Source organism: Ooceraea biroi, chromosome 9 (genome assembly GCF_003672135.1).
Source record: "Ooceraea biroi isolate clonal line C1 chromosome 9, Obir_v5.4, whole genome shotgun sequence".
In the NCBI taxonomy this organism is placed as follows: Eukaryota; Metazoa; Arthropoda; class Insecta; order Hymenoptera; family Formicidae; genus Ooceraea; species Ooceraea biroi.
The window spans coordinates 9,330,836-9,382,121 of NC_039514.1; the positions used below are offsets into that span (position 1 = coordinate 9,330,836).

Sequence of the window (51,286 nt, forward strand, 5' to 3'; positions counted from 1 at the left end):
GAAAATAAAAAAATAAAATTGCAGGACGCGTGGTTGCAGTTATACCAATCCATCGCGCACATCGCAAACGAAAAATGCTAAACGACTTTAAATTACACGATGCGATAATGCATTAAGCGATAACGTGCGCTAATGCGATATTATATTACGTGATTCACGAGCGATCGCTTTTCTCCGCTATCTTCGTTAGCAGGCGCATGAATTAATGATCCTGAAATTAATGTATCCTTATAGACGACGCGCGTCTTTTATGACAGCCATCGATTAAACGGTTCTTACGCTGATTAAATATAATTAAAAGAAAATCGCGCAATCGGTTGTGATGTGCCAACGATCTCGTGCGCCGTAATAAAACGGTCGTCCGTAAATAACACAACGAGCCAACCGTTGCAAGCAAATGACAAATTTACACGTTCGAGTGCGGCCTATCTCGTCGCGTATTTATTGGCGTCTCGCGCGGTATTTTACTAATTGATTAACCTTGGAGATAATACGATTTCATAAGTTATCCGCGAGTCGCGTTATGAAATGAGGAGTTGCGAGAGACGGCCGAAGAGAGAGAAAGAGGGTACACACCAAGTGTTCTCGACGTGGGACACGTCGGAGTGGCGGAGGTGTATCCTAGCTTTCCCAGACTCGCATTGGCTTAATCTACCGTAATCTAACAGATTGTAATGTAACGTCAGTGCAACCTGCCAGATCCCGGTAAACTCTCTGTCTCGCTCTCCCGCTCACGACGCGTCTCGCTCTTGCCGATTCTGCTCCACTTAAGGGGGCAGCCTGCTTTAGAACGCTGAAAATAAGGTATATTTTACGAATTGTTTTTGGAGAAACTATACAGCGGATCGTTATAAAACTTTGATGCATTTATTAGTACATGTTTAAAGGTAAAAAAAATTATTTTTTGATTTGAATATATCGCTCGTAGAGGTCGTCCTGGAGAAATCTTAGTGCAGCCGCGTCGCCGGCATTGCAAATTGGTGAGCATCCTCCTGCCTCCGAATTTCGTCTAAACTGAAAAATTGAAATATCTTCTCGTTATTTACGAATTCCCATCGTCGATGAACCAAAGAGAGAAGAAAAAAGTTGAAAAGTGCCAAAATGGTGGAGCTTAGAACACAAAAGTACGATTTTTAGGCAAAGTTGTTGAACTTTTTCATGCAAAAATAATTGTTTAACTTAATGTTTTTATGAATATTAAAGGTTCATCGACGATGGGAATTCATAAATAAGAAGAAAATATTTCAATTTTTCAGTTTGGATGAAATTTGGAGGCAGGAGAATGCTCACGAATTTACAATGCCGGCTGCACTAAGATGCCTCCAGGACGACCTCTACAGGCGATATATTCAAATAAAAAAATAATTTTTTTTATCTTTAAACATGTACTAATAAATGCATCAAAGTTTTATAATGATCCGCTGTATAGTTTCTCCAAAAAAATTCGTAAAATTATACCTTATTTTCAACGTTCTAAAGCAGGCTCCCCCCTTAAACGCTCGAATACACATTTCGCGTTATGACACGAACGCTTCCCGCCAAAACGGATACGGTTCTACTTCTAACTTGAATCTTAAACGTTAAAACAAAACCGTAATTTTAACGTTGGCTTAACGCATGTATTCGACATAGATCAAGCGATCTTTAATGCTGATTGAAACAGCTGAAAATATCCGGATTATCCGAGATATTTTTTATCCGACTACTGAAGTTCGGATCCTTGAACTATCCGGATAATTCGGATCCGGATCCGGACCTTAGTATCCGAATATTCGAACCTATCCGAATCTGCAAATAAATCCGGATCCAGACTATCTACAATAAATTAAACAGAAAAATAATCGTTAAAAGCGTTCTATCTTTCTTCGACATGTAATAAGCAACAATGATATAATGACGTTTTCAGCGTGTCAGCGCCCATAGCTCTATACATGGTGGACCAAAAATCTGAATACAGTCGATTATCTCCTAAACAATGCAATTTTGAAAAAAAGTTTTAAATAAAAATTGTAGTGCTTGAAGGGGGCTAAAATTAATTGTTGGAAAAATTGAATTTTTAAGGTCATATGGTCATAACTTCATATCATCATCGCCATTTTTTTTAACGGAGTAACTAACGTTATAAACAATATATATGATTCCTTTAATTATTTTGCACATAAAAGTATTAATGTGGAACTTTCGAAAATAGTTTACGAGATATTTTACACTTTATTCTGGCATATTTCGACATAAAATATAAAATATCTGATAAACTATTTAGTTTTTCACAATTGTACCTTAATACTTTTGTGCTTAGAATAATGAAATTAATCTATTAGTGCAAAAATAATATATATTTAGTTGCTTTAAAAAGAAATATGTAATTGCATATTACATATTGTAGGTAGTTCGGATCCGGATTTATTTGCAGATTCGGATAGATTCGAATATTCGGAAACTAAGATCCGGATCTGGATCCGAATTATCCGGATAATTCAAGGATTCGAACTTCAGTAGTCGGATATTTTGATAAACGAATTATTCGGATATCCGGATATTCGAAAATCCGGATCGTATTTACAGCCCTAATTGAAACGCTCTGTCCTTATGAAAAGAAGAAAGAAATGTCTTAAGGGGATGCTGGAGCTGCTAGTGAACTTCTTCGCGATGGTGCTGCCATCGCACAATATTTGCACAATAAAAAATGCTTTTTACAAAAATTTGGCAATTTGTACGCACAAAGTCGCTGTTGAGCGGTGTTTGGACACAATTAAGGAATATGAGACTGCTTTTCGAAGTGACTTTAGAAGCGTCATAAAAGAGAATTCTGTGTTTTCCTTTAGGATTAGAGGTTAGAATACAGGAGAACACAGAATTCTCTTTTATGACTCTTCTAAAGTCACTTCGAAAAGCATCCTCATATTCCTTAATTGTGTCCAAACACCGCTCAACAGCGACTTTGTGCGTACAAATTGCCAAATTTTTGTAAAAAGCATTTTATTGTGCAAATATTGTGCGATGGCAGCACCATCGCGAAGAAGTTCACTAGCCGCTCCAGCATCCCCTTAATCAATGATTCTCGAGGGTCCACGAACGTGTAGACAGGACTCAGCCCACGAGCTTCTCGAGGGGAGACAAGCCTGATCGTTTTGACGGCAGGTCGCCTCGGGCGACGATCAACGAAGATGTGGTCCAGCGATGTCATTGGAGCGAGGGCCAAGTAGAAGGATCATGAAGGATTTGGCATTATCGTCTCCCCTTTTCGCGCGTTACAACATCAGGACATGGGTCGGCGCGCAAAGTAGGTGACTCGAGGACCCCGGGGAGAACGACGACGACGAATCGAGAGATGGGACAGGCCTCGCAGCCGCGGCGAGCCGGGAGAAGATGCGACGCGGACGCTACCGGGTGAAAGCACCGGGTCACCGTAAAAGGCCAGGCCGTGTATCTCGCGCTCTAAGCTCGATACGAGCAAACCACGGCTTTAGCTCGCAATTACGCTGGCGTACGCGCGTGTTTAGTCCAGCTGCCTTCGAAGAGCGCCGACGAGCGTAGCGAGCGCGTCTCCTCGCTTTCCTTCTGTCGCGACGCATGTCCATGGAGAATTATGCATTTTAAATGTGCCTCTATTCCTATGGCTGTTATCGTCACGTCGTGACATCGACGTATTTATGACTATGGCGTTCGTTTGAAAGAAATATACTATCGAGAGTCACTCTCGAGAGTCGTAAACTGTACGGCTGGAAAATATTACGGAAAGAGTTATTCTCTTATTTACTCCCTTTCTCTTTTGATTCTTACTTTTCTGAGAACCACTCGCTGGCTTCAGTTTCTGCATTAAGTTGACGAAAGTTAAAAAGCCGAGAGAAACGATATATCGCTCGTGAATCATTTTACTTGGTTCGCATGTGTAATTAATTGCATTATGATGAATATATATTCCTTGATTTGGAAGACTTGTTTCTTATATTTAACATAATCGGTTACATTTGCAAATAAATCGATAAATGTGTGTCATTATATAAAATATTATTTTGTTAGGAAACATTACATATTACGCTTCGTATATGCGTAATAATCGTAATAGAATCTCGCATCGGCCATCGAAAATTTAAGGCTATTGCCCTACTCGATAGCAACCCAGGCAGCACACGTTAGCCTAATATATGTTTCTTAGACGTATCTAATGTCTAAGAAACATAAAGTACCATTTAAGAAACGGTTTCAATAGAAACCGTTTTTAGACCTCAATTTTAAAAACGTATTTTTCACCTTTCCACAGAAACGAAAAATGTGTTTTATTAAATTGATTGGAAATTATATAATTAATATAGAAAAAATAGTAATTTCTACTTACTTTGCGAGTATTCATTATTTTTACATCATACGTTCAATGTACTCGATTATGGAACAAGAGACAAAAATCAACACAAGCGTGCGTGATTCCCACCTCTGATTCACCAAGCGACCGATAGATGGCCAGGCCAGACGTGACGTTCTCGCAAGTAACATTTGCGTTATCACCTTGTAAATAACCATCCGGAAAACCGATCCAATACTCCTCTTTTCTTCTTTTCTTTTGAAACTTTTGAGATCACTATTACTTGAAGTGATGTTTCAAAAGAGTGAGATTCCACTACACGAAATTTAGAGAGTAGTTCATAAAATATAAAAATGTAGTTTTTTACAAAAATGTGACTTAACTCTGTCTGTCTTTGAGGCACTGATATATAGAATTGATAAATATTTTTCTGATGGTTTCTAAAACGTTTTTTCGTTGGACATTTTTCTGCTAAATAAACGTTTCAATAAAATGGTTATGAAACGTTTTTGAAACCAATGTGTGCTGCCTGGGAAAGCTCAAATCTGGCAAACTTACCTGTTTCCGTGGAGACCTTTCAATTTCTTTTGCGGATACCTTCAGACAATCTTCCTGCACCGAACCTCTTTCTTATCCTGGTGGAGTAAAATTCAAAGGGATGTGAAGCAGGATTTCAAAGACGACGTTCGCTTTGATACGTGGACGCGTATCAAACTCGCGCACTCGCGAATGCGAATTTCAAATCATACGGCAGGTGTCATCCGGCGGTGCGAGCTTCAACTAAAACGTCGTAGTTGCAGTTTCGCTGCCAGATGGAGGATGCATGCAGATGCCTTCCGAAACGTCGGCGCTCGTCGCAACGAGATTAGCCGCGTAGTGGCCTTCGGCCTGATACGGAAAATGGCGATTCGCGAGGCTGTTTGAAGCTAATTTGAGTAAACACACGCTCGCGCGCGCGACTCGCTTAACTTTGGTTAAATGTGCCCTGAAATCAATGTAATGTGGACTGTGCGCGATGGCGAGCAGAGAGATGACCGGCCATCAGCAGCAGTTCGTTGAGGAGATCGATTACAATGAGATCGAAACGGAGCAGGTAGTTCCCTGTTCCCGTAATATTCGTGTACTCGTATTCCTCTTCCGTGCCACGAATCGCACTTTTGAAATATTCGCGGGACGCTCCGGGACGACGAACGTCGCCTCGCGATCGTTTGTCGCAGCCGGAGCTTGTCTATGCATTATTATCATTCTCTTCAAAGCCACCGATGTATCTGAGATAACCTCAAACGACAGTAAAAGCGACTACTCGTACACGAAATGTGTGTGTGTACGTGCCTTCTTTATATACATTAGAAATATATGTATATATAGAATAATATATATATGCACATTGTTTATTCAAAAAATGCAATACATAAGAAAGAAGGAAGCGCACGTCTTTTTTAGGTGACACTTGCCTTTAATGCGCGATCGAAGCTTTCTGCGCTGTCGAAGCTCAGTCACGCCAAATACATGGAGATTACCTTCAGTTTTTATCTGATCGCAGGTAGTTGGCAAGGGTTCTTTCGGAGTTGTGTGGAAAGGGAAATGGAGGGGCCAGGACGTTGCCGTGAAGCACATAAACTCGGAAGGGGAGAGGAAAGCCTTCACCGTGGAGGTCAGGCAGCTGTCCAGAGTCGCCCACCCGAATATCGTTAAATTGTATGGTGCGTGCACCAAGAATCCTGTATGCCTGGTGATGGAGTATGCCGAAGGTGGATCGTTATACAACGGTAATGTCCGATGAGATAAGGGGTATCAGTTATTGAGACTGTTATTAAACATCTCCTGTTTGTGCGCACAGTACTGCACTGTAATCCCCAACCGCACTATACCATCAGCCATGCCATGAGTTGGGCCCTACAGTGCGCGCGTGGCGTTGCGTACCTTCACAACATGAAACCAAAGCCACTGATACACAGGTACAGTGAATCCGGACGTTTCTAATTATAATGTTCTCTTGCTAAATTCTAAAAAAAAGAAATAGCAGAAGAAAACAGGATGCGAGTTTGATGATTCTCCGTTGTTTCGCAGAGACCTAAAGCCGCCCAATTTGTTGTTAGTTATGGGCGGGCAAATGCTTAAGATTTGTGACTTTGGCACCGCCTGTGACTTAAACACGTACATGACTAATAATAAGGGCTCGGCGGCGTGGATGGCGCCGGAAGTGTTTGAAGGATCTAGGTATACAGAGAAGTGCGATGTATTTAGTTGGGGTATCATTTTGTGGGAGGTTTTAACACGCAAAAAACCCTTTGATGATATTGGTGCTTCAGCCTATAGGATAATGTGGGCTGTTCATATAGGACAGAGGCCTCCTTTAATAGAAGGATGCCCGAAACCCATAGAGGATCTTATAACCAGGTGAGGTAAACTTATGTGAACCTTATATACTTTATGGAAATGCATTAAATTATCAAATTGAAATTGGAATGGGATTAGATGTTTATATCGACATTTTTATGCAGACAATTCGTGGCCTAATCCTAATGTTTATAAAAAGTTTGTTAAAAATTGATATTACCTTTCCTAAAGTAATATACACGGGTATATTTCACGCTTTGCTAACAATGTTACCATCATTTTGACAGATGTTGGCAGAAAGCACCTGAAGAGAGACCTTCCATGGACGAGGTAGTAAGGATAATGACCGAACTGTCGGAATTTTTCAGTCCTCACTTGGAGCCCGTCGAATATTCCTTAAGTACGTACAATACGTATTAATTTACAATCTATATTACACATTATCCCCTTGAATATAAGAGGTTTGAATATCGCTCACTCAAATAACGCAATATCCTGCAGAAACTGTGTTTAAATGCGCGTTGCACTACAGGTACCGAAGCTGACGATGTACAGGAGAACGAGTTGTCGAGGGAAGATACGTTGGACATGGCCAGCACGCTGGACTCGCGGATAAACGGCTCTGTCGCGAACGGCACGGTTCGCACGATCCCGAAGCCCGTGGAGAGAAAGAAGGAGTGCACCAACGGGGAAGACTCGTCGCCGTTCGCTCTGAACTACGCGACGCCGTTCAACGACGCGGCCTCGACGCACTTCCCAGTGCGGCAAAACAACTCGACATCACAACAGCCGTCGAACAATCACTCGCTCGCGAGCACGGACAACGGTAACGCGGTAGCGGAACGCGGCAGATCGCAGCACATCTCGCAAAACTCCGCGACGACGCACGACGACGCACGGTTCGCCGCGCTGCAACGCAAGAGCCGAGACTTCGCCCCACTGCACGTGGAGTGCGACCCGGTTGGTAATCTCTACGTTAGCGCGTACACTCGGAGCAGCTTTCCGCTCTCATGTTTCTGCTCGGTTCTGTTTTCCCCCGTTCTTTTCTCGTAAATCTGCCGCGCGCCACAAGGACGTATCTTTTCTGTTGTTGTTTGCTTCCCTTATCTTTTATGCTTGGAAGCTTTGTAAAGCGCACGTAAACATGTTTGCCCGTATTGAAGATAAGTTCTGTGTATCGTTGCAGCACGCTTGGGACTTGCCGAGTTCCTCCGACTCATCCTGGGAGATCCCAAACAACATGGCAGGGTTGGATAAAGTGGTTCAGAAGACCAAGAATGTCCAAAGTAAGTGCCTCGCGAGTTTAGAGGGAGTGAGTGCGCGAAAGTATGAATGCCGACTGCATAGTGTCGATTATCGATAAGCAAATTACTTTTCATACTTTTTTTATCCTTTTTAATATTTCTAGTACTTCGTACAGAAAATATTTTTGCGATATAAATCTGGTTTTTTTTGTATTCTAAATGATGTAGAAATCTTGGTCTTTCAATTTTTCAAATGGACGAAATACTTTTTTACTCAAATAAGATAAATTCTTGATTAATCGACATTGCTCTTCGTAACATTTGCGAACGTTATGGCGTGCTTCGTAATATTTCGTTTATCCAAAAATAAATAATTAGGGAAAAGGGTCTCTCGCAAGGTTCGACACTCAAGTACGTACTAGCGGGGGGTTGCACTCGAATATGTACTCGGGCGAGCCTTTCTCGGAACAGGTGCCGAGAAAAGATCGCAAGGAGGCTGTGGCACCAAACTGGCTGTCCACGAGCCGAGACCTGTCTCTGTCGCGTTGCGAGGGCACATTGCCAGGAACATTAGCGCAAGAATTACCTACGTTTTACTCCTTATCCGACGATCAATATGCAATCGATCGTGTAGCTATATACTTTTATTAAAATCGCGTTGCGAGATTTAAAAAATAACGAACGCGCAAGTAACAAATTGTAAAATATTCGATGTAACATAAAAGCGAGTTGAAATTTATTTAACGTAACGCTCGTGCAGAATTCTGCGACGTTTGGCCCGCGTAATCGCGGTACGACGGTACGCAACGTTATAGTGCATGCAACAGCACACGTCGGTGCATTCGCAGTTGCAGGTATCAGCATGCAACGTATTCCGTTCGGAATACGATGATTAATTAACGATTAAAGAGAAACGGGCGTTCGACGTTATTAATATTTTGCAGAGGTCGAGAGAGATATCGACGTGACTAATATGCCGGTTAACGCGAGACGTTTTAATGGACACAATGCCTCCCGTGAATTGCCACGGACGCGCGTTTTGGGTTTACGGAGCGGAGCGAACTTTGTGGTATACGGAGTAGATTATTTTCGGCCTAGAATACTAAAGCGCGCTGCGCTGACTCACCGGGCGCCTTCCTCAGCCGCGTCTTCGTCTCTCTCTGCGTCGACCGACTGACCGTGCGTTGCTCATAATGCGCGTTTCGATATGACTCGTCGTGATTGTTAGCGCTGCGCTCACGAGATGATTATCCATACTTGTACAATCATCGACTGTGAGCGTTTGACGTAACAACATTCTCCGTCTCATGCGCACGTTTCATCATAGTAACTTGAGTTGTACCAAAGATCTCTCGCGGAAGCTTCGCAAAAATTTACAAAAGGTGAGAATGTCTTCTCGCTAATAATTCGAATGGAATTTTGCGTGTTGTGCGTGAATGAATTGAATGGCCGACCGGGCAAGGGACAAATTATGAATTCGGCATTGTTATATCCATCGAGGGTTCGCCGATCGACGCTGTTCTCGCCGGTGTACCCTGGCAAAGGGCCCGTGTTAGCCGCAACCGCGGCCGCGATGCGCGCGTGCACTAAATTTAACTGACGACTAATCGGTAGGACGCGTGTGACTCGCTTTTGATTGGCACGTTGCGACGACGACGACGACGGAGAAGAGGAGCTGGCCAGTCGCGGCAGCGGCGCGAGGAGAACGCGAGGCGGAGAGACGGCTGTGGAAATAGCGGAAGAAGAACGTTCGAGGAAGAGGAGCAACGTGGCGGCGCGCGGCGAGGAGGGACAGATTAAAAGAGGAGAAGCGGAAGAAGCAAAAGAAGAGGAAGGATGACGACACCGACGACGACGTTGAAACGAATAAAAAATCAGGCACGAGATTCTCCCGAGGGTGAATCAAGCCGACGGAGTGCGTTTTGTTCTTGGCTCGTGTACACGCACCGCGGCGTTCCTCGTCTCTCGCACCAGGGTGGGGAGTATTTAGAAGCAGGTGTGGCTGAGTCAGCATCCCCAATATAGACGTGCGTTTGTTTAGTAGAGAGCCGACTCCCTACGGAGGAGCACCTCCCGCCGATCGCAGGTCGCCAAGCGCGCAATAACGAGCTCGATTTTTATTATCGAGGGCACATCGATCGAACCGACCGGGAATTGATCCCTCTACGGTACGGCAATTCCCGGATCATACTCCATCGAGCAACGGGCCGCCACCAGCGAGATCACGCTATTTTTCATGTCGTGAACCGTAAACGCCTTCTTGCGAGGCTCGTCCCGTCGCCGCCGCGCGCGAGAATTCTCCGAGAGGAACGTTCATCGTCAATTGTTCACGATACGAGAGAATTATGCCGACGAACACGACTGTGTCGCCGGCACGCACGGGATAATCGTGAACGTGACGTCGTCGTCGTCGGGGTAACTGCGGCTCGCGCGCGAGAGCGGCGGCTGCCAGGTGGATCGACATGTGCGACGACTGCCCGGAGATCGTCGGCACCGACACCCTCAAGCGCTGCTGGGTCCTACTGCGTTAGTACACGCTCGTTAAGATATTTCTATACACGATCGGGGACGAACAGATGCGAGAGACTCGAGTATTTTTATTGAAGAGTTGAAGAGAAACGCGCGTTTCTGAATAATCTGTGGAGCAGCAGAAACGCGAGGTGACTCAAGCGCGATTCAGCGCCAATTCTTGAGTCTTATCGCGCGTGAGAATCTAAACTGCGCTTCCAAACTTGCGAATACTGATGAATACGCTTTAAGTACACAGTATCGAGCGCGGAAATAGTTGGAATTCATAAATCGATAGTAACTGATGAATCATGAACGAATTGAGATAACGTAAATTAATTCTTAATGCGATGCCGTAGGTAGCAGCACCACGAGCGAGGACTTGGGCAACGTTTGCCGCCTCTTGGATGCCGACCTCAGGCCGCTCACGCCCGACTATACGTGCGAGCGTTCGCGGGAGATTTTCGAGGAGCACAAGCAGATAGCGCAGGAGTATCTCAAGATCCAAACGGAGATCGCGTTGCTGAGCCAGCACAAGAACGAGATGCTGAAGAAGCTAAGCATCGACGGTCTCAGGCAGCAGCAGGAGTTGCGGAAACTGGAAGATGAGAAGGTCTTTTTCTGCTTTTCCGTACATTTGCAATGCTAAATTACATCCAGTAAACGAATTCTCGTCTCTTGAGAATCAGCTCGAAAAGTTGTCAACTCTGCAGAGAGAGAAAGAAGACTGTCGCGCAATTATTAACGCTGATGAACTTTCAGGAGTCCCTTGTGAAGCTGTGCCGCAACCTGAAACGGCAATTGCAAATCATGAAGGACCAGAGGATCAACGGGGTGTTGACGAACGCAGCCGCCGCCGCGCCGCCGGTAGGACCCGCTGTTTCCGGGAACAACGGTTGGGTGGTGGTGCCGCGCCAAGACCCGTCGAGGCTCTCTTGAGACGCTGCGATGGCTCGATGTACTCGAGAGTCTCGACGAGGGATCTACCCGCGCCACGTCGCACGATCGAGGCGACCAGCAGGACGGCGACGCGCGTCAACGTGATGACCTGAGCGCGCGCGAGACTGTCCGATCCGATTTCCCGTCAGGGCGCCGACGTCCGCACAAAATGTGCGGAAAGACGAATACACGCGTGACGACACGCACGGACACACACGATACAGCCTTCCATTTAGGTTTTATTCACTGGTTTTCGCGTCAGTCATCGTCATCATTTATTATCACGTTCTTTCGCATTCTCTCTGCTTACGGAGTGCCGCGTCGATGAATGCGGCGATTGTGTAAAGCTTACCGAATGCGTGATAGTATTATTGAGATCGCAGTGGGAGATTTTCCTCCTTTGACTGCAAAATATCATGAATTTTTTGCTTTCGATGACGATCATGCACTCTAGTCGTTTCGACGATGACTCGCAATCCGTCGAATTTTTTTGTGTTTGAATTTCGACGTTTCGAGGAGTATGCCTTGTGATACGCGGCCTTTGTTGTATTAAGCTATTGTATTGTCCAGTCGATGGAAGAAAGAGAGCAAGTTTCATGGACTTTTTAATTCAATGTAGATCGAGATATATCGCGGAGGAGGAGACATTGCAAACACGAAGCAATGATCAATCATGATCAACCTTTTTAGCGTTTTAGATCGTATCTGAATTTTGTTCCTATATGAGGCGGCGTATGTATATGTAACATATTCTGTCTATCCGATTGATCGAGTCGATCGTGCACGGGATAGTAATCTATACTATTACTACTCTGTCGTTACAGCCGATAATGATTTCGTTAAGGAAACGACGATGAAACAGTTAAAATCCTTTTTGCCTAACTCATCGCTTTGTTGATGCGCGATGCCTATATATTGTAAATATATTTCGTTTTATTAAGCGCGAGCTTAATGATCCTTTTAATGAAGCGACAATAGGTCTAAAGATTGTTAAGATAAAAATGCACCTACCCCGTTTACATGAACGCATTAAATAGGGCACGCCAATATCTATGATTTGGATACGCGTGTAAGCGCGAAGCGTTCGCTCAAAATGCCAGACGAATACCGTAGCAGAATAAATCTTGTGCGAGATGTGCGTCAAAAAAAGGGCAAATAGAATGGAACATTGAAGCGTTGTGGAGTCATCAGGAGTGACGCTGATGCCGAAGAACGCGCGGACGTCGATAGCGATTGCGCGAGTTAGGATTTTCCCAGTGGAAGACGGCGGTGAGAAGTAACGGGAATTGCTTGATGACATTTTTAACGTTCATAGCGCTTGACGAGGAACGAAAAAACTCTCTCAGACGAAAGCGTAAAAGTTGCGCCGAGTGTTTTGATGAACTCTCCCTCGAGAAATTATATATAGCAACTGTAAAGCGCGATTTGTGAAATTGACATGTGGATATATCAATGTAATATAAAAGTGTAAATATAATTTCTAACCGGTGTTACGAGATTCGCTCTCTCTGACGTTCTTGTGTGATCTTTTGCGCCATCCACGATGTAACCATTGATTACAACCAAAGAAAATATTAATATCGATATACACGTGTACGAGATAAGTTTTTATGTAATTGCTTCTGTCCTGTTACTGATTCAAACCAGTCAGTTTATGTTGATGCAGATGCGCGTCTGTGCATCACTAATAATTATTATTGGGTTGGCCAAAAAGTAATTGCGTTTTTTTTATATAAATAAAAGGCGAATTTTTCATGGGAAACAAAAACTTTATTAAACAATATATTGTCCATTTTGTTTGATTATCTTTTGCCATTTTTCAGGCAATTTCATGATTCCGCGCTCAAAAAAGTTCTTATCTTTTTCAGCAAAAAACAATTCCAACAACGATTTCATATCCTCATCAGCAGTAAAGGTTTTACCATTCAAGGCGTTTTGCAAAGAACGAAACGAATGGTAATCTGATGGTGCCAGGTCTGGCGAATATGGTGGATGTGGCAACATCATGGTAACACATCCCATCCAAGCTGCAACAATTTTTCACGAGTGACCAAACTTGTACGTGGTCTAGCGTTATTATGGTGAAACGCAACACCTTTGCGATTCACCAATTCTCGACGTTTCTGTTTGATGGCATCATTTAATTTATCCAGTTGACGACAGTATACGTCTGAATTAATGGTTTGATTCCTTGCAAGCAGCTCAAAATACACAGTCCCACCAGACTGACAGCATAATCTTTCTTTGGTGAATATCTGCTCTTCAAGTGCTTTGAGCAGGTTCATCACGCTTGCTCCACGATCTTCTTCGTTTGACGTTGTTGTAGACGATCCATTTTTCGTCGCCTGTTATCATACGTTTCAAAAATCGATCATTTTCCTCGCGTTTCAAAAGAGAATCGCAGATGTCAATACGCTTAGTGAGATGAATTTCTTTGAGCTCATGTGCTACCCAAATATCGAGCTTACTAATGTATCCAAGTCGTTTTAAATGGTTTTCAACACCCGATTTCGATACGTTAAGATTCTCAGCAATCTCTCGTGTCGTTAAACGCCGATTGGAATCGATCAGTGCCTTTATTTTGTCATCATCAATTTCGATTGGCCTTCCCGAGCGTGGTGCATCTTTCACATTAAAATCTGCAGATCGAAATTTAGTAAACCAATTTTGACACTGCCGCAGCTTTAAAGCATCTTCGCCATATACATGACATAACTTTTTATGAGCTTGCACAGCGTTTTTCCCTTTTCGGAAGTAATAAAACAAAATATGACGAAAATGTTCTTTTTGATTTTCCATTTTGAAATCGACGACAAAGAAACAATTGTTAACGAAATCGTGTACTTTCTTTTTCTAAAACAAGCTTGAACTGTGGGTTGTTAACCTACATAATGAATTTGCGGTTTAGAATGAAGTTAGTTACATTTCAAGACATGTATGTCCATCTATTGGAAAAAACGCAATTACTTTTTGGCCAACCCAATATAATAATTATTACTTAAGTAAGTAACTTTAATGAGATGCTGGTAACGAAGTAAATAGAAAGTAAATCGATTTCTCTCCTCGCGCTTATTAATTGTGAAACTGCTATTTGTACAAGAAAACTATCATGGTTTTTACTGTGCAAACAAGTCAAGTATTACCCAGATAACACAAAAGTTCCAGAGACAATCTAAGAACGTTCAAAGAATGTTCAAACGTTCGTAGGACTTCTTAGAACATTTCTGGTACTTTTGTGCTATCTGGGTATTGAGATACCGTTCCCTCAGAAGTACAGAAGCCTACATTATAGACAATTGTGTGTATCGTAGCACGGTCTACCGAGATTCGCGCGTGCGATTTACGTATCTCACGCAACCTGACGCAACTGGAAAGCACCGAGCTGTATCGCCAGAACGGAGGAGAGCACACTCTATTGCGAAATCAATAAATTCGCGGAGTCGTAGGTGTCTTCGATATTTTCGACGGCGTGAAGGCTCGACGAAGGAAATAGGACGTGACCGGTTACAGGTCGAGGAAGGCGGAAGCGAGCAGGAGGGTAGGCCACGATAATGAATGAGACGAGGGCTCGAAGGAAGGGGTGATAGGCATGAATAGGGGTGCGCATACGTGGGCGTACGCAAATGGGGAACGCGAGGCCAGCCGATTCTCCCAGTACCGGGGAGGACGGGGACGGGGAAGGTGGATGATCAGGGAGGACGGAGTATGATCAGGACACTCGCTGGAGAAGAACAGGGAGCGAGGCGCGAGAATTTTTGCGTGCGCGTGCGTAAGCGTACCCGTCGAGCGAAGGGAGAGAATAAACGCGAGGGCGGCGCGTGAGATCGCGAGATAGAGAGAGAAAGAGAGAATCGTGACAGAGAGGAGGAGGACAAGAGGGAGAGCTGCAGAGGGGGAGGACGAAGCGAGAAGCCGAAGAAGGGGCAGAAGATAGGCCGGAACCGTGCTCAGACGTCCACGGACCAGTCCGCGAGCTTCGTTCCCTCCCTTTAAGTTTCCGCACATTTTTTTCGCGTCGTCCTATCATTTACCCCGTTAGTTAGTTAGAACCACGTTTGCCGCGGCCGAACCGCGAGGACGAAGATCAGGATGGCCCTCGCCGCGTCCGACGACGTCAACGAGAAGAGCTACATCCTGGAGGCGAAGAAGAACTTCGAGGATGTGAGTGAAGCTAGTCCAGAGGCGATCATAGTCGGAAGCGATTTGCGCGAGAACGATGAACGTCGACCGGCGTCGACTGCTGGTTTCCGGTTCCTTTCCACTTTCGCGAGCGAGATCGTCGAATACTTTGCAGTGCCCGCACGAACGTTTTTCATTCAACGGACGTTCATTAAACGTTCATTCGCATTGAAAGAACGCATCTTAACGTATTGCGCTCTCTTTAGCGTTTCCGCTTCTCTCCGCGATTCGAGCGTGCGCAAGAAATCTCGCGAACCTCGCGTGCTACCACCGCAGCCGTAATCAGACGGCTAGTGCGATCCTGTCGCGTAATCATCGAAGTAACAACGCGCGTTATGTATGTACATTAAATAGCGTATCTCTCCAGTGGGCGCGAAAAAAATTCGAGAAAGTTGCCGCGTTGCGAGTAGCGCGCTGCCACTTTCGCCGATTTCGCGAGATCGCGCTCCTGATCCGCGATAAAATCCGCGCAAGCAGACCTGGGTCTTTGGGCATCTCGCCTTTGATTTGTCTCTCATTACATTACGTGACCCGAATAAGTAAAGCGATCGGCAATTTCCTCGCGAATATCGTTTCATATGATCCGCGCTTGATTAACGTTCTAATGAACGTGCGTGTCTCCCGCGAAGCAGGACGCTCTTTTAACAGTGATCTTTTATCTATTCGCGGAGTAATTTTCTGCAATGACACTTCGTTCAATATGTTCTCTTTGGCTGCCTTCACGATTCTTCCCACACATACTTACTCGCGCACGCGTTTCTTTGACGCTTTTTCATTGCATTCCCTCACAAAGAACCATCGCATCTGTCTAGAATCGTCAATAAGGACATATCTATAGATATACAAGCACAGTAAAATTCCCAGGCAGCACACGTTAGCCTAATGTATGTTTCTTAGACGTATCTAATGTCTAAGAAACATAAAGTACCATTTAAGAAACGGTTTCAATAGAAACCGTTTTTAGACCTCAATTTTAAAAACGTACTTTTCACCTTTCCACAGAAACGAAAAATGTGTTTTATTAAATTGATTGGAAATTATATAATTAATATAGAAAAAATAGTAATTTCTACTTACTTTGCGAGTATTCATTATTTTTACATCATACGTTCAATGTACTCGATTATGGAACAAGAGACAAAAATCAACACAAGCGTGCGTGATTCCCACCTCTGATTCACCAAGCGACCGATAGATGGCCAGGCCAGACGTGACGTTCTCGCAAGTAACATTTGCGTTATCACCTTGTAAATAACCATCCGGAAAACCGATCCAATACTCTTTTCTTCTTCTTTTCTTTTGAAACTTTTGAGATCACTGTTACTTGAAGTGATATTTCAAAGGAGCGAGATTCCACTACACGAAATTTAGAGAGTAATTCATAAAATATAAAAATGTAGTTTTTTACAAAAATGTAACTTAACTCTGTCTGTCTTTGAGGCACTGATATATAGAATTGATAAATATTTTTCTGATGGTTTCTGAAACGTTTCTCCTAACGTTGTTTCGTTGGACATTTTTCTGCTAAATAAACGTTTCAATAAAATGGTTATGAAACGTTACGGCAAAACGTTTATGAAACGGTTTTGAAACCAATGTGTGCTGCCCGGGTTATGAGTGATGCGCGTTATCATCGCATTTTCCATCGATATTCCTGCGAGAAAAGAGATCAAATATTTTTCGAATTTTGCGTGCGTATCGCATACATTACTGTTGAAATTTGATTATTTCCCTTTACAAATGTGCGAGATAAGGTATAAATAAATGTGTTCAGTATTTCAATAAACAAAAGAAAATGTATATATATATAATTACGAAAAATATGTAACAATACACTCAAACAGTTTCAAATAATTATATATCAATCACATACAAATAAGCAAGAAAATATACGTGTGAACCTCAAAGTCACAAGAAAAGAAGATACAAAATTAGCCAATGCTTTGTTCAAGCAAAGAATCTCATAAATCAAATTAAAGAAAAATTTCTACTCATCCGATTGATTCCGTGACTTCCAGATATCAGTCGCCTTTTTCGTTTTTCAGATCTGTGCACAAATCCGCCTTAATTCTATATCGGTAAACTATTCGCCAGTGGATCCACTTATTTGTTCGCTCGCTCAGTACGTTCGCTCGCTACAACGGTCGCGTGAGAAAAAGGGTCGAATACATCGCTACGCGTCTCGTCGTGCCGATATTTGTCTATCGATATTTGATGCCCGAATCTTCCCGAGACAATTGGGCAGAATTAGCGCGAAGTTTAAATTAGTTTTCTCAACAATTACAATCATCATTCAACTAACGCATTTGCTTCAAAAATTCGACAGACTGGCAGTCTCGCATCGGAGGAATCGTACGATGACATGAGGCAACTAGTCGGGGTAAGAACTATTGCTGTACCTATTTTTATTTTGCTTGTTCTCATCATTTCGTTAATAAGTAACGAGCAATTAATTGCGCGCATAGTTTATCCTATTTGTTCATATCATTAAGTTGGTGCAAAATGTTGCACCCATATTTGTCAAATAAAATTGAAAAAAAAAGAATAATTTTTATTAATCAAAGTATTTACCATGAGAGTTCAATAATCTCCTTTTCGTTCAGAAAGAGAAAAGAAAACTGTAATCAGTAAATTAATATGGGACGGAACTCAATTAAAGACGAACGACGGAGCGGCCTTTCGCAGCAATCAAGCAACTCGCGGAGCAAGCCACGCGCGCTACTCAACAAACGCGCGATAGATTAACGTGCAATAGAGACTTGCACGCTTCGCTAATTAGCCTATTGACAGCACCAGCAATGTCGTTCCGACGCGGGGGCGATGCACTTTCGTGATCCGCCAATTTCGCGGCCTGCCTCGAAGCGCACGTGCGCTATCGTCCCCGCGTTCGCCCCTTTATCGCCCCTTCGTCTGGCATCGCAAAGAATTATTCCGCTGGCCAGAGTATGACCGTCTTGCTCATGTTCGCGGTTGATCCGCGGCGTGTCGCAACTCCCTTCATGCGTTCCGACATCGAAGCGCTCTCTTCGCTCATGCGTGTCATCAGTGTTCATGAGCACTGAAATATACAGGGTGGCCCATTTTAATTTATACAGTCGATTTTTTAAAAAACTAAAAGAGATACGAAAAAATGTTTCAGACAGACATGTCAGGATTTCGAGGGGGACATAAGATGATACCATTGGTTTGACCTTGAATAGTCGTTTGAAGGTCACGCGAAGATCACTTTCAATTTCTTAAATTGAAACCCCAACTTTTTATTGCAGATTCTTATTCTCCATCGAAAAGTAAGTAACTTTTGTCTGAAACATTTTTCTGAAAAATGTCATCTTATGTCCTTAAAATGATCTTCAAGATGAGTTTTGAGGACATTTTAAGGACATAAGATGACAATTTTCGGAAAAATGTTTCAGACAAAAGTTACTTACTTTTCGATGGAGAATAAAAATCTGCAAAAAAAGTTGGGGTTTCAGTTTAAGAAATTGAAGGTGATCTTCGCGTGACCTTCAAACGACTATTCAAGGTCAAACCAATGGTATCATCTTATGTTCCCCTCGAAATCGTGACATGTTTGTCTGAAACATTTTTTCATATCTCTTTTAGTGTTTTAAAAAATCGACTGTATAAATTAAAATGGGCCACCCTGTATATCATTCGCGTGCGCGAGACGCTTATAACGCGATTCTGATTAATAATTGCACAGTTGATCATAAACGGCACGTAATAATAATAACGTCGAATTGCAGGAGGAAGAGCAGGAAGAGCAGTCCGGCAAGTTTAACAGTCTGCCGCTTGCCAGCTTCAACTTCATCAATTCCATCATCGGCAGCGGCGTCATCGGTAAATGAGACCGTTTGCGAGCGGATGTTACCGCGTGTTCATTCGATGAATAAATTTTCGTGCAACTCGAATCGTGTAAAAAATACCTAGAAATGAACATGTCCGTTTTTCGAAGAGTTCCTCCAACGTCCACGAAGCTTAAGTTTCCAGGAGGGGAACCATATCGATTAAAGGCACGATTTCATTTTAGGAATACCGTACGCTCTGCATCAAGCCGGCTTTGGGCTCGGCATTATCCTGCTGATCCTAGTGGCAGCGTTAACTGATTATTCGCTGATCCTCATGGTGCGGAGCGGACACATCTGTGGCGAGATGAGCTATCAGGGCCTGATGCGTGCGAGCTTCGGCCGCGCCGGCTTCTACATTCTCACGGTGTTGCAGTTCATCTATCCGTTCATAGGTATACGACTAGAGATTATTAATGCCGTCTCGTGCGCTTATATTTGATAGTAAACGTTTCCTCAGCAATATTTAAAGAGTTCTGTAATATTTAGAAATGTTTTACAACATCTGAAATTGTTTTAAAGAGATTACCCAGGCAGCACACATTGGTTTCAAAACCGTTTCATAAACGTTTTGCCGTAACGTTTCATAACCATTTTGCCGTAACGTTTCATAACCATTTTATTGAAACGTTTATTTAGCAGAAAAATGTCCAACAAAAAAACGTTTTAGAAACCATCAGAAAAATATTTATCAATTCTATATATCAGTGCCTCAAAGACAGACAGAGTTAAGTCACATTTTTGTAAAAAACTACATTTTTATATTTTATGAACTACTCTCTAAATTTCGTGTAGTGGAATCTCACTCTTTTGAAACATCACTTCAAGTAATAGTGATCTCAAAAGTTTCAAAAGAAAAGAAGAAGAAGAGAGGAGTATTGGATCGGTTTTCCGGATGGTTATTTACAAGGTGATAACGCAAATGTTACTTGCGAGAACGTCACGTCTGGCCTGGCCATCTATCGGTCGCTTGGTGAATCAGAGGTGGGAATCACGCACGCTTGTGTTGATTTTTGTCTCTTGTTCCATAATCGAGTACATTGAACGTATGATGTAAAAATAATGAATACTCGCAAAGTAAGTAGAAATTACTATTTTTTCTATATTAATTATATAATTTCCAATCAATTTAATAAAACACATTTTTCGTTTCTGTGGAAAGGTGAAAAATACGTTTTTAAAATTGAGGTCTAAAAACGGTTTCTATTGAAACCGTTTCTTAAATGGTACTTTATGTTTCTTAGACATTAGATACGTCTAAGAAACATATGTTAGGCTAACATGTGCTGCCTGGGTAATGAATGTCAACGCGCGAAAGGAGCGTCTCTTACAGTCGTTAAATTTTAATATATTTTTCTGTTTACGTGCGCAGCGATGGTCTCCTACAACATCGTCGTCGGCGACACCGTGACGAAAGTGCTGACAAGAGTGACCGACATACCCATTTTCGCTTATCGACAAGTCGTTATCCTGCTGGCGACCCTTGGCATCACCATTCCGCTCTGCCTATACAGGAACGTCGCGCGTTTGGCAAAGATCTCCTTCTTCTCTCTGGTCTGCGTAGGCTTCATCCTCCTCGCTATCGTCATCCGCATGGACACCATGAGCAGCTTAGTGTAAGCGAAAGCTGGGCGGAATTAGCGAGAATCTGCGGAAGAAGTGCAATACGTCGCTTCGAGCGACTCTCGCTGATGACTTGCTAATGACTTGCTAATGACGACTTACGCGTCTGACTGATTGCAGTCCTAGTCGCGAGGACAGCTGGAGATTCGCCAATTTCCGCGGGGTCGTGCCGTCCATCGGCATAATGGCGTTTGCGTTCATGTGTCATCACAATACCTTCCTGATCTACGGCTCGATCGAACGCGCGACCCAGCAGAAGTGGGACGTGGTGACGCATTGGTCCCTCTTTACGTCCTTCCTGATCGCGGCTTCGTTCGGGATCGTCGGCTACGTGACGTTCACGTCGTACGTGCAGGGCGATCTCATGGAGAACTACTGCTGGGATGACGATCTGATGAACTTTGCCCGCGTCATGTTCAGCGGCACCATACTCCTCACCTTCCCGATCGAATGCTTCGTCACGCGCGAGGTGACCATTTCTTTCTTCCACGTTTCCGTTTTGCAACAGGAATACGAAAATAAAGTAATGGAAATAATGTGACTTTTTGCTTGTTATTGATTTTAATATGCAAATATATACACGCTTCAGAACGCTTCAGACGCGTTAAGTTAAAGTCCAAAAAACATCGACGCTTGCGTTTCCGCTTGTTTACAGTCGCATGGTTCAGGCGGTATACGCTGGCCGATGCTAATCTATCATGCACATAGAAACAATGAAAAAAGTAGCGATAATGTTACATTAATATGATAATTTATTAATTTAAGGGTAAGCTGGAGTTGCTAGTGAAACAGTGTTGCCATTTGCACAAAAATGACAATTAAAATGCTTAATATAAAAATTTTGCACTTTGTACGCACAAAATCGCAAGTCAGCGACATGGGGACACAATTGAGGAATACGAGGATGCTTTTCGAAGTGTTTTCCTTTACAGAATACAGGAGAACACAGAATTCTCTTTTATGGCGCTTCTAAAGTCACTTCGAAAAGCATCCTCATATTCCTCAATTGTGTCCCCATGTCGCTGACTTGCGATTTTGTGCGTACAAATTGCCAAATTTTTATATTAAGCATTTTAGTGTGCAAATGGCAGCACCATCGCGAAGAAATTCTCTGGCCAGGATCCCCTTAATGATTAATTAATGATGATAATTTGGAGGAGGATTTGCATAACGGTGATTTTCAGGTGCTCATGACGGCGATTAAGGGCACGGACGAGCTGGACGGGCACGAGGCCTACGTGCCTAACTCGGACCGCAAGTACCTGATAATTACCCTGACGATCGTGTTACTAGCGTACCTGATCTCAATGACGACGGACTGTCTGGGCATCGTCCTCGAGCTGAACGGCATCCTCGCTGCGGTACCGCTCGCCTACGTTCTACCCGGCCTCTGCTACCTGAGGCTCGAGGAGGGGTCCGTCTTCTCGTCCAAGAAACTACCGGCGCTCGGCCTGATGACCGCCGGTATCCTGGCAGCCATCTCCGGCCTCCTGCTGATTATAATCAACCATAGTTCTAGTACTTGCTTCCACGGCAAGATGATGCCGTACTGCGTCGACAATTCGACGGTCATGACGACAACGGCGGCATTGCAGCTCGACGTCACCACCCCGAGCAGGGACAGCTTTATCGTGACCAACAAGCCAGTCGGGATCTAAGTTCGACGGATGATAGATCTTCAGTCTTAGTCGTAAGTCCATCAAATGCCGAATGGAAAGTACTGCGTGGTTAGGCTCGCGAGACGAGCACGCGGGTAGAAGCAATTTGAATCGCCAACGCGGCAATGTTTTATGTTCAGACAGAGCGATTAAGGGGGTATTCTAGTGTAAAAGCGGAATTTGTATGCTATTTTGGTGAATTTTTTTTGAAAAAAGTATAAGGTTTTTTGAGGCAGGGTTTTCCCTGCTTATTCATACATATTTGGTGTATGTTTCCAAATTTTTGTAGTAGACAATAACTATAAATAAGCGCTGCACATGATATTAAATAAGAACATGAAAAAAGAAGTTGGTCCATGGTTCCCATGATTTCAGCTGTTCTGTTCATCTGAAACAAAAAAACCAAAGAGATTCTTAATTAGTATGAGTGTGGCTATAGCAGGTACCAGAATGAAAAAAAAATGTTGAAAATTTAAAACATGACTTCATTGAGAAAATTAAGTTTCGATTTGTGCCATTTTTTTCACCATTGAAGGGCTGTAGAAATTCCAAAAAACAATATTTCGACTTGATTGTGGTAGGGGCTATAGCCACACATATACTGAAGATGTGTGCAAAAGCCTGAGTCAATTGATTAACTGGTTTTTGAGATATCATGGGAACCAATTTGAAAAACATGGTTTCGAGAAAAACACGTTTAAAGTTTTTCATACTGATTACATAGAGATAATGTTACTTACGATCAATCGGCTAGTCCAGGGCCATACAGGGGACATTCCTCTTGTTCGTAGAAGTCCTGCAGAGCTGATCTCTCTTCCCTGCGATTCATTCTCTGATCTCGAGAGAAGTTAGTGGAGCGCCGCTCCGAGCGGGTGATGCGAGCTTCGTTCCGGGAGTTTGCGTGCATCACCGCTTGCTGACCAATACTAACTCCCATCACGTTCATAAGTTTGAAAATTGGCATAAATCCTTTATTGAAAATTATAACTGCCAAGAATGTTGCTGTTTCAACAACTTTCACGCCAGCATGGAGATGTTTTGGAGCAAAAGTCCAAATCAATGAATTTAGAGATTCATTGTACTATATAACCTGTACTATACAAAGGCTCCAAGTCAAATGTACGACCTTCAAAGAATAACGATCTTCCGATCCTATCTAAAATACTAACACAATGCTTTGTTGTGTGCCGCGCGGTCCAACCGCCGAGCGCGCGCCAGAGGCTTTTTTCTATTAGGTGCTATTACTTTGTTAATTTTGCGAATCGGGCTAAATCTTCTCGCAGACATATTTTCCATACCATATACTTGCAAAATATGCCAAAAAAAAAAATTCGATTTTTCTGACATGCTACACTAGAATACCCCCTTAAGCGACAGCGTGTAGGCGTGATGATGAAAAGTTGAGACTCGTTGTGAGCTTATCGATACACTGTCACTGATGCAACGCACTCGAGACACATGAGTCCTCCAGAATCTCCCGCGACGACGAGGAGAGTTTGCATCAAGCTTTGTATTATTCTAATTAATTGTAATTATTATTTTAATTGTTAAGTTAAGGAATGTAAAGCCGAGTTTTTCGCACGCGCACAGGTAAAGCTGGTCTTTATCTGTGACTAAACATGACGTCCCACCGCGAGAATTTTAATATTCCGACATTATAGAGAGAGAAATCGTACAAATTGTTTATGAGTTATTCTCAAAGAGAAATAGCTATTACTACTGTTATATTACAGCCTAGCGTATCGATAAGTCCCACATCGTGGTAACTATTTTATCTCATCATAGCTATCAGCAGAAATAAATAGACTTTGATAGGAATATCGAAAGTTTGAATGTACGCAGAATGGAAATTTACAGAACTCTACAAATAGTATTTTTCGCGTGGAAACCGTCATCATGGTCAGCAGAAATAAAATAAACCTTGATAGGAATATCGAAAGTTTGATTTACGCAGAATGGAAATTTACACAAAATCTACAAATAGTATTTTTCGCGTGGATGATTGAAGATATCTGTCTACGTCGAGGAAGTTTCTCGTTTCTTTTTTCGGAGGAATCTATTACGACTAGGGTATCATGTCGCAATACATGAAATTGATGCAATATAGGAGTCGGCTTCCAGGCAAGAAATCCGAAAATTGGCAAATAGACGAACGATTGTTCTCTCTGCCGTTCGTATAGACTTTTGAATATTTTTCGTGCACAAATTTACACATTTCCGTATAAAGTCATAAGCGCGACAAATTTGGGATCTACAAAGACAGGATTTTAACGTATTGCAATATCGATGATTGCACTTTCGGTATTGTTACTGGATACAAGATTCTCGTACCTCGAACTAGCAGAGTTACGGAAAAAAGCCAACCGAGAAGGAAATTCCCGTAATGTAATTATAATATTCGTTATGGAATGCGTGAATTTTAAAGGATAGTCATTAGATAATTGTGATTAGATAACTGATAACGTACATAGAGAACGCGCGACGTCTATACATATAAATACACATACGTACATGAAATTTCATGATATATTTTTAAAAGATATTATTAAACAGACGAGAAATGATTTATATATGAGAATATATATGTATATGTACATACATGCACACATATACAGGGTGAGGCACCTAAAACAGGCCACCTGAATATCTCGGCTGTTATTGGTGATAGAAAACAATGTGTCAGACCAAACTTGCATGGTTTCGAGGGACACATAATTTGTTCTAAATAGTTTTTTATTAGCTGGACGCGTAGAGGTCATATGACGGTCAACTTCGTTTTTTTAAATGGTATGATATGTTTTTTTACGTACCATCTAGTAGAGCGTTTGAAGATGCGCACATTGATCTGCGGGTCAAAATCATTCAAGGTCACTGAAGACCAACTGCAAGGGAAAATAATTTACTTTATATTGCCTAGAGTTCTCTGCTATTGAAAATACCGTAAACTCAGAAATGAAAAAGTTCTAGCCGTTAGAAATTTTTTCTTTTCCGAGAAGTTCTGAGTTGATGATATCATTATTTTTTACATTGCCTAGAGTTCTCTGCTATTGAAAATACCGTAAATTCAGAAATGAAAAAGTTCTCGAGTTTAAACATTTTTTCTTCTCAGAGAAGTTCTGAGTTGATGATATCATTATTTTTTATATTGCCTAGAGTTCTCTGCTATTGAAAATACCGTAAACTCAGAAATGAAAAAGTTCTAGCACTTAGAAATTTTAGCCTTCAGTGACCTTGAATGATTTTGACCCGTAGATCAATGTGCGCATCTTCAAACGCTCTACTAGATGGTACGTAAAAAAACATATCATACCATCTATCTACTAGATGGTACGTAAAAAAACATATCATACCATTTAAAAAAACGAAGTTGACCTTCATATGACCTCTACGCGTCCAGCCAATAAAAAACTATTTAGAACAAATTATGTGTCCCTCGAAACCATGCAAGTTTGGTCTGACACATTTTTTTCTATCACCAATAACAGCCGAGATATTCAGGTGGCCTTTTTTAGGTGCCTCACCCTGTATATATCTTCTGTATACACACATACGTGCATATGTATATTTATATTTTTGCTCCATAAAAAATTGAATGTTGAAAGTAAGATATGCATACGCAAATCTGTTCAAATTCTTATAAGCGACAACTCAGTGACAAATCTGATAATGACTTAAAGATTAAAGGGTAAAAGATATCGCGTTTAGTTACAGTGTTACAGTAAAGAACAAAGTCAAAAGGAATAAAGTACACAAGCGGAATAGAATAATGAATTAATGGCCTTTTTACGTGCTAATACGCTCATATTTCGTATTTTTGTTTAATCGTCGCGTGACATTTAACATCGCACTGTGAAAACTTTCCGGCTTTGGGACTAAACGTTATTTTTACAGTTTTGAGAGCGTGAGTTAAAATTTTATCTATGATATATAAAACCGTCACACACAGGAATGAAAAATGACACAATTACGAGGTAAAAGAGGTGAATTTCCGCTTCCCAAAATAACGCTTTACAGAGCTTACGCTGATGAAAAACGACCACACAAGAGGAAAGTATTTATCGCGCGTGTTCGCGTACCGTAGCGTGTAAGAGCAAAAAAATCAAATATGTTTACTTGCACGATATTCGATTAATATAACGAGAAATAACGCCTATTCGAAATAAGAAACTACAATATAGAGAGTCTAAAGATATTATAGATATAAAATTATTAATTATATTATATATCTAAAAGATATATATACAGGGTGTCCCGGGTTTTAACCGACAAACTGCGGGAGCATATTCTACTAGTGGAAATAAGAAAAAATTCTTATATCGAGTTTGCTTAGAAATGCTTTATTACAAAGTTATAAACCAATATTGAAAAGAAATATCAGATAAGTAACAACGGATTTTTTCACAAAAATATAAATTATCTACGCAATGATTTAGTGACGCGTTTCAAAATGTTGTCCTTGCGCATCGATACAAGCTAGCATCGACGTAGTACAGAATTTGTTACGGTACGACATTCCCGAAAATTTTGTTGCATCTCAGTGACTGAATTAGTAATTCGTTGCTTTAAATCTATCTGGTACTCTCCTGTTAGGAAATCTACGTCGATACTCTCGTACGGCAGCTCGTGCATTTCCGTCACAGAATCCGTACACGAAATGAATATCGGTGTATTCCCCATTTGAAAACACTTTTGGCATTCTGATAGTAATCGCTAGTTGACACGACGATTGAAATCTAACGGCTACTGTTGTGAAAGTAACAATCATACTGAATCGTTTCAACATAGCGAACACGAATACATGTGAATACACGTAACATAAACATCTTCGACCTTCCAAATTCTACACTTTTTCCGTCGTTACTTATCTCATATTTGTTTTCAATATTGGTTTATAACTTTGTAATAAAGCATTTCTAAGCAAACTCGATATAAGAATTTTTTCTTATTTCCACTAGCAGAATATGCTCCCGCAGTTTGTCGGTTAAAACCCGGGACACCCTGTATATAAAGATATTATATATATATTATATATAAATATATTGAGGCAGGCTTTTGTCTCTCTCTCGGCCACGTTAACGACAACGTATCGTACTGCATCGTTCTCGAATACATGGAGGATATAGCGCACGACGAGGCAAAAGGCCAGAAATTCATTTATATATGTACATATATATGTGTACGTTCACGTATATATCTATATGTGACTTGGCGCGCGTAGTAACGGTATCATGCACATACACACACACGCGCGCGCTGTAGCTGTGTGCAAGAACTGAAGTTGCAGTCGTCGAGCCGAGTGATATGAGGTCCTTGCGTTATGCTCGAGAGTAATTATCCTTGCACGTATATGTACGCGGTATACATCTGCGGTATATTTTACATATGTATACACACACGTGCGCGTGATTTAACTGCGAGGAGAAATGAGCGCGGGGTGCGGAAGGGAGAGAGGGAGAGAGAAGAAGGAAGCATCCACGCGCGATTCGCGAGAGTTTAACGACGCGGTAAAGTTTCGCTCAAGTTCCCGCGGGTCTTTTCTCGGATCTCGCCTGCTCGCTGACTTTCTTGACTTTCCCGCGAGTTCGATAAGTATCCGTAAGTGCCGGTATGTGTAAACTTTGCACACTCGTATGCTTGTACACCGTACGTGCTACGTTAACATTAATATCGGTGCCTATCGATTCACCGACACCTGCAAACGCGAATGGACTTGTACGTGTGTTACGCGGATAACTCTCGGCAATCAAATCCTGATAAACAATTTTCTTTCCCGATACTATTCCCTCCCTTCTCTCTCTTCCTCTCTTTCTCGTTCTTGGTCTTGCGCGAGCAAGCATACGATTTAAGATTCATTACGGAAACGAGAGGAAAGTTTTACGAGCGATTATTCACTGTGATACTATTATATTTTTATAACATTTTTCTTATGATTTGCAAGCTCTGTTTAACCCAGGAATTAAATTTCCAGCGTGTGTCCGATATTTCTGTGGAGTTAAAGAGCTAAATAAAAGTTAAGGGAGAGTCAGAAGGATCCGACGAGCAGCAGACTGGCGATAACAGTACACCTTTACGCTTTGAAATATTAAATTCGACGACCGCGAAACGCCGTACAATGCTATGGGTCAACCGTTTGCACGACGAGAGAGCGTTACAAGTACCAAATCTTACGAGAGAGAAACGGGAGTCCCCGGAGGACCAATTCAATCCGAATGCTCGCGCAGAGGCGTTACGACATGCATTATTTATGACTGTCGTCTGATATTAGAAGAACTTTGCTTGCGGAGCGGAGATCGTTTCATGTAATATGCATAAGATCGTGTTTTATTCATGTATGCTACATCGTTATAACTCCAGAGTTTCTTCTCATAGAGCGACTTAATGTCCCTAATCGCGTAGCGATCTTCGCTTTGACCCGAGGATTTCCAAACACGATTCGATACTTTATAGTCTTTCCGAGCTGGATGAAACCGGGAACTGACGAGGATACGAAATTTTTTATGAAATATTTCATGGAGGTACTTAAACGCTTCTTTAAGAGAGTACAATTGCGAATTGTGCAGGGATGCGAAAATGTGAGAAACCCCGCGCGTGCACAGTTTCGTGCGAATGTGTGCCACGCACGCGCGAGTTGTGTATGTATGTACGTGTGTGTGTGTGTCTGCGTGCGTATGCCGCGTGCATAAGGGACCGCACGTATAAGAGTCTCCGCGTGTACTACTTGGCAGAGCGGTGAACTCTTATTGTTCCATCGTATCGCGGGTCTTCCGACCATATTTATTCTGTGATAGACACGATGCGTTTTCTGTGTGAGAAATGCGCGCGCGCTCGCGTGCGCAACCGTGCGCAACGCTACGCTACGCTATGTATGATGTTACCTATATATAATGTTCATTTCGCGAAATAAGACGAATTTAATGATTGACGCAGAATCTGCCGTGTGCTGCATCTTCCTCCTTTACTGTCCCCGTATCTCGTCCTACCCTCGCGACAATTTAAGCCTCCGCCACAACGAAGTCGCGGAATCGTTCGTTAAGTCGCAGTCTTGTATCGCTTATTGAGACGAAATTATTATTTCCGGTCGCAAAGTAGTCGTAGTCGCTCAAGTAGGTTGATCAACTCCTATTCCAGCGACTACGACTAGCTTTGCGGCTAAAAATAACCGAATCTGAAGAGATCATCGGTACAACTGTACTACTATTGCAGATACAACTGAAAGTCATTGTAGCGACCCAGGCAGCACATGTTAGCCTAATATACAGGGTGTTTCCTAAGTAAGTAGACAAACTTAAGGAGCATATTATTCCTTGGCTTATTTTAAGAAGAAAAGGTCATATAAACATATGTCCTAAACTGCTTTGTTTTCCAAAAAAAGTACATCACTGTTTTCGTTCACTTTTCGGATAGCGTGCTTTTGCAGACGAGTCAACAGCGGTGGGGATGGAGTGGGGATGGTCTCGCGGCGCCGCAAGTGAACACTCGTTTCAGACACTCCAGGTATTTTTGAGCGTGTACGTCAATCAATGGAAAGGAGAGTTGAGGCGTGTATCATGGCTGCAGGTGGACATTTTCAGCAGTTACTGTGATGTTATTATTTTTCTTTTTAGTTACTATTTTCTTTTTCGTTATAATTTTTCTTTTTGGTTACTATTGTTTTTCATTTGTTTCATTTGCAATAACACAAACTGTTCTATAATAAACGAAAAGTGAACGAAAACAGTGATGTACTTTTTTTTCGAAAACAAAGCAGTTTAGGACATACGTTTATATGACCTTTTCTTCTTAAAATAAGCCAAGGAATATCCTCCTTAAGTTTGTCTACTTACTTAGGAAACACCCTGTATGTTTCTTAGACGTATCTAATGTCTAAGAAACATAAAGTACCATTTAAGAAACGGTTTCAATAGAAACCGTTTTTAGACCTCAATTTTAAAAACGTATTTTTCACCTTTCCACAGAAACGAAAAATGTGTTTTATTAAATTGATTGGAAATTATATAATATAGAAAAAATAGTAATTTCTACTTACTTTGCGAGTATTCATTATTTTTACATCATACGTTCAATGTACTCGATTATGGAACAAGAGACAAAAATCAACACAAGCGTGCGTGATTCCCACCTCTGATTCACCAAGCGACCGATAGATGGCCAGGCCAGACGTGACGTTCTCGCAAGTAACATTTGCGTTATCACCTTGTAAATAACCATCCGGAAAACCGATCCAATACTCCTCTCTTCTTCTTCTTTTCTTTTGAAACTTTTGAGATCACTGTTACTTGAAGTGATATTTCAAAGGAGCGAGATTCCACTACACGAAATTTAGAGAGTAATTCATAAAATATAAAAATGTAGTTTTTTACAAAAATGTGACTTAACTCTGTCTATCTTTGAGGCACTGATACATAGAATTGATAAATATTTTTCTGATGGTTTCTGAAACGTTTCTCCTAACGTTTTTTCGTTGGACATTTTTCTGCTAAATAAACGTTTCAATAAAATGGTTATGAAACGGTTTTGAAACCAATGTGTGCTGCCTGGGGAAGGCTTTATTTTTCGATGCGTCACGTCCGTCCGTTCTCCTGGCAACTCGAGAAAGATAATCGCGCCGATTATCCGTTTTTCCCTCGCATTGCGGACGGTCCATCGTAGGATTTCACCTAGCAATGAGAGCAAGAGTGAGTGAAAGTGATTATAGCGACTCACGTGCGCGTTTCACCGCGCCTGAGTTTCCATAGAAAGTACCACCGGCTCTCATCTCGACGTTAACTCGGTATTTATTTTTCCCTCGTCTCTTCAATCTCTCGTCTCGCCAAGAGAGTTTCGACTTGACGAGTCACGGGCATCGCGGAATTGTTTCGCACCAAAAAATTAATCGTTCCGTTGCAGGGTATTACTCGCGTCCGACGAGCGCGGCAAAGTCGCCACGACCTTGCGCGCGGCGTCGCATCGGCGCATGCGCGCGTATCGATATTGCGCCCTCGAGTTTTCCGCGCGCGATCGATCGCACCCTCGAGATGGATGAAGCCGCGCGGTCGTCGCGACGTCGCTCGCCTGCGCCCGCGTCCGAGCCGTTTTACCGACGGCTCGAACCGCCGACGGCTCGGTTGGCTCGCAGTCAGATTCGTTCAGCACGTTCGGTCCGATGACGACACTGCTGTCGCCCACTGACCGAGGTTACGCGCCGGTCGCCATTTCTACGTCTCGAGGCGTACTTTGAAATGCCGCGCCAACTTCACACCTAACCGCCGATACGACGTGATTCAGTTTACGCGTAATGACGACCACGCTGACTGTCGCATCGCCGTAACGCGTTCAGTTACCACCCAGTGACGTTGAAGCGGCGTCCGCGGTGCGGGACAGTCGTCGTCGCGACGGTGACATCGGCAACGGTCGGCAGCGGCGACTGAACACAGCCGGGACGAGGTCGATGGCGGTGGGCTAATCGCGTCGTCCGTCTCGAAACCGTGCGGTTTCGAACGACGCTCGTTAGCGGTGAAGGTTGCCGCGTGTGAACCTGCGCGCGCGCGCACGCACGCGCGCGCAGCGGCGCTTGGCCGTCGCGCCGACAGAGGTTCACTCGCGTGTGCCGCGTGCGTGCGGACGGTACCGGGCACTGTGATTTCGACAGCGTGACGACGCCGTCGTCGTCGTTCCCATCCTCGTCGTCGCCACGAGTGGCAACGCGTTGTCGCACCCCCGTTGTCGGTCATGGACAACGTGGCGCACAGCCCGGGCGGGCTGGCGAGGTTGTCGACGCTGGTGGGCGCCCCGGAGGCCGCGCTGCGTCTCCTCGTCTCTATCCTGCTCGGTAAGCCGCTCTCGTCTCTCTCGTCCTTCCGCCCTCTCGCCCTTCCGGCTCGCTCGTCCCGTCCTCGTCTCTCTCTCTCTCTGTGTTACTCTCCGGATTACGCGCGGTCTCACGTTCGTGCACTCCGGTGCCCCTTTCCCCATGGGATCCTACTCGGACGAGACGACCTCGCTCATTCCGCGTTCATTCATAACACCGCTTGTCGCCGGCGCGCGATCAACCCTCGGCCCTCCCTCCCCGAGGGACCCGTACCTCGTCTCCCCCGACATTTACCCGTAGCGGTCTGGCTGCGTAAGCTGTTTCTTGACGGTCCCGCTCGCGGCTTCACCCGATGCATGCTCGATAGCGACTCGAAATAACGTAATTACGTCGAAGAAGGTTATATACGCGTGATCGTTAACGTGCGCTTTTGCCCTCTCGGCTGCGCCGGGGCTGTCTCCGCTCGTCGCAGTATCCGTGAGACATGCGCGCGGAGTGCCTCGTACACCCTGCGCTATATCCCATGCTGTCTTTTTACGATCAGCGTGTGCTACCCTCGCACGCGCGTGCACCTGATTCCGTTCGTATAATTCTCCAAGAAACAAATGTCGATGCGGATCCTATATCGATCGTGACGGCTGATTGCGAGAGTTGCTCGACGCATGCGGAGCGTCGTTACACTCTCGTGCACTGTGTACGACTCGCGTCATAAATACTGAATGCAGATACGCGAACAAAAAGCACGCTTGCGTGCTCAATGCATGTGCATTTATTTACGTCACGTTACATAAGCGTCATGATAGGACAGTTTGTCGGTAACGAGCGCGATCTACATCGTACGAAATTTCGCGCTCAATTCGGAGGCAAAAATAATCTCAGCAGTTTAGCAATGCGCAACGGATCATAGAACCGCACTGCGTGATTAATGGCTCGTTAGCGTAATACATAGTTAATGACACCGGATGTACGCGGATCGATAGCTTATCTGATAAAAACGTGGGAAGCGCAGCTTTATCAATTTGCGACGTGCGAACGATTCCCGGAACAGACCACCGAAAAAGATAAACTTTAATCGGAATTAACACGGAGACGAGCCACGTGTAACGATCGTTCGATTTTACGCTCGTGCGATCAAGTTAAAATTGTTGTAAAAGTGAAACTTATTTACCGTATATAGACCACGCGTAGACTAAACTATACGCCGTTTTTAAATCGATTGTCTTTACACTACAGTTTTATGTTTTATTTCACTAATGAAGCCACGAGAAGCCATTTAAGCATAAAATTTACATGTTAATCGAATTTATCTGCTCGTGCTCAATGCGTGTCAGCGAAAAAAAAGCGCGTGATTTGGATTATCGGAACCGACGTTGTCGGAGCCGCGTTAAGGGGGGAGCCTGCTTTAGAACGTCGAAAATAAGGTATAATTTTACGAATTTTTTTGGAGAAACTATACAGCGGATCATTATAAAACTTTGATGCATTTATTAGTACATGTTTAAAGATAAAAAAAATTACTTTTTGATTTGAATACATCGCCTGTAGAGGTCGTCCTGGAGGCATCTTAGTGCAGCCGGCATTGTAAATTCGTGAGCATTCTCCTGCCTCCAAATTGCATCCAAACTGAAAAATTGAAATATTTTCTCGTTATTTATGAATTCCCATCGTCGATGAACCTTTAATATTCATAAAAACATTAAGTTAAACAATTATTTTTGCATGAAAAAGTTCAAAAACTTTGCTTAAAAATCGTACTTTTGTGTTCTAAGCTCCACCATTTTGGCACTTTTCAACATTTTTCTTCTCTCTTTGGTTCATCGACGATGGGAATTCGTAAATAACGAGAAGATATTTCAATTTTTCAGTTTAGACGAAATTCGGAGGCAGGAGAATGCTCACGAATTTACAATGCCGGCTGCACTAAGATGCCTCCAGGACGACCTCTACGAGCGATATATTCAAATAAAAAAATAATTTTTTTATCTTTAAACATGTACTAATAAATGCATCAAAGTTTTATAACGATCCGCTGTATAGTTTCTCCAAAAACAATTCGTAAAATATACCTTATTTTCAGCGTTCTAAAGCAGGCTCCCCCCTTAATGACGAAATAAAACCAGAATGCTATAGCTACGAAATTTGATTTCAGGATTCCCCGTCGCTCTCTTGCACAGGTACACGCTCTACGGCAAGGACCCCATCCGCCAGCACGTTTTCTTCATAGCGTGCGGTCTCTCGATCGGTTACTGGAATTACGGTAATTCAACCGAGCAATAAGACGTTCGATTTGTCGGCGGCGGAATACGGCAGGCAGACGCGTTCGTGAATAATCCTAATGATAAATTGTTTTCGCAGATTGCAACATACTGCATTCGTCGACGGCGGTATGCGCGACGTATCTGATCCTGACGGTCCTTGGCAGTACCGGATTGTCCGTCATAGTGACGTTTCTCTTCAACATGACGTATCTGCTTTACGGTAAAGCAGTAATGTGTGAAGCCCGAACTTGATCTGCAGTCGTTTCGACCGGTTTATGGCCGGATTTACAATCGCGCTTTTATTCTCAACATTTCCGCGCTCTGTTTGTTTTAACTTTCTGATCGTAGCGATATTCTTGCTTTAACACGCTGCGGAAGATATTGCCGACTTTACTTCCTTCCGTCTAAATAAATTCTTTGAAGATGCATGGAGTTCGATTAAACTTTAACGAGTTATTGAGGAGTACTGTAATTACATCAAATTAAAGTAAGAAAGACAAATTGATTAATTGCTACTGTTTTATTTGCAGTAATCGGAGAGTTGAAACGATCGAACGCGGTAATCGATGTTATTGTGAAATTGATAATCAAGTTTTCAAAAGTCTTCTCTTTCGAATTAATTTGCTCTTCGTCTTCTTCTTTCAAAGTTAAATATTGGAAAGAGTTTGTTGAAACAATGACGATAATAGTTTACGATACATGATATACTAGTTTTAATGTTGGTAAATTGGTAGTATCGTATATCGTATCCTGTACCGGTCAATGTTATCGATGCTAATTTACCGGCATAATTGTTTGGTTTAGTTTACGAATAATCGTTGCGTAATTATATATAATCCTTGTATAATCGTTACATAATTATTTTCCTCGCCGATCCTACGGATTTGCGAGGCAATTAAACGAGATCATTTTCCAACGCAGGCTATTACACTACCAGTACCCAAGATTACGACATAAAATGGACAATGCCGCAATGCGTCCTGACCCTTAGGTTAATAGGACTTGCATTTAATTTATGGGATGGTCAGAAACGTGACGTACGAACCGCTATTTCTTTCATAATTCCTATTACACGCGCATTTTCCCTTCGCGCGGTGTAACGATCGCATCGCTTGCACGTTGTAGGAGAAGCTGTCCGACAGCCAAAGGCGCGTCGCCCTCAAGGAACGACCGTCGCTGCTGGAGATCGCGGCGTACGCTTACTTCCCGGGCGCGTTCCTGATCGGGCCGCAATTCAGTATGCGACGATACCTGGACTATGTCAATGGCCAGCTCACGGAACGCGTACGTTGGCAAATCATGACGGTCACTCGGTCTCGTCCACCGAGGCACCGTTCGAGTCCCGCCGTTCTTCGATCCGCGAGAAGCGTCTATTTCGATGAGTGACACAACTCCCTGTATTTCAGGATCCGCAAACGGGTGCCGCGAAGCTGCCGGATTGCGTGTCGGCCGGACTGCTGCGGGCCTTCATCGGGTTTATATGCGTGGCGGTGTTTCAGATCGGCACGCTCTATGTCTCCGATCAGTATCTCTTTGAGGAGTCGTTCCAAAATCTGAATCTAATAAAGAAGTGCTTGCTCATCGGCTTGTGGGGCCGGATCAATCTCTACAAATACGTCAGCGTCTGGCTGATCACCGAAGGGGTACGAGAGACTCATTTCTCATGTCGAGTGGCGCCATTCGTCAGCGAATTACTTAAATGATGTGCTCGTTTCAGGTGTGCATCACCTTCGGCCTGACGCACAATGGAAAGGACCAGGACGGTAACGTCCGATGGGACGGTTGTGCGAACGTGAAGCTACGTCGGTTCGAGACTGCCACGCAGTTCAATCATTACATTCTCTCGTTCAATATAAATACCAATCACTGGTGCGCGGAGTACATTTACAAGAGATTAAGGTTCCTCGGCTCGAAGATGTACAGTCAGATCTGTACGTTGCTCTTCCTCGCGCTCTGGCACGGTTTCCACTCTGGATACTATCACTGTTTCTTCATGGAATTCCTCGTGATGTACTTTGAACGAGACGTAAGTACGCGGCGAGCTTTTTTTCAGATACTGATTGCTTGTCTGCTTGCGATGTTTTTATTAATTTGCATAGAACATTGATTAATTTATCCGGTTGTTATATAATCTGCGGCTCAATTTATTATCCCGTCGCTTCCTGTCGTTTCCAGATCGGACCGGTGTTGAAGAACAGCGAGAAGGTACAGACATTGCTGAAAACGCGATGGGAGGCGCGCCTGCTCTCCTGGATCTTTCTCAAGTTTTACACCTTCGTTTTCATGGGATACTCTCTCATGTCGTTTGTGCTGCTATCGTTTCCACGGTACAATCAAGTCTACGCCAGTTTGTACTATTGTGGACACGTAATCTTCCTCTTATACCCGTTGCTCGCGCCATTCATCAAGCGATTGATCGGTCAAGGACACGAGCGTCAGCGATCGCACCAAGAATAAGACGACACGATCCCACGCGCATCATTATTATTAAAGTATTGTCCCTCCTGTATTCGTTGTGTATCAATATTCGAGAAGAAGTTGTAATGAACGGACGCTTATGTACAGTCACAATGTCGTCAGTCTTCGAAGTATCAAAGAGAATGTGATAGCGCGTATCCAACGGAGAGTACGGAACAAGGAGCGTATTATCGTTATTGTCGCGTTTCGTAACGCGTATTCTGTAAAAAACCTTCATCGTTCTTGCCTTTCTATTTATGGTGAGAGATCTGAGAATGAGTCACAGAGAAGCATCAGACGTTCCATCAACGAGCTATAATTTTCTCTTTCCGCATCGGACTAGAGGAATTCCGTAAAACTAACGTTGCATTTCCGTTAGTGATTATCTTGGAGATTAAGTCGTGTACGAGGAATTTCATTGATGGCTGCCGCATGAACAATACACTATTGACAAGAGATAGAGATATCGCTAATCAGGAATTTTATTATTAAGTTTGCATTTTCTGTTTAAAATTCTGCGATCCTAATTTTGTAATTGCGGATCTAAAACATTTTTTAAACGCGGTTCGATATTCTCGGTGATTCCTGTGATACGTTCTCGGGTTCTCGATCATTTTCCTATAGCGTGTTCGATCGGTTACAGTTCTACTTCGTACTTACAATCTGCCGGTACCAGTGCGCGATAAGATATCACGGTTTAGAGCGTATTATGTTTTTTTAGCGATAAGAACGAACAATGGGCGAGATGTAACTGCGCAATGTGAACTCGTTTAAACTGCGCCACGGTCGTTAATATCAAACGATCGCGAAGGCAGAAAAAAAAATCGATTATGCCCTTGGGCGCTGCAACCGCAAACGGCGAGCGTCCACTTTGCGAAAGTAAGTTCAGGGAAGTAAGAACGCACCGGGAGGTATACTCGGGGGGACGATTCCGTGAGCATGAGACGGCAGACTGGCTCGATCGAGATTGGATCGTCCGTTTCATCACGGTTCCGCGTACTTGTTCCGCCAATTCTATTCAAGATTAATTGCGTTTCGCTATACCGCTAGATGTAAGTGCAACGATGACAAATTGAACTTGATTCTAGTCGGGTCACGTACCTTCTTTATCTTGCATACGCACGCTCTGTCGTTATCAGCCTGGATGGAGTGACGTGATCGGGGCGATGTCCCGATCACGCGTATGTCGCAGTTACCTTCGTAGATAAAAATCTGACAACGATCTAGCTCTATCTGTCCATGTTGCGGGCACGCGGTCGCGCGGCCCCTTGTTACGCGCAGTTTTTATCGTCGAAATTGAAAGAGTATAGTCCGACAGCGATCCGACATAGATGTACTACTGGATATACCTTGCGATCGCTCAGTTTCCTGTTCGTATTTAGCGAGCGGCTATTAATTTGACTTTTGAATTAATCTGATTAATTAAATCGGATATCTCATGATTTGTGTTTTGATGCTTTGATTCGCCGATCGGAAGGTATGGCCAGTCTTCGCGACAAAATAGTCGTGCGACGTTTGCAAAAAGAAACTTTTTAGATATTTTAAGTAGATAGTTAATCTACAGGGGTAGGAATTGGGATTTACGTTTATTAACCGACGGTATAGTATGATCTGATTTCTCCTTAGTTGATAAGTGCGAGCGCGAATTTGAATCGCGCTCTACGGGTCTACTCGAGACTTGATCACCAATTTCGTACTTAATGCTATGATACGAATACACGCCACTCCGTGTTACCGTTGTGCGAGTACCTTATCTTGCCTCAAAGATCTTGCGTTTCAAATGTCTTCGAAAGAGAGAAAATCGTTATCATTAGAGTTAATATGCGGATATAGCAGACGAATAGAGTGACGTGCATGTGTATTCTCGAGCGGACAGTTCTTCCGCTAGAACGCCGAAGCAAAAGGATAACGTAGTTAGGACTAGGCGCTCGCGGGCGTGACTTTGAATCTTTCAACTTGGTACGAGCTTTCCACGAGTAGATCCGCGCTCGTGAGGCGAGATCGAGAAACAGAGAAGAGGCGGAAAGTAAATTAATTGACATGCCGTTGGGGTTGTTTGATATAAAAAAAATATGTATATTTACGATTATTTTCTTAAAAAGAGATACAAAAATTGAGAAGCACCGACGTCTCGTGCGAAGCGATCTGTTTCGTGTTTACCTTTAAGAGGACCGACGGGTGTATGTTCGGCACTCGCTCGAAGGTGCGTGCACGCGACACCCACGAGCGGACTTGGCGACACGAGGCGTCTGCCCGTCTCGAGCACCTTCAAACACCACGCGGCCTATCTTACGAGATACTGGCGAATATATACACACGCATCCCTCTTGTACGATTAATTAAGATCCGAGGGCGGGGACCCGCGAGTCCCCGGACCCCGCGTTTGCGCACGCGTCGCGTTTGCGACGTCGTATCGTTATAGTGGTCTCCGTAGAACGCTGTTCCTAAAGTGCCGAATGGACGGTGAACCGATGTGCCACTCGCGATGCACGAGTCTTAGTACGGCCCGCTGGGACCCTGAGGCGGCGCCCCGTAACTGTCGATGGGTTGTCCTGGTTGCTGGCCCGGTGGTCCGTATTCGCCGCCGCCTTGCTCCTTCTGTAATGCATAAAAATAAATGATGTAAGCGATAAGACACCCGAGACATAACGTACGTACGAACGCTTCACGCATACTTGATAATTAACAACCGTATCCTGTAATCAAAGATCTGTCCTTGTAAGACCTCGGCAGCCTGTGTCGTTAGAGGAAAGAAAATACTTGCGACGAGGAGCTTGAAATGATCATTAACACTGCCAGCTGATTCCTGATAATTTCCGATAGTCTACACGAGTGAGAAGGTGATCGACAAAACGATGGTAAGATCATCAAACAATGCACTAATTTCGTTGACGGCGTATCGCGTAATCACGTCTCGCTCGCTCCGATTCGCCACAAATGAGCGATTTGCATGCGGCGAGCGAGACGTCGCGCTTTCCTCTTTCGCCATCGAAGCGTTCGCTCTGTCTCCGGAGGGTCCTTTCGACTCCTCCGGAACTCGTCTCACGTCGGTGGCACGGCGCCTTAAAAGAAAGAAAAAAAAGCGCAGTTGTCCGTCCGTCACGTGCGCTTGCCAGCCGCGACCGACTTTTCGTTGCACAACGCGAACGTGCAATGCACTTAAGATCCGATGGCAAAACTCGTTACTCTTGCAGATGCACTCTCGGTGTCCTCGACTTGGCACACGCGTTCCTCGGTCCATCAGAGTCAAACGTAAGAAGAAAGAAAAGAGGAATGGAAGCGTTACCTGGGTCTTGTAGCGGATGAAGTAGACTTCGGGCTTGCTGGGCTGCGTGGGAGTGATCGTCGGCAGGACGACGTCGGGCGCTTCCTCGGGCTTCTTCACGAGCACGTAGATCAACGTCTTCTCCTCGTCCGGTTGCGGCAGTGGAGGCAGCTGCGGTGCGGTCGGCGTCGGCGGCGTGGGCGCCTTGATGAAGACGATCTTGTAGTGCTTCTGCGGAGGCTGCGGCTGCGGGTACTGCTTGGGCGGCTTGTACTCGGGCGCTTCTGGCGGCGGCACGTGGACGTACACGTGCTTGTGGATCACCGGGTTTTGCTGCGGCGGCCCATAAGAATTGGCGGGGGGCCCATAACTGCCGCCTCCGCCACCTCCGCCGCCTCCGCCGGATGGAGGGAAGTACGAGCTTACCGGTGGCTCTGGTGCCGGTTTAGCGAGCACCAGCGCAATCGACGAGCAGGCAATCAGGAAGATAGGGCTCTGCGGCGGAAAGAAAAGAGAGATCCGGTAACGATCAGACATAATATTACTTCTGATGATAATGATAATAATGATTGCAATCTTGATCAATAATCGATCCAATGATCGTAATTCAATGATGACTAATTCATGATCAGCGAGCGTCTCCATCATGTCGTTAAGTTTGCGGTTGCGTGTGGATGATAATGCGTTACTTTCCTTACCGTTTTACGTAACGATTCGATCGCGGATGGGTAAAATACGCGAAGCGATTACTGTTTCACCGCAGCCGAGGCGCAAACTTGCTCAGGAATCCGTTTTGTTCTAAAAAGCATTACCGTTTCGCTTCTCGCCGCGTGATTCATCATCGTGGATCGGAGGATGACTACGGCATGCTAGTTAAATAATTGCGATGGTACGTTCAACTCAAATCGGTACGACGGTTCCCGACACGCGATCGCGCGATTTCTACGTTTCATCTTCCACGAGCAGAGCGAGCTCGCTTATTCGCGACGCGCGTTAGAAGGAGCTGACCGGCGGCTCCGAAGAAAAGCCGCGCACATCTCGCGCCCTCCCGCGCCGGCCGCCAATCGATCATTCGACGGGTCCGCGCGAACTCTCCTCGTGGCTTCGCTCAGCCCCTGCGCGATCTTTTCACCGTGAAACGCGGGAGTCCATTAGTGTAACAGCGTTTTCCATTCGCCGGGTACGTCCCATTAGCGTGCGCGGAAGAGACGATACCGTCAACGTGTGTGCGATAATTCACTTCGCTCGAGCGAAGCTTCCTACTCACTTAACGACCCCTCCGCTCGCCCGTCCGATCATTTAATCGTTTCAGTGCCGCATCGGAACCCCCCGTCGGAGTGCCCGCCGCTGCTTTCGCCATTTTCCTTCGCGTTATAATTATCAAGAGCGTGTCGGTGAATAGCGGCAGTAGCAGGAGGAGAAGGAGATCCTTTTACTTTTGCTCGGTGCGCGGGTTTGATCCGCGCGGGAGATCCGTACCGACGCACTCACCGGGCACTCACGCTCGAGGGATTCCTTTTCTCGTCGCGGGAAAACGCGCGCCTCGGGTCACTTTCCATCGCCTAAAAAAGGCGGACGCGGCCACTGGAACCGATGATGTAAACGCGCGGATTCGTCGCGGAGCGAATCTGTATTGCGCTCGGCTGAGCCACCGCTGGGGTAGAAAGCGGGTATCCTCCACGAGCGAGCGAGTTCTCCACGCGAGATTTTCAGTCGATGCTTGTACTTGATCGATGCGATTACAAAACCAGCGAGCGAGCGGGGAGATCAGCGAGCAAGGGACGACGGCAAAGTAAGCGAATGTCGGCCGGATAATTGCACGGTTTCGCAAGAGCCGAAAATGCTCCCATCACTCGAACGCACCTGGTCACTCGATCGCTTGTTACCCGTTACTGAGCGAGAAGATTGCGTCAATCGATGTTTAAATTTAATAACTTGTTTTTCCAAGGCTTATGTGAACGCTTCGCACATGAAATATCTTTGCCATTAAGTTGAACCGACTTGACGCGACAAGTATTTCTTGTTTAATCCGATCATCAGGCAATCGAATATCGCAATCGAGAGATACCACGAGAGGAAAGCTATACATTCAATTAGAGAGAAGACAACAGATTATCGTTGTACAAAATTACAAAATTTCAAAATTAATCGTCACGCAAGTGCGTTGTAATCAACAGCTGTTATAACGAAAAAAAACCAGCGCGGTATTTGATGCTTGCGCGATACGATCGAAACGTTTTTGCAATTTATTCGCGATTTGTGCGCAACGGCAGAAACACGAAGTCGCGCTGATTGACGACACCGGAAAAAAGTCGAAACTCCAGGTTGAAGATAACAACGCGTTTCTCTATTCTAGGCAGGACGGCGATCGGCTGTGTCAGCGAAGATCGCTCGGCCGTGCGCTGATTACTTACTGCGGTGGTCCGCATTTCGCCGTGCGTGCGCGATACACGTACTCCCGAAACGTGAGGCACGTAGAAAAAGAGAAGCGCGTCTTTCTCTCGTGAGGAGCGGGCGGCGTTTCACTTGCGGGCTTTCACGCGTGTGGCGCGCGATCGAGGCTCTTCCGAACTTTTATAGAGGCCATCCGTGCAGGGGATGCCCGCGCGGAAAAGGAAGGCACAGGAAGGTGGACCGACAGTGTCGCCGTCGCCATCGTCATCATCGTCGTCGTCGTCGTCGTCATCGCCGTGGTCGCCGTCGTCTTCTTCGCCGTCGTCGCTTACACGCATCCCCTCTTCTTGCGCGACGTCGTCACCCGCCAACTCGGTGGGTTCGATGCCGGGCCAAAGGCAGGCGACGGCTTAGAAAATGAAAGTACTCGAAACGGAGATTCATCGTCCCGCGGAACAATTCGCCGTTGTCCAGCTGTGTCGCGTGGCGCCAAGCCAGACCCCCCCTCGAGGGATTTTTCTTCCGCGTAATACAGTTTTCCTGCATTACGTTATTAACGTAGAGCGTAATCCAACAATCCAGCAATCTGCGAGAGGGAAAGAGATCAGGCAAATTGTTGATTACATTTTTGGATCTAACAATGTTCGTACATTTATTAGCAACAGTCAAGGGACGAAGCAGTTATTTGCGAACTGAATTCCCGGTTCGGAATTTATTATATTTATTCTGATTTTTTTATATATTATTATTGTATAATTCTTCATAAGATCATCGTATCATGACGCATACGATCCATTGTATACAGGAGAGTGAATAAGTGAAGCGTATAAAGTTCCGACTTACGTAAAATTAACGAATTTAATTAATTTGTCCCTTGAGTATCGCCGGTAACTGCAATTTGAGTGCATATCCTCGAAGACGTCAAGAGCGATGTCCCGTGAGGGGAGGCGAAACAATTAGCCGCGCCGAATAGATCGACGAGCACAGATAGCGTCCCAAAGCACAAAGCGTGTAATATATAATGTAAAATCGCTTTTCTGCGATCGCGGCGTGAGCGTTCGCGCGTGATAAAAAATGGTATCGTTCGCGATAACGCGTTCCGGAATCGTTCTCACTTTCCACGTACCAACGGTTACCGCACACGGCGCGGTGAATTACGTAAAACGCGAAAAGGTATTTTTGAACGGTGCGTGCCGCACAAGGCACGCACACTTGCGCACAGGGTCCGATTAAAATATTCGAGTAATTCGGTAGGTGCGTAAAATACCGTGGAGCGAGTTATTCATTCGCGCTATCGTAACCCGAGGAATGCTGCGAAGCCGCTCCTGACATAACTGCTCGCTCGATCGATGGTGCCAATGAATTATTCATCGTCGTTTACTACGACACGGACGAAAAGTATAGTGCGCTTGTGGTCGAAGGCGCGAGGAAGCGAGCGGCGAGAAAGAAAACTGGCCGCGACGCCGATCTAGCGTCCGTTACCTACGTCGAGGAACCGTACCGTTACCGGGACGGACGCTCGCTTGCTCCGACGTACGTGCTCGTCTTCCGCTTCGCGTACTTGGCGCGACCGTGCGATTATCCGCGTCGTCGTCGTCCGGCTCGCGAGCGAGAGAGCGTTTCTCGGCTCGCGAGCGTCGAATTTTGCGGCGTGTAGTCCTAGAGCGCGTTACGCGATCGCTCAGCGGTGAGACGATCCGGGTGCGACCGGCATTCGTGAGCGTCGCGCTACCGCTTTGAAAAGCTTTGATATGCGCGGCGCGACCAGGCGCGCGGAGCGTTTCATCCACGAGCGCCGTGGCCGACGAGTTACTCATTGGACACCCGTGCCCACCTAAATATTGGGTCGTCCGGAAAGTTCGTGCCGATTTTGAAGGAAAACTCAAAGGCAACATTTTTTTATGTCGATAAATATTTATTGACTTATGTATGCACCGTTTTGTTTCACAACCTTTGTCCATCTTTCACGCAACTGGAAGATTCCATTCTCCCAGAACTTCTTAGGTTTCTCGGCGAAAAACTCCCCAAGGTGGTTTTTTATGTCGATCAAAGAGTCGAAGTTCTTGCCGCTAAGAGAATTTTGCAAAGACCTAAATAAGTGAAAGTCTGAAGGTGCAATGTCTGGTGAATACGGTGGGTGAGGTGGCATATCCCAGCCAAACTGCAACAATTTTTGTCGGGTAGTCGAAGAAACATGAGGTCTGGCATTGTCCTGATGGAACACGACGCCCTTCCTATTAGCTAATTCTGGACGTTTTTCCTGAATCGCTGTCTTTAATTCGTCCAGTTGCGAGCAGTACTTATCTGCATTTATCGTTTGGTTGTGTGGTAGCTCATAATACAGGATTCTTTTCCAATCCCACCAGACACAGAGCATGACTTTTTTTGGACGAAGGCCGGCTTTCGGAGTGGTTAATGCTGGTTCATTTCGCTTACCCCAGGATCTTTTTCGTTCTACATTGTTGTAAATGATCCATTTTTCGTCACCCGTCACTAATTGCTTCAAAAATGGTACGTTTGCATTGCGCTTGTACAGCGAGTCGCAGGTGGAAATGCGATCTATTAAATTTTTTCGGCCAAATTATGCGGAACCCATACATCATAGCGACTTACGTAACCAAGCTTCACTACATGATCGTGGACAGTGGTTTTCGATATTTTCAGTATCTCTGCTAATTCACGTGTCGTGTAGCGCGGGTTATTCTCGATCAGTGTCTTGATTTGGTCATCATCAGTAGTAAAGGGTCTGCCCGAGCGTTCTTGGTCTTTAAGGTTAAAATCACCAGCTCTAAACTTAGCGAACCACTTACGTACGGTTCTTTCAGCTAAAGCGCCTTCTCCGTAAACAGAACATATCGAATTTATTGCTCGTGAGGCATTTTTGCCTTTCCGGTAATAGAAAAGCATCAAGTGTCTAAAATGTTCTTTGTTTTCTTCCATCTTCAAAAGAGTACAAAACTGACACGAATCAATTTATCTGAAACAACTTTTTTCCTAAAGATGCGTTGAAATGTCACCTTTAAGCATATGTATATAAATCGTATGTTTTCAATAACATTGATATATTCAGACATGTTCCAACGCCATTTATTAAAAATCGGCACGAACTTTCCGGACGACCCAATATGAATCGAGGCGAGCGGAAGCACACGTGCATCGGCTCGGACATGACTTATCGTCAAAGACGGTGACAACCGCGCGAGCGAGCGCACGCTATGTGGGTCACTGGTCCTCGCGAGCCGAAGGACGTTGCTCCCTGAAAAGGCCGGGCGCGTTTATGGGAATGTGCACATTTAGGAGAGCGGATTATCAAGATGCTCGCGTTTCTCTTTCGCCATTGTTCGCGAGCACGGGCGAGCGCGTGCGTGTAAATGACTCTCCTGCGCGCGAAGCGGGCGGAGAAATCCGCGCCTTCGGCCCGGGCTCCTGGTTCCTTCTCTCCGTCGTCGTTATCGACCGCTCGCGTCAGCGGACAAGAACGGGAAGGATCAAGAAGGATCCTCGATGATATCGGGGCGAAGGCATCGAGGCACGAATCCAAAGCAGGCGCTGTTTTGTTCTCATCCAGCGAGTGAACGTACGTCCTGTGCGTTACGCGTATATGACGCAGTCCTTAGCATCTGCGTCGTTTGTTATTATTGGGTTGGCCAAAAAGTAATTGCGTTTTTTTCCAATAGATGAACATACATGTCTTGAAATGTAACTAACTTCATTCTAAACCGCAAATTCATTATGTAGGTTAACAACTCGCAGTTCAAGCTTGTTTTAGAAAAAGAAAGTACACGATTTCGTTAACAATTGTTTCTTTGCCGTCGATTTCTAAATGGAAAATCAAAAAGAACATTTTCGTCATATTTTCTTTTATTACTTCCGAAAAGGGAAAAACGCTGTGCAAGCTCATAAAAAGTTATGTGATGTATATGGCGAAGATACTTTAAAACTGCGGCAGTGTCAAAATTGGTTTACTAAATTTCGATCTGCAGATTTTAATGTGAAAGATGCACCACGCTCAGGAAGGCCAATCGAAATTGATGATGACAAAATAAAGGCACTGATCGATTCCAATCGGCGTTTAACGACACGAGAGATTGCTGAGAATCTTAACGTATCGAAATCGAGTGTTGAAAACCATTTAAAACGACTTGGATACATTAGTAAGCTCGATATTTGGGTAGCACATGAGCTCAAAGAAATTCATCTCACTAAGCGTATTGACATCTGCGATTCTCTTTTGAAACGCGAGGAAAATGATCGATTTTTGAAACGTATATAACAGGCGACGAAAAATGGATCGTCTACAACAACGTCAAACGAAGAAGATCGTGGAGCAAGCGTGATGAACCTGCTGAAAGCACTTGAAAAGCAGATATTCACCAAAGAAAGATTATGCTGTCAGTCTGGTGGGACTGTGTATTTTGAGCTGCTTGCAAGGAATCAAACCATTAATTCAGACGTATACTGTCGTCAACTGGATAAATTAAATGATGCCATCAAACAGAAACGTCGAGAATTGGTGAATCGCAAAGGTGTTGCGTTTCACCATAATAACGCTAGACCACGTACAAGTTTGGTCACTCGTGAAAAATTGTTGCAGCTTGGATGGGATGTGTTACCATGATGTTACCACATCCACCATATTCGCCAGACCTGGCACCATCAGATTACCATTCGTTTCGTTCTTTGCAAAACGCCTTGAATGGTAAAACCTTTACTGCTGATGAGGATATGAAATCGTTGTTGGAATTGTTTTTTGCTGAAAAAGATAAGAACTGTTTTGAGCGCGGAATCATGAAGTTGCCTGAAAAATGGCAAAAGATAATCAAACAAAATGGACAATATATTGTTTAATAAAGTTTTTGTTTCCCATGAAAAATTCGCCTTTTATTTATATAAAAAAAACGCAATTACTTTTTGGCCAACGCAATATATGCACGAGAGCCTGGGTACTTTGTGCGGGAGATTGTCCTGGCGCGATCGCGCGGCGCGCTTAGAAGTGCCCCATAATTAATGTTATATGTTCCTTATTACCTAATAAGCCGCGTAATCACGTCGATGGCTCGGCCGACGACATAATCAGCGTATCAGCGGTTCAATGAGTCTTGACAATCTGCCCCCGCATCTCGATAAGGCTCAATGCGCGCTAAATGATTACCCAACGACGTTCATCCGAGTAAGCGAAGAGAATAAGCCGATGAACCGCGCACGAGAGCAACTGCAGCGTAGCTACGTCGAACGCGGATCGATGATGGCTCCTAATTAATACATTGTGAATACCTCGCACGGAATTGCGCGCGATTAATTGCCATCGGAGACGTGCCTCGTCGGAGAGTTTCACCGGCACGAGACGATAGTCGCGGAGATAGAAGAGAAAAAAAAAGAGAAAGAAAGAGTGCGTGAGAGAGATCATTTGTCGAGAGCGATCGAGAGAGTCTTAATTTCAGGCGATCCGTGTCCGGATTCCCCGCTGTCGTGGGGTGGTTGGATTCCGTGGCCGTTCTCGGGCACTCTCACCCGCGTCGCGTCCATAATGGGATAGACTAAGATCGACGAGGCCTAGATTTTTATCCCGTTCACTCGGAGGCGCCTGGACCCCTGGACTGCAGCCGCGCCGGACGTCAAAAATCACGTAGAGCCTCTCTCCCGCGTTAAGCAAATTGATCTTTTCCCATGCGGAATTCTTCATCTCTCGTACCTGATAAAGTAGGATGATAGGGTGTGCCGAGAAAATTTTGCTTCTAATTACCTCTCTTGATTTTCGCCTCTTTCATCCGCGTCTTTCAATTCACGGTGTCCCGTGCCTGGATTTCGTGACAAATCGGTCAGGGCTTGCGGCCGTACTCTATTAGCCTGCGGCACGTTTCGTATGGATCTGTTTTATCGAATACGAAGTTGCGGATAATCCGGACCTACGTTGATGTAAATGCGCAGGCGATAGAAACTCATGTAATTTTTCGTTTCATCATCTAACACGCCTGCGATGAAGCGGACGGAGGGAGCAGCTGGATCGAATCTCCGGATCACCAGCTTTAATGTCAAACGTGCGCTCGGCCGATCGGCCGATCCGTGTATCTTAGAGCATAGCGCAATTTCAAAAGAATAGCCGCATCCCGAGGTATAAAAATAGCAAAGGTAGGCACCTGGTTGCTGATATAATCCTCTCCTCGTGTAATCATCTCTTCGCAGTGTCGAAATCGTAGCCACGCTACACGCGGCCGGGTCTCGAGATCTCGCCCACCCTTAGACTCTACTCGATTTCTGTAGATTCCAAATTCTACAATTGGAATCACTCTGCTCTGGTCTTGCGACATCGCCCGGCACCACGGGAGAATCCCGAGACTTCCCAGGCAGCACACATTGGTTTCAAAACCGTTTCATAAACGTTTTGCCGTAACGTTTCATAACCATTTTATTGAAACGTTTATTTAGCAGAAAAATGTCCAACGAAAAAACGTTTTAGAAACCATCAGAAAAATATTTATCAATTCTATATATCAGTGCCTCAAAGATGGACAGAGTTAAGTCACATTTTTGTAAAAAAACTAGATTTTTATATTTTATGAATTACTCTCTAAATTTCGTGTAGTGGAATCTCGCTCCTTTGAAATATCGCTTCAAGTAACAGTGATCTCAAAAGTTTCAAAAGAAAAGAAGAAGAAGAGAGGAGTATTGGATCGGTTTTCCGGATGGTTATTTACAAGGTGATAACGCAAATGTTACTTGCGAGAACGTCACGTCTGGCCTGGCCACCTATCGGTCGCTTGGTGAATCAGAGGTGGGAATCGCGCACGCTTGTGTTGATTTTTGTCTCTTGTTCCATAATCGAGTACATTGAAACGTATGATGCAAAAATAATGAATACTCGCAAAGTAAGTAGAAATTACTATTTTTTCTATATTAATTATATAATTTCAAATCAATTTAATAAAACGCATTTTTCGTTTCTGTGGAAAGGTGAAAAGTACGTTTTTAAAATTGAGGTCTAAAAACGGTTTCTATTGAAACCGTTTCTTAAATGGTACTTTATGTTTCTTAGACATTAGATACGTCTAAGAAACATATATTAGGCTAACGTGTGCTGCCTGGGTTTCGACTGCTCTCTCCAAGGCTGACAGGACCGTCCACTCTGTCTCTATTAATGACGACCATCGTTGGACTACGACATTTAAGACGATAAGGATTGCGGATACCGAATGGCTCTCTTATAATGTATATGATAATAATGGGACAGGGAGAGAGAGAGAGACAGAGAGATAGAGAGAAAGGAGTCCCCGACACGAGAGGAATTCGGGGCCCGCCCTTGGCCCGATATTCGGCTCTTGATGGAATTCGCGCACGTCGCTTACAAAATGCGCCTCATCGTCGCGCGCGCGCGCGGAAAGTCGTAGCCGGTCGATCGTACGTCAGGTCCCGGCGATGACGATCGCAGTGGAATCGTCATGATTCTCCTCCATCATCCGACACCCTCCCCCGTCGTTATGGTCGCCCACATGGACGATGCCCGTCGACACGGACGGCCGCGATGGGTGAAAGTCAAACTAATTACGGCGCGAGTACGCAGCGCGCGTTGCGAAATCTCGCTCGCGGTACGCGCGATTCGCACCGCGAGCACGAATAGCGACCGCACTAAGCCGGAACACGGCGATGCTTCGCCGTCGCCGGCGCCGTGCATCTCCCAGGCTCTTTCTCCTCTCTCTCTCTCTCTCTCTCTCTCTCTTTCCTTCGTTTTCCTCCTTCTAATCTACGTGATCTCGACGAAGATTGATCTCGCTTCTCCTCCAGCGCACGTTCTTTCAGAGTGTAGTTACGCATATCGCTCGCGGTATGCAAATACCGTTAATCTCTGAAGCGCGCGGATTGACTCCGAGTTAGAACGCGAGGCGTAATTATGCAGGACACCCGTCTGTCTTCTTCGACATAAGTGTATCGTTGAACATTCGTCTCGAGTTATCTGATCGTAAAACGGAACACCTGTGCCCGGCGATGCTCTCCTTGTCGCGCGGCCGATTTACCGGACGAATTTCACCGCACGAATTTCACCACACGCGTGTAACGTGATCAAAGCTTGCGAAAGCGCCAGAAAACTCAAATGGTGCGCGATTAATTGCCGCTTTATCAGCCAATATATGCGTACACGTGAGATCCCGTCAGGTCAGAACACGTCGCGCACATTTGTTTGCAATCTACCGAAATATATTACAGTTTATCTCACGCAAAGATAAAAAATAGTATTGTACTTCTCACGAGACAAGGAAAACATTTTATTTAATGGCCTTCGGTTTTGTTTCGTGAAGAAGAAAACAAAGCTATCGTCATCTCCGCCTACAGATGGTTATAAGTTACGCATTAAATTAATTAAATTAAAACTCTTAACAATGCGTATATATTTAATCTTACGTTTACCTCGCTCGACCCACGAGTCGGTTGAATTATTTGACGCACTTTCGAACGTCAAGATTGAATCTCCTTATTCAAAATGTTTCGTTTTA

The 51,286-nt window shown here is 44.3% G+C and overlaps 4 protein-coding genes and 3 long non-coding RNA genes across 9 annotated transcripts; 3 read left to right on the top strand and 4 right to left on the bottom strand.

The window, feature by feature from the left end:
* The first annotated feature begins 5,318 nt into the window (after positions 1-5,318).
* LOC105284644 (mitogen-activated protein kinase kinase kinase 7) lies at positions 5,319-12,927 on the top strand. The gene is made up of 9 exons (XM_011348317.3): positions 5,319-5,396; positions 5,847-6,072; positions 6,144-6,261; positions 6,374-6,703; positions 6,931-7,043; positions 7,176-7,603; positions 7,830-7,929; positions 10,755-11,008; positions 11,158-12,927. The coding sequence occupies exons 1-9, from the start codon at positions 5,319-5,321 to the stop codon at positions 11,332-11,334; spliced, it is 1,824 nt and encodes a 607-aa protein (XP_011346619.1). The 3' UTR covers positions 11,335-12,927.
* A 2,256-nt stretch (positions 12,928-15,183) lies between these two features.
* On the top strand, positions 15,184-22,854 carry LOC105284647 (putative sodium-coupled neutral amino acid transporter 11). Of its 2 annotated transcripts, none has more exons than XM_011348318.3 (7): positions 15,184-15,495; positions 17,840-17,893; positions 19,260-19,353; positions 19,544-19,753; positions 20,731-20,974; positions 21,102-21,504; positions 22,166-22,854. In XM_011348318.3, exons 1-7 carry the CDS (start codon positions 15,424-15,426, stop codon positions 22,637-22,639), a joined length of 1,551 nt encoding a protein of 516 aa, XP_011346620.1. In that variant the 5' UTR covers positions 15,184-15,423; the 3' UTR covers positions 22,640-22,854. The 2 variants fall into 2 exon arrangements, with proteins under 2 accessions (XP_011346620.1, XP_011346621.1); XM_011348319.3 differs by having other exon boundaries at positions 15,204-15,495; positions 21,102-21,450.
* On the bottom strand, positions 21,524-22,408 carry LOC105284645. The gene is made up of 2 exons (XR_894900.3): positions 22,280-22,408; positions 21,524-21,674 (listed from the first exon to the last, which is right to left on the bottom strand). It is a non-coding gene; the product is annotated as an uncharacterized LOC105284645 (long non-coding RNA).
* A 3,571-nt stretch (positions 22,855-26,425) lies between the features above and the next one.
* Positions 26,426-29,943, bottom strand: LOC109611319. Its single transcript, XR_002193680.2, has 2 exons — positions 27,637-29,943; positions 26,426-26,789 (listed from the first exon to the last, which is right to left on the bottom strand). It is a non-coding gene; the product is annotated as an uncharacterized LOC109611319 (long non-coding RNA).
* Positions 29,944-31,113: 1,170 nt separating this feature from the next.
* LOC109611318 lies at positions 31,114-32,048 on the bottom strand. The gene is made up of 2 exons (XR_002193679.2): positions 31,382-32,048; positions 31,114-31,296 (listed from the first exon to the last, which is right to left on the bottom strand). It is a non-coding gene; the product is annotated as an uncharacterized LOC109611318 (long non-coding RNA).
* A 160-nt stretch (positions 32,049-32,208) lies between these two features.
* On the top strand, positions 32,209-39,780 carry LOC105284648 (lysophospholipid acyltransferase 5). Its single transcript, XM_011348320.3, has 8 exons — positions 32,209-32,447; positions 34,576-34,683; positions 34,782-34,904; positions 35,606-35,721; positions 35,810-35,968; positions 36,091-36,327; positions 36,402-36,710; positions 36,860-39,780. Exons 1-8 carry the CDS (start codon positions 32,348-32,350, stop codon positions 37,139-37,141), a joined length of 1,434 nt encoding a protein of 477 aa, XP_011346622.1. The 5' UTR covers positions 32,209-32,347; the 3' UTR covers positions 37,142-39,780.
* Positions 39,194-44,683, bottom strand: LOC105284651 (leucine-rich repeat extensin-like protein 3). Of its 2 annotated transcripts, XM_020033391.2 has the most exons (3): positions 42,821-44,683; positions 40,428-40,901; positions 39,194-39,739 (listed from the first exon to the last, which is right to left on the bottom strand). In XM_020033391.2, exons 1-3 carry the CDS (start codon positions 42,833-42,835, stop codon positions 39,638-39,640), a joined length of 591 nt encoding a protein of 196 aa, XP_019888950.1. In that variant the 5' UTR covers positions 42,836-44,683; the 3' UTR covers positions 39,194-39,637. The 2 variants fall into 2 exon arrangements, with proteins under 2 accessions (XP_019888950.1, XP_011346623.1); XM_011348321.3 differs by lacking the exon at positions 42,821-44,683 and having other exon boundaries at positions 40,428-42,769.
* Between the last annotated feature and the right edge of the window lie 6,603 nt (positions 44,684-51,286).

Bases quoted from the DNA above. Each gene is read 5' to 3' on its own strand.
- LOC105284644 (XM_011348317.3), top strand. From the start codon at position 5,319: ATGGCGAGCAGAGAGATGACCGGCCATCAGCAGCAGTTCGTTGAGGAG. The intron at 7,044-7,175 runs GTACGTACAATA...GTTGCACTACAG, and splicing joins GCCCGTCGAATATTCCTTAA to GTACCGAAGCTGACGATGTA. The intron at 7,930-10,754 runs GTAAGTGCCTCG...GCGATGCCGTAG, and splicing joins GAAGACCAAGAATGTCCAAA to GTAGCAGCACCACGAGCGAG.
- LOC105284647 (XM_011348318.3), top strand. From the start codon at position 15,424: ATGGCCCTCGCCGCGTCCGACGACGTCAACGAGAAGAGCTACATCCTG. The intron at 17,894-19,259 runs GTAAGAACTATT...GTCGAATTGCAG, and splicing joins ACATGAGGCAACTAGTCGGG to GAGGAAGAGCAGGAAGAGCA. The intron at 19,354-19,543 runs GTAAATGAGACC...ATTTCATTTTAG, and splicing joins CATCGGCAGCGGCGTCATCG to GAATACCGTACGCTCTGCAT.
- LOC105284648 (XM_011348320.3), top strand. From the start codon at position 32,348: ATGGACAACGTGGCGCACAGCCCGGGCGGGCTGGCGAGGTTGTCGACG. The intron at 34,684-34,781 runs GTAATTCAACCG...TTGTTTTCGCAG, and splicing joins GATCGGTTACTGGAATTACG to ATTGCAACATACTGCATTCG. The intron at 35,722-35,809 runs GTACGAACCGCT...TGCACGTTGTAG, and splicing joins GGGATGGTCAGAAACGTGAC to GAGAAGCTGTCCGACAGCCA.
- LOC105284651 (XM_011348321.3), bottom strand. From the start codon at position 41,054: ATGATGGAGACGCTCGCTGATCATGAATTAGTCATCATTGAATTACGA. The intron at 39,740-40,427 runs GTAACGCTTCCA...TATGCATTACAG, and splicing joins TCATCCGCTACAAGACCCAG to AAGGAGCAAGGCGGCGGCGA.